This window comes from Aptenodytes patagonicus, chromosome 7, assembly GCF_965638725.1.
Source record: "Aptenodytes patagonicus chromosome 7, bAptPat1.pri.cur, whole genome shotgun sequence".
NCBI classification, from domain to species: domain Eukaryota; kingdom Metazoa; phylum Chordata; class Aves; order Sphenisciformes; family Spheniscidae; genus Aptenodytes; species Aptenodytes patagonicus.
Window position 1 is genome coordinate 47,583,327 of NC_134955.1, and position 70,512 is coordinate 47,653,838.

The window sequence follows — 70,512 nt, forward strand, 5'->3', positions numbered from 1 at the left end:
TCAGCAATTTGGGCAACGTTGAGTTCAACAGAGATGCTGTGTTCAAGTATTTTGTCCTCAGAAATGATCTCATATGAACATCTGCCCACAGAGCATTACAGGAGAAGTGGCATTTCTCTCTGAAATCCTCTGCCAGACTCTGTAAAGGTTATACCCAGTTCTCAGGACACATCAAATCCCATGGCAACCAGACCCAGGATATATTTCGCTCATTCCCCACACTGATGCTGAACAACAGCCCTTTGTTTGGAGTGCTAAATGCAAGCGTTTCAGGATGCCCTTCAGAAGGTTCCCCAACAGCTGACCTGCTACTTTGTATGCATTCGATTTACACAGTGCTTAAGTTACAGAACACTTTTCTCTTATACTAGAGCTTTCAACATGGATTAATATTACAGGGTGGCAAGAAAACAGTGAGCAGTCCTGTCCATGGCAAGACATAGCCTGGCTCTTATGGATGAGGACACAACCATTGTGCTAGGGACACACTGGAGAACAGGCTTCCACATCTCCTGCATTGTGTGGAGAACCTCCCATCACAGCTGCACACTTCACAGTACTACAGGAGAGCTGGAACAGAGGACCAGACCATGAAGCCAGAGCAAAGCACTCAGTCTTTCACTTGTGGTGCATCTCCAGACCTTATATAAAGGTACATTTTGTTTCTTTCTGGGCAGAAGAGCCCTGCCAGGCCCCTCCCATGAGAGAGACACACTACATGCGGCACACCCCAAGATCAGCAATGCGGTTCCCACCTGGGGAAAGTCCATCCTTCACGATCACTTTGTGCCACTTGATAAGTCAAAACAGGAGCAACCCAATTACCTTCTCTGCCACTGCTTTCTACCTGGCAATTTTATCCCAGCTCTTCTGTTCCTCAGAGCTACCTCTACATGAAAACCTGCGCCCGCTTCCAGCGGGGTTTTTACCGCCCAGCAGGGCCACCTCTCCGGACCGCTCCAGCCGCCCGGCCCGCCCACCCGAACGCCCAGCGAAGACCGCAGCCCGGCAGGCACAACCACGCACTAGCAGTCCCGCACCCAGCCGCGGCCGGCCCCTCACGGCGACCGTTAAACGGTCGCTTCGTGGCCCCGCCCCTCGCGGCTCCGCCCCCGCCTCCCCCCAGCGGCTCGCTCCCGCCCTCCCGCCCCGCCCCCCTTATCGCCCGGCCGCAGCCGCCTCCCGGCCTTATCGCCCGCGGGCAGCGGCACCCACACCCGCCATCCCGCCCGCCCCAGCCGCCCGCCAGCGGCAGGCCGGCTCCGGGCGCGGCGGTGGGCGCCCGCCGCAACCCGGGGCCTGCGACACCCCGCGCCGCCGGTCCCGGGGCGGAGCAGAGCGGAGGGGAGCGGCGCCCAGCCCGGCCCAGCCCCGGCCCGGCCCAGCGCGGCGCCGCCCCGCGCGGGGGCTTTGTTACCCCGCATGCAGCATCCGCCGGGGAGGCGGCTGTCCCCGCTCGCCCCCCCGCCCCGCGGAGCGCTCGGGAGGCGGCGCGGCGGGGGCGCCCCGGCGGCAGGCCCGCCCCGCGCGGTGCCCGCCGTCACTGCCGCGGGCGGTTGAGCCGCCGGCGCCTCCCCCGCCGCGGCGGCCTGATGCGGCACCCGGCGCCGCCCCGCCTGGCTTTTTCTCCCCTTTTCCCCGAAAACCCTCCGCCTTGATATCCCCGGGGGCGAGGCGGGGGCGGCGACGCCCCGTGCCCGGTGCGCCGGCCATGCGGGGCGCGGCCCCCGGCGGCCCGGCGGCGGGCGGCGGGCGCTGAGCGCGGGCGGCGGCGATGCCGATGCCGGGGGGCGGAGGGGCCGCGGCCGCCGCCAGGCGCCCCCCGTCCGGCGAGGCGGCGGCGGCGCCGCGGGACGAGGAGCAGCAGGAGGAGGAGGGCGAGGAGGATCTCCGCGACGGCGGCGTCCCCTTCTTCGTCAACCGCGGCGGGCTGCCCGTGGACGAGCCCACCTGGGAGCGGATGTGGCGGCATGTGGGCAGGATCCACCCCGAGGGGGAGCGGGTGGCGCAGAGGATCCGGGGCGCCGCCGACCTGCCCAAGGTGAGACCCCCCCCGGGACTGGCGCGGCGCGGGGTCCCGGCGGGAGCGCCCGGGCCGGGCCGTCCCCTGCGGGGCGCACGAAGGGAAGAGGGGAAACGGTGGCATCCCACTGGGAGGGGTCGCTCGCCTGACCCTCTTGGAGGCCAGGCTCCCCAGCTCGGGAGCGATCCCTCGGGAAAAGGGCCCCCGGGGGTGCTCTTGCAGGAAGCAAAGCCACGCTCTAACTCGGAGTGCGGGAGGGTGTCTGCGGGGCTCTGTCCTGGCGTGCCAGCAGCACCCTCTTCTTCTGAGGCCTTGCTGGAAAATGGACTTCAGATGGCTAATGTGTGAGCCCCCTGGGAGGGAGATGGATTGCCCTAAAGAGGAAGACTGGATGAATGATGAAAAGATGAGGAGAGTTAAATTTAGAAGAGTCTGAATACTTGAGGTGGGAGGGTAAGTGAGACAGGCAGAGGTGAGTCTTTGAACCAGAAGAAATTAGATTTGGGTACAGTCTCCCACACCAAAAGGCATTCTTGCACAGAACGGTGTCTGTCAGAAAAGAGACTCTTGATGCCAAAGAGTTTTAAGAGGAGTTAGCAAATGCTTGCAGAGCTTGTTGCTGGTGTAGGGTCAGATGTTGTGATTTCCAAGCGCGTTCCAGGCCTTGCTGCAGAGAACTCTACGAAAAGAGGAACCGGTGATGCTTTCACTTAACCTTGTGCCCTTGTGCCATACTGAAACTTTTGCATGTGAAGTCTTGTGATTGTTGCTATCTGTGTTGCACCTCGGCTGGAGAAAAATCTCCCCCTTTCATTGGCATCCTGTGAACAAAAGACACTGCAAACATTTGGTGTGTCACTCCATTGGCAGGTTATGAGAGCATTCCCATCACGCTAACAGAGGAAATTCAAATGCAAAAAGATGACGTTTTTTCTGCTCAGGCTTTTTTAGCAAGGACTTACCTCCTTGGGAAGGTAAGTTGAAGTATGCAAGAACATGCTATTATATAGTGCACAGGCAGTCTGTACTGCTTTCCATGAGGAACTCTGGAGAAGTGTGTGATGTAACATCCTTTGTGCGGTGAAGAGTTATAGGCATCTGTGGCAGCAACCAGAACAAATCTTGAATCCTGATTACAGTCCCTATTCTAACTCCACTAGTCTTTTCCTCCCTTTTCAGATTTCCTTCCTCTCCTCTGACTTTGTCCTGAGCCTGGGTGAGGGCTGAAAACATGTTTCAAATCAATCAGAACATACACTACTTCATTTCCTGACCAAAAGGGCTGATTTGGCCAGGAGAGGTGAGGGAAATGGAAGAAATAAGTTCACAAATGAAAGTCCAGTGCATGAGGGGAGGGAAATACAATGTTCAGTCTCTGGGGTTGGTCTTAATGTGAAGTACTTCCACTGTTCTCACTTTATAGTCTTAGTGCCAAAGAGTTACAGTTAGGGGACACAAGTGATATGAGCTCTTGCAATAACAGGTGAAATTGGGCTATCCGGTTTTTTTTGGCGTCTGCTAGCACCCCTGGGAACCAGATCTATAAACTCTATTCAGCGCTCCACAATCTGAGATCCCATTCCCAAGCTCCCCAGGCATACAGCTGAGAGGATGCTGGGATGCAGGAAGCAGCAAGGATGGATGGGCTCTGTTTCCCTAGCTCTTTTTCCTCTCTAGGGATGTGTTTTTATCTTTGAGGGCTGCTTACATCACCACCTGTCTCCGTGACATCAAGTTTCTTTGAATGGCTGATGCAACAGATGAGAATTAGGGCAATGAGTGTACTCTGCAGGGCTAGCTCCTTTGAGAAGCCAGGTACTGTCCATGTGCTGGAGGGTAAATAGGCCTTCTTAGGTGTTGGGAACTGGACTGTGGTTTGCCAACTCTGAAATTTTTGGCCTTGAACAGTAGCCAGTATTGGGTGTTGGGGGAAATAACTCTCAGAAGAGTTGTCCATAAACTAAACAATACCATAAAATTATGACTGCAGGAGGCTGTGATCAGATTTTATAAATATGTTCACAGATCAGCTGCAGGGGCCGTCTTTTACTGGGGTGTGAGAGCTCAGAGATCTCCTCTGGTCTCCATTTCCTTCCAGTAGATTTGAGGTGAGTGGGCATTGAGTGAGCCGTGCCATGGTGGCGGGACATAGCTGATTGGCCATGCATGCTAGGCTTGAGAGTGTCACCCTCCTGTAGGTTGTTTCCTTTCTAGCAACAGGGTGGGGTATTGCTTTGCTTGGAGCTCCTGGGACCATCAAATGGGTGCACACTGGAAATACAAAGTGATGTGTGCTTGCCTCATTAAGAAATGATGGATTTTAAATGAGGTAGTTATGAGGGCAAAAACAGGATGAGTTGCATTTAATGGGTTCATATATAGAGAGAGGGAAGAAATCCAGTTTCTTTAGTCACGCTAATAACTGGGATTGGTATTGCTCCCATGTTGCTTGCAAAAGTAAGATTAGGGAGGTGCTTGGATACATGTAAGCACCATAAAAGAAAGTTGCTAAACTAGGCTGGCCAAAAAAGCACCTGTGATATGGATAAGGGTGAAGCTTTGTCAGTGCCTCGCTCCCATCTGCCTTGTCTCATGTACAGCACGGTCCACTTAGTACATGAAAATCTCTGTTCTCAGGATTCCCTTTCTAAAAGCAGAGTCCCAATCCCATGCATATAGCCAGCCTGCCAGGATACATGAATCCAGGAGTGGGGTGATGCAACCCCTCCACACAAGTGATGAGGGACCAAGGACGTGTTCAGTCAGTCTGCTAAGCCTGGCAGAGGTATGTGCTCTGGGAAACCTGGGCTCTCTTCCTAGCTCACTCTCCAGCTTTCAGAATAACTAAAGGGACAGCAAAATAGATCTGATTTTCTATCTTTTGTGTTACAAGTAAATTCCTCTCTGCTTTCTGGAGGATTGTGAAGACTGCCTAATATTTATAGCCCTTCTGAGATGTGCAGTGGATGATGCTGGGTAAGAACAAAGCGTTAGGGTCTCCCATCCTGTCAGTGTGGGATTAAGGGATGGAGGCCTTATTCCTCTCCTCCTGCTTCTATTGCCCCATTAAAATGCTATAGACCTGATGCAAAAGAAACTGTAGCCCAGTCTGGGCTGCAGGCCCAGATCTGAGAGAGAGAGCACGCTGTACTTTCATCAGTTTAATTACTTGAGGTGCAGGAGGCTCTTCTGCATTAACTAGTCCCCTGCTGAACTGGTTGCCATTACGCTGTCTCAGTGTTGCACAGTCCTTTGAGGAAAAGGGGATCTGGCGGTCGGTACTAGTAAAGGGAGGAGTAACTACCCGGAATCATTAGTCTGTGCTGTCAACATGCACTTAATCTGTCTGCCTCCACTCAAAAAGCATGAAAGTCTCCATGCTGAAGAAATGAAACAAAGTTAAATAGCCTGTACTGGTTGTTACCTCTTTCATTGTTTCTGCCTGGAAATGATTTCCTATGACTCAGTGTGTCAGCTCACAGCATCCAAACTGACTCAGCTCGTGCAGTTCCAGAGATGGCTCCATCCCTGCGCCGCTCTCTGGAGCCTTCCCTGCTCCTGCTGCGGCTGAACAAACCCAGTTTCACATCTGCTCCTGCCGTTCCTGTGCCGTCTCCTGCAAGTGAGCCAGCCGGTGCCTCTTCTTGCTCCAAGCAGGGTAGGGAAATGAGGCACTGGAGATGGCAACTGGCACCTCCAAGAGGTGCTAGGAAAATGGGTACCAGTGGCCAAATGGTGCTACTTGGTTTTCCAAAAAAAAGAAAAGCAAGATCAAAACACGGGAGAGAAAATGGATAGAGACTGAGTTTAGCTCAGTGTTTACTTGCTGATGATGTTTGAAGCTAGACTGAAAAACACTTACAGATTACGGTTTCCGGAGGCAGCGACAGCCCGTCTCTCAAGGTTAAGCAGTCTCTGGTCCCTGTGCTGTGCGGGCACAAGCAGAGTGCGACCATGTGGCAAACCAGGACAGGGAACTGATCTGACTGAAAACTATCCATGCTTGCTGCCTCGGCTTTCAGCTGGTTCAAGTGCCTGACCTGGTTCACCAGTCACTTGTGCCAACCCAGGGCAGAAGAAGGAGGTATGGAAATGAGTGGTCCCAAAAATACACATGGAGGGTGATGAGTGGCTAACCAGCGGCGCTGGGTACAAAACTATGGCCAACAGAGGCAGTTGTGCACAGTGAGGTGGAAGGCCCAAGGGAAGATCTGGTTCTGACTCACTCTTTCGTAGCTGGGGATAGCCCAGCTCTGGGGGAAGTCTGAGGAGGAACTGAAATGCTAAAAACCAAACTGCTATGAAAAGCTGCAGCCTGGTATCAGAGGGGTGTGTGCAAGGCATGAGTTATCCTTCAGAGGGAAGATGCTGGGCTGTTTCTCCAAGCCTATCGGTCACACCAAATTTATGTCTTCTCCATTATATTTGTCCTGTGGACAAGACCCTTCTCTTTCCTTAGTCACATTTTCTCAGCTGCTGACAAGGCTGCAGTTATCCCCTGTGGAGCAAATGGTGAGGAAAATCTGACTGGACCCATAAGGCTGAGGCCTCAGAATGGAACAGCAGTCCGAATGGTGAACTTTCAGAAGTCATTCTCTGACCACACAATTCAAAACAACGAACGGTGTCGGGGTGGTAGTCATGATGCTGTCAAGCCTGTGTCCTAGCCAGTGCCGACTCACCTGAGATGCCAGGAGGCAGTAAGGGACTTCTATACCTTGCTTACAGGACTGTTCCATGCTCCGGTGGCTTTGGGGAAACTCATTCTCCATTTTTGCCTTTCTCTCTCCTTCTCCTGTTTTTGTTTTGTGCCTTCCAGTTTGCATACTGAAATGAGGCCAAGCTCCCTCTGGTGATGGCTTTCTTGTCTCCCATCTTGCCTTGTCAGTTAATTTTATCTAATTCTTCCAATGTAACGTTGCCTAAATGCAGGACCCTTTCAAACAGTTTCTCTTGCAGCTCTGTGGTGGTGCTTCATTCTGACTACAGTTATCGGTGTGGGAACAGAGGAATGTTCCTGGAGTGGTCACTTCGGGCAGCAAAACGGGGCTGGTTTCAGAGGAACACACTCCCTGTAGCTATGTGCCACTGAGTTCATCAAGAAGCCGGAGAGGTTTGGAAGCAGTGATTTATGTTCTGCTCCCCATTTCAGATTCCCATACCAAGTGTGCCTGCGTTCCAGCCGTCCACCCCCATCCCTGAGCGCCTGGAAGCTGTACAGCGCTACATCAGGGAGCTTCAGTATCCTTTACTGTTACCTTAGTCACTGGTGTGATAATCCAGGAAGAGCAAGGGGACTTTCTTTCCCTGTGAAGAGCAGAAAACCTCATTCTGCTGTAGCTGGAGCGGAACTGGAACTTGCTCCCTGAAAACAGGAAGCTGGACTTGGGATGACGATTTGTTTTGCTGCTCTGTTTCGTTTCTTTTCTGCCCAAGTTACCTTCTGATCTTGTTCGCTCCATGTAACAAATGGGCATGTTGTCAAGGGCCTTTCCCCACCACCCACCCATCTAGTTCAGTGGCTTTACAGTGCCATTTCATTAAAAACACGCGTATCTGAAACCCTGACAGCCAGATCTCAGATGGACTACAAAGTGTGTCACCTCACTGTTAAGGCATGGGTGAGCTGTGGTGGTGAGAAAACTGCCTCTCAGGTCATCCTACTCGAACACTCTTCTCTGTCTAAAGTACAGTCAGCCGCCCTGCTTTTGTGCATCTGTGGTATCCTGCCCCTTTATATGCAGAGCTGCCTGTGTGACTGTGTCCTGGGAATGAGATTTCTCCATCCCTGTTGTGCTGGACAGCAGGTATGTGCCATGCAAGCACAGTCTAATATCACTGATGAGATACAGAGCTAGCTCTGGCTTCAGCCCTAAAACAAGACAAGGCGGCAGACCTTTTGGCAACTCTCACCCATCTAAGGTGGTTGTGCTCTGGATTGGGTCCCAGTCAGTCTTAGAATAAGGTACCATGAACGTTTCAACGCTCCGTGTGTTCTGTGCAGACTGAAGCAGGCAGAGTTCTATCAAACTTTGTTCTGCCCTGGTAACTGGAAAGCTGAGCAGAACATGTGCTGTCAGCATGGACCTTTCGGAAGTGGAGTGGAAACCTGTGTGTGGGGAGGAGAAAGAGAAGAATTGTCAAGAAGGAAATACAGTGAAAATAAGGAGGGACTATAAATGGGAGAAAAGCAGGAGAGGGAGGTGGGAACTTTCTTGCGTTGCTGCTATATTTGTGGGATCATGGCTTTGCTCTGAGAATAGCAAGTAACATGAAAGTTCTTCAGACAGGTTTTCTTCAAACTCTACTTTCCAAGTTGCCGAGCCCTTAACTTCTTGCCTCCAGGTACAATCACACTGGGACACAGTTCTTTGAGATTAAGAAGAGCAGACCTCTGACTGGGTAAGTGCTGGCAGCCCCTACAGCATTTAATCCTTGCTTTAAGATGTTGGGGCCTTGCTATACCCACTGCTTTTTCTTCCACCCCACAGCCACAGTCTAGGTGGCACTCAGGGCTTTCAGTACTGCAGCTCCATCCTACTTTAGGTGACTTTATTGTCTGTTGCCTGAGGCACGGCTGAGCAGAGCTGTGTCTGGCCTTTCTCAAGGACAAGAGTAGGTTTTTTTGTCATGAATCAGTAAATCCAGTAAAATAACGTAAATGTATTTCAAAGATGTGCAGATTCTGCCTGCTTCTAATTGGAATATAACTATATGAACTTCTGATGGATTCTGAAATTAGGTCCTGCCCTAAACAAGCTTCGTAAAAGCCAAGTATCTTTACAGGTCTAACTTCGTAGGTCCTGTGAGTGCCTTTGCAGAATCTAGGCTCACTAAGCTTTTGGTGTCTCATACTTTGAAGGAGAAGGGGAATTCTCCTGACTGCAGATTTTCAGAAGAGCTATGCCCTGTAAGTTCCTGGAGATAAGCACCTGATGTTCATTGACTCTCTTGGCCAGCATATTGAGAGTCTCCCAAGACTGGCTTCTTACTATTGGTCTAGTCCATAGACTTATGTGACCCCAAATGTCTTGTGTTGTAATCAGTGCAATGTCTCCTCATAGTATTCGTTGAACGGAGAGTAGGGTTGATGCCAGAGAAGAGGGCTTCACTATCCTTGAACCTTGTGAGGCAAATGTTGCTGGCTCTCGGTCCTTTGAAGCTTCTGCTTGTGGTCACATTGGTGTCCACCCAGAACTCACTGAGCCAAGTGCTGTGGTCTCCCTGAGAACAGCGGTTGGCCTAGTAGGCAGCTTTGGTGTAACTCACTGAAGGGAGTTCCTTGTAAGCAGCGACAGCATATGGTAGAGACCTGGTTTGGATTTAATATCTTCCTAAAGAAGATATTTTCTTCTGTTCCCTGTCCTCAGTGGGCCACCTTCTCTCCTGGAAACCTACCTTGCACATATAGTGCAGAAGGGCTGAACTGGCCGTACTTACATAGCACAAGCCCTCTAACTGTCCTCGTCTTCCCTTTGTCCCACTCTGCAGGCTGATGGACCTGGCCAAAGAAATGACCAAAGAGGCCCTGCCAATAAAATGCCTGGAAGCTGTGATCCTGGGAATGTATCCTTTCCTCTTGGAACTGTGCATGTCTGCCCATCCTTGTGTTTTCTCCTCTGCGTTCTTATGATGCTTTGAGGCTGCTGATAATATTGTCACCAAGCCCCACATCTCTCTGTTTTCCCTCCCCAATTCTCCCAAAAAAACCCCACCAATAAAATCCAAATCCAAGCAACTCTCTGAAATACCAGAACTAGTTCTTCAGAGTTGCTCCTCCTTCCCCAAGAAGGGTGGTGCTGCTCTGGACAACTCTACAAGTGAGTAAAAGATAAAGGAAGGATCTAAGGAACATCTAAAGAGGGGCAAAAATATTAGCTAGAGTTAGGTCAGGAAGTCCTTTGTGGATAACATTGTTCCCTTACTGCAATGCTGCCTGCATGTGTTCTACATTAAAATAAGTTAGGGATCCTCCCCAACTTCTAATTATGGTGTATGTCACTTTACTATTATGTCTAACACTGCCTGCCAGCTTAGGCAATACCTTTATTAATTCTAGACATGTGTCATCTTTAAGTACACATCTTTCCTAGCTATCTTCCAGGCTTAGTCTACGTCACTCGGGCTATAGATTCTTGATGCACATTGGCAAAGCCACCTGGAGGGGCAGAGATGGCAAGTGAATGGTTCAGAAGTGTAGTCTGATGAGTATTTTGTTCTGAAGGTTCCTCGGTTTGTGTGTGAAATATTAGCTAGTAAAACAGATTAAAACAAACTAAGGAATAATGCTACAGCATTACAGTTTGGGAGCTATGGAATACAGTACGCTTGAGGTGTTAGCATTGCAACTTCTGCATCACAAAACTGCCTCAAAATTAACTCCCCTTTGTTAACTGTCTTGTTGAAGAGGCCAAGTCTGGTTTCCCCATGACCCAGATGAAAGTAGGGCAGCTTGCAATGAGCCGGACTCTTGATCTGGAGAACAAATCCTGCTTATGTGATGCCTGAATCAGTGGTGTGTCTGCTGAGGAGGCTGGGAGGGTTTGGAGCAGGAAGGAAGTATCTTGTCAAGAAAATGGTATCACTGGTTGTTTTCTGAATAATGGCTGCTGTCAGTTACCTCACCAACAACATGACCACGCTGGACCGTTTCCCCATCAGCTTCAAAACCCACTTCTCAGGGAACTACTTCCGACACATTGTGCTGGGGGTGAACTTTGGAGGCCGCTATGGGGCACTGGGCATCAGCCGACGCGAGGAGCTCATGTACAAAGCACCCGTCTTCCGCACACTGAGCGAACTCATCTTTGACTTCGAGGAGGCATATCGCCGCTGCTGGCACACTCTCAAAAAGGTGAAGCTGGGCCACTGTGTGTCCCATGACCCACACAGCGTGGAGCAGATTGAGTGGAAGCATTCCATCCTGGATCTAGACAAGCTAACCCGGGAAGACTTCCGCAAAGAGCTTGAGAGACATGCCCGTGATATGAGGCTGAAGGTAAGCAGCAAGGATGGAGTAGTTCACTGCTGCATCTGCTGTCTTGCCTGGCTGATGGTGTGCTGGGGGAATGAAGTGGCAGGAGGCTCTCCTAGATGGTGGTGGAGTAGAGGGTGAATTGGAGGCTGGGGGCTCTTTTCCTTTGTATACAGGCTGATCCCCTAACGGATGCTCGTGCAGTACTGCAGTTGCAATTAGCTTGGACTACATACAGTCCTTGGTGCCATAGCTGTCACTGTAGCTTGCTTTTTCTGGCTTTTGCATTTTTTATGCACTTGCCTTGCCTTTTTGTCTTTTATTCCCATATAATTAATCGTTGTTAGGCTTTGTGTTTGCTGGTTACTACTTGTATTGGTTTTCTGCTCATGTTGCTCTTACTTTAATTTTTCTGGCAGATTGGCAAAGGAACTGGGCCACCATCTCCCACCAAGGACAGAAAGAAAGATGTCTCCTCCCCACAAAGAGGTCAGGCCAGCCCCCATCGGCGCAACAGCCGCGGGGACCGACGGTGAGTGGGGCTACTGGGCAGGAGACCTATCTAGAGCATCTCTGTTTTACTCACAGCCTCCACCTTGCTGTCTGGTTTTGGATCCTTCTGATGTCTTACTGGGGTTCTTTATAACAGGGGATGCTTCTCTGACCTGCAGTAGCATTCTTCCCTAGTCTGTGCTTTTGTGAGTTTATCATTGCTTGGGGAGTGGGGGTACAGCTGGGTTTTTTTTTGTTTTGGCAGGGAGGAGGAAGGCAGCTCAAATAGACAGTGATCTTGGTAGCTGATATTTAACTTTACGCAGGGGTCTGAGCTCTGGTGTCTCACAGACCTGTGCCCCAAAGAGATTCCAAAAATTACACTGTTGTCAGTGAGATTGTTTTCCTAAAACTGATCTGGGGTACCAGAGTGGACTTCCTACTCTTCCTAACCTGCATTCTCTTCTGTGGAGATAGTTGGGAGAGTTCACTGGACATTGCAAAATAATCCTGCCCTCAATAGTGTAGGATAAGTCTGAAGCTTTCCTGTACCTGTTCCTGTGCTGCCATCTCAATGTGCAGCACTTCCTGACTGAAAAAACAGTTTCTGAATAGTTCTTACCCTCTTGCTTACAGGCCATCTGGTGAGAAGAAGCCTGCTGATTCCAAAGCCATGCCAGACCTCAATGGGTACCAGATCCGGGTGTGAAGAGAGCTGTGCCTTGTGTGCCTGGCTCCACAGACTTCTTGCCTGGCCACAGTTGGGACCTGGATCCACCTGCAGTGATTCTGACAAAGGGGACAGGGGAGTGGGAGCGGAACAAAGTGCTGATCTTCCCAGGTACTTCCTAGTGGGCCAGTCCCAGAGCTGGATCCCATGGGTCCCAGAGGATTCACCTGCCTGTTTCTGGGAGAGGTGTCCATCTTAATTCACTGAAACAAGTATTTTTAAAAAAAAAATAAAAAAGATCTGTACATTGGTGGGAGTTTGCTGCAGGAAGAATATGAAGTGAGTGGGGTCAGCAGACTTGCTGTCAATTTTTTTGTGTTGACAGCAAGTAGATGAAGCATCTTGTCTACAGTACTTCTTCCCTGTCTGCACAGAAGTCTTCAACCCATGCCAGGCCTGCAGGGCCGAGGGAGAAGTGATGCTGGAATAGGATGGCCCCCACATCTTCTGCAAAAACTCCTGGTTTTGTCATTATGAACACTTTGTTTAGCGTTGTTCTTGTGAGAGACAGGGCTGAATTTGCTCAGCCTGATTTATTGATCATACAAGGGCCTCTCATCCGGAGAAACCACATCTTGTGTGTTTAGTCCTGCCTATTTCAAAGCATTTCATTGTCTCTGAGGGGGGTAGACAGTGGGATGATGATGATCTTTACCCACTGCAATGCTGGTGAGCTGTTGCTGTCTTTTTGTGCTTGAGTGGGTCAGGATATGCCTATGCCATTGCCATATGAAAACGGGCACAGAGACCTCAATCGTCCCCGCAGCGGAGGCAGGGGCAGGCAGGGGCTGGTGCGAAGCCTGAACTTTGAGTCATCTCTTCATCAGCCTTCTCTCTATTAACTTCTAGTGACTGCTACTGTGAAAGCTTGTGGAAGGCACTTCAGTCACTGAGGTACGAGTTTTAAGAGTAAATAGTTAAAGAAGGATTTAATGATGTGAACAGGTTTTACAAGCATTTTTCCTTTCCACAAGGGTCTTGCTCCTTCCTCACTGTAGTGTTAGTGCTAGAGTTATAGACACCTGTTGGTGGGAAGCCCTGCTCAAGGAGATTGCAGCTGCTTTCCTGACAGCTCAGCCTGGAGCCTCCTGAAAGTAGTTCCCCACCCCAGTCCCAGAGCTGTACTTGTGTTCTGGCTCTCTGGATAGCTGCAGTATTTAACAGCACCACTTACGCTAGCCTTCCTCAAAGGGCTGGGCTGGGCCTTTCTGCCCACTTACAGCCTTGACTCTTCCTACACTTTTCAGGGGAGTGTTGTACTACCGATTAAGCAGTGTAATGCTTGTCAGAAATCTGGAGAGTTGTCAGACCTCTCTTTGAGGCCTAAGGCCTAGAAACAGTGGTGTTGCCAGAAGTCAGAACAGCATGGCCTTGAAGTGATCTGGACGCATGGATCTAGGAGATGCAAAAACTGAGCTTGGGAGTGGGAGTATCCTTGAGAGAAACTGAGTCTTGTTTTATCACAGCACTGACAAGGACCTACACATTCTGAAATACTAGATATTTAATTTTGTTAGAACTGGGCTTATTCTTTCCTGTGAATGTGTTAGAAACATGATGGAGCTTAGCTCTACCAGGTTTTTTGCTGCAGTATTGCTGTGCCACACCCTCATAAGCAGTGCTATTTTGGTGGCAGAGAATGGGTTCTTATCCCCAAACAAATCAGCTCTTCTGTTGAGTTAAAGCAGTGTTAATCCTTGAAGCACCACCCACAAGCGATTTAACTCAGGCCTTACAGGTTCCTAATTGTACATCCCTAACTGTGATGTAACTTGCAAGGCACTATATCCATACCACTGCAGCCTGTCCTTCCAAGCTGTTTTTGTAGTCTGTACTCTTCCGCTATGCTGTATGACCAGGAGGACAATCCATAGGGAGGTGGCAGAACTTGCTGCTGATCCAAGATAAGGTTAATCCAGAAAAGGATGCCAGTTTCCACAGTGCAGTACAACACCTGTCCCCTCCCCTGCACTCCAGCTACATGCAACAATTTGAAATTAGACCGCAGTAGCAAGCCAAGCACCCATTTGAATGTGTCCTCTGGTCAATTTTGTGTGGCTGTAAATTAACATATTTAGTGTCTGGATGCTAACGATGATGTTAGCTGTAAAGGTACCACAGTTAACTGTAAATAATATGGGTCACTTGGAAGCCACAAACTGCCTTTGCATAATGTTTGCTATGCAGCGGACTGAAAGTTCAGGTGCCACTGTGAATCATACAATAAATACAAGCAGCAGTCAGCAAGGGAGACTGAATGTCAGGTTTTAGTAAAGTGGATGAAATCCAGAAGAAAAATTATAAAAGCCACTTAGATAAAACTAGGATGCATCCTCACCATGACGGTTGGTTGGTTGGTTAGTTAATTCAGAGTAACTGGAAAGCTCTTGAGAATAATTAGTAGCTTCATACAGAGCACATTCAATAGCTGGAGACTTGAGCCTTTTTAGATGGAAAGGAGGGGAAGTGTGTTGGGGGGAGGAAGACTTCAAAACAGATGGGGCAAGTGAGGAGTCAGCTGCAAGCTAATGATGCTTTCTTGAGAGCAGGGCAAAAGGGATGCTCAGCAGTGTTAGATCACCAGGGCAGAATGGCTTAAAAAAAAATGCTTTGTTTGACCTGGTAACTAAGTGCTTTCCTGCAGCATGTAACCGAGGCCAATAGCTTAGAGAACCCAAAGGAAGTGGATGTTTAAGGAATGAATAACAGGTAGAGTTCAAGGTCTCTTAATCCTCAGCTGTAGCCAGACAAGAATATCCTCTTTCAAGGTTTAGTTGCACAATTATGTACGTTAGGAGGCATTTAATTCTTCTTATGTATCTAATGTTGATGACTTCTCAAGATGGACACAGGAGCACACATGAGCTCTCTACTAGGGTTACTATTTCAAGCCTTCTGCTATGTTTCTCTGTGTGGTAGAATTCCTGCCCCTTACTGTTTCTGCATTTCCAGTTTAGCAGATGGTGCAAGAAACTGGAAAATGACCAAACAATTCTCCCTTTCTTGCTCTTGCTCCCATCTTTGTAACAAGATGAATCACTTCAATACAAAGCTTAGCTTCCTTGCTAACAAACAAGTCAGCATCCCCCTGTGACAGAGAGGATTAGTGCAATCCAATTTTATGCCGTAAGAAACCTGAGGGTACAATGAAAGACGAACTTTTGCACTTCCACTTCTTTCCTCCCTCATCCACCTGCTCTGGCTTCTGGTCTGCCTTTAACCATAAGGAAAAAAAGGCTGGAGATAAGTTTTTTCACTTCTGCAGTCTTTACAGCTACAGAGAAGGAATAAAAATAAGGAACTAGACTGTAACTCATACTCCTTAGTGCCTGCAGAACAAAAAAGATGGATCTTGAGGAGCCCTATTAATTATTTAATGTTAACTATTAATATGATCGCTCATGTAGCTCTGGGGTGTAAATTTCACTGTTCAGTAGGTCTCATCTGATGTCTGTTCTGCAGTACAAGTCCTTCTGAACTCTGTGGAAGGGAACTGCGTCTATACACTAGGAGTGGATAGACACTGCCTATGTTGTATGTGAAGTCTAGGTGAGCTTTGAAAGACTTGAACAAACGATGACCTACTACTAGCAAAACTATTTTAAATGTAATGCAAACCTTGAAATAAGAGTTCCTCTTAATACTTTTATGTAGACAAGTCCCTTGATACCTGGCCAACTGCAATTTTTTTAATGGATGAATGGATTAGTGAGCAAAACTTTCAGCTACAGTGTCACTCTGATATACAAACTTCATATACTAAAGAGCGGGGTTGGGTGTCCATCAGTCTGACACACTAGCCTTTTTTTTAACTCTGATATGATAAGCTAAATGAGTCTTTAGGAACTTAAGGTACGTTAGCAAATGTTTTAGCTGGGAGTGGAGTGCTTTTTTTCAGTTGACTATTTTACCTGTGTGCCACTGTTTGGGTCAGTACATAGTATGCGTCGATCTACCAGAATGACTCCAGAACTGTGACTGAAACATAGTTTCTGTTCATGCAGTAGCTGTATTGCTGTTACCAGATCTGCTTAACATGAAGAATTTTTTTTTTTTTTCTTAAGTATTTCGGGTGAAAGCCTTAACCAGGTGCCTGCCCTGTAAGGTAGGCTCACATGTGGTGACTGTATAGACTGAAACATGACTGTCCTTAAAATTGTGGAGTTTAAGAAACCATAATGAACAGAAGAATGCTCCTGTTGCCAAAGGGCAAGAGTCTGGATTAGATGGGCTTGACCTTGCTCCAGTGGCTCTGGCTAATCACTTCAGGGTGATTGCTTTAGCCACTTGCTCCTTCTAAGTGAAGTATTTCAAGTGGTCCTGATGATCAGGCACTAGATATAAGCAGGAGGTGCCCTGTGTCCCATGCATACAGTGTGTGCAAGTCTGGCTGAAATAACACCGCATATTCCAGTGGTCTTGCACTGTTGTCCTGTCAACATTAAGACCTGCATTATGGATTTATAACTTAACCTAAGAAAGCAAGTGCTATTCTGGCTTGGTGTTTGCTCTGCCAGAGCAAGGTGGAGATGGTCCCTCTACAGCCAAGCTGAACTCCTTAGGGAATTTAATATGTCTGTTTTCTGAGCAGGTGTTTACTTGTATCACAACCACTCTCCTTCAGTGGTGCCCTGGCCCTGTCTGCTCAAGAGCAACTCAACTTAGGCCCAGAAGGCTACTGAATCCCCCGTAATCTCTGCAGAGCAGAGCTTCCCTCCAGGTTAGGGTTGAGATGGTGCTAGTGGGACCAGAATGGTCCTCTTCCATGCAAATCAGTATTCTACTCTAGCACTGATAGGGTGCTCCAAAACCATTTACATCTTTATCACTGGTACAGCTCAGAACTAAGAAATGGAAGGTTTCTTTCTTTAAGAACAATATCATGTATGTCTTTTTGTAATTAATCAGTGTGATTCTGTGTTCTTATGTAGCCAACACAGAACTTGTATTTAGATTTAGTTCTTACTGCACTTCCCATAGCCCTCATGTTGATACTTCTTCCTGCTTCCTTTGACACTTAGACAATAAAATTCCCTCTGTACTGCTCTCGGCTTGTGCGGAGAAAACAAGATGTCTGTACTGTCTTTCTTTCCTATTTAAACTTTCCCATTATCAGTCAGCTGAGAAGTCAAAGGCACAGCCTTGAGTGATGGTATCAGACAGATTGCGTATAGCTGCCCAGTACTTGCAACACTATGGACATGGAAGAACCCTCATTCTCCTTCAATCACCTGAACAGGTGAGTATGTCTGTACACACAGAGGCAGCTGCCAGAGAGTAAGAAGTACGTATGTGGCTGTGTAGCAAAGGCTAAAACTCACCTTTTCCTCTTGAACTCCCATCAGTCAGGCTAGATGGAAAAAAAAAGTCAGTGGATGCAGCAACAGAAACTTCAGTCTTGAAACAGTACTGTAAGGGTTAACACAAGCCTCTGCTTGCACCGCTCTACTCTTCACCATATGATCCAGTCTCCCTCCCTGGCCTGAAAAGCAATTCTGCTTAAGGTCTGTAGTTTAGTGGCCTTCCAGACTAATGACCTCACCAGGACTTCTCAAGACAAATGCCGGGTTAATAAAGGACAGTCAGCTGCAAGATTCAGTGCATTTCCCCAGCAAGGGGGATCCAACTTTATTGAGGCTATCATCTTTCAGGCATAACATACCCCTTCTCTCTAGGGAAATGAGTAGCTGGGACCAGGGCCAGGATGTAGGCAAGACTACAGCGCATAGAGGAAAGGAATAAACATCCCCTAACCTGTTACTCCAAAGGGAATGACACATGCAATAGTCGCTCTTAGCTAAGTTAATTATATGAACAACTTCTGCCCTGAGGGGAAGTAATTGCACAGCACCTAGTAGATGGTATGAAGACACAAAATAAGAAAGCCACTTCATAAGCCTGCATGGCCTATGCTCAAGCCCAGGAGTTGACAACAGACTTCAGCAGCAGTTGAAGGCTTCTTGCTCCCCTATTAAATACTTAAAGATTAATAATATTAACAAAAAAAGACTAAAATGCTGTGACTTCTATAAACCTCTACCTCAGATGCTTGCTTGAAAATACCCTCTGCCCCACGTCTTTCTTACAGATTTTGCTAAAAATCAGGTAACTCCTAAACGCCCTATAGATGTACAGGTCAGGATGATTGCTAGACAATGGAGTGAGAACAGCAGAACAGTGACTTGGCTACAGCTGAGATTAAATGAAGACTTTCTGCTCCCTCTTAGATTAGGCTTTCCCCCCGCTACTGATAGTTCCTGCAGTTCTAGGTTTTTAAGTCAGTTAGAGATTACACTACTTGGACCTTAGTGAAAAACCTTTATTGGGGAAAGGATATACAACTCAGCAAAGCAGTAATTTAAAAAAATATTAAGAAAAAGAAACCCAGTCAGCTACTACGCTGAGAAGCCCAAGACTGCAAAACTTAAGGCTCTCACATGCCTAAAAGCATACAGAAATCCATTCATGAGAGGGTGAGACTTAAAAGCACCATTCATGCAGAGACTGCAGGATTATGGAAGGCAGAAGCGTATGACATGCTGTGGATAGCAGACCATTACAGACTTAAGTTACTCAGCTGAGCTGGCTTTCCTGGATTTTATTTTTATTTTGGCAAAGAGTGACTGCCATCCTATTTCCAACCTTACTCTGGGGGAGGAAGGGAGGAGAGGAATTAGCTTTACAATAACTACTGCATTCATCTACCCCCAGTTCAGGAGCAGCTCCTGAAAGTGGCCAATAACTGAATAAACTTAAGACTGATGTAGAAGGCTTTCCATCCAGAAAGACTAAAAACCTAAGTAACATTGCTAAGGCTTGAAGTCAAGTCTTTTTTGTGTATAAAAGGAAAGATTGGATGGAACAAATGCATCTTTTGTTGTAGTACATGCCAGCGTCTAGTCTAGTCCTTCTCCCATTTGCCACCTCAGCACCTTGAAAGCTGCTGTGTCTGTCTAACCAAAGTTAGGAAAAAATTTTCAGCTCTACTATACAGCATTCCTATTCCCTTAGAGCACAAGAATGTGCAGTCTAGATCTCAAATAAAATAAATAAATTTTAAAATAAAAGGGAAAAGAGCTTCAAGACTAGAATGACATTTTCAGTGGAAGCTGGAGGATAACTTGCCTTGACAAGAGAAGCCAAACTTGTACAGCTGACAAAAGGAAGGAGCTTGAGGCATACCAGCTGTTAAATCAGTCACCTTGGTTATCATTATAGCAGGTGAGTTCTCTACAGAAACTCAGTATCATACTTTGAAACACGATGCAGTACATTCAATGGCAGCAATCATGCAGCTTGTGCTTCTCAGCGTGACGGGGCTATGGAAAGCACTACAGGCCAGGCAGCTACAGTCTGGTAAGGAGCAGGTCATAGCCAGCAATTCAATTAACTTGCACAACAGGAAGCCTACTGAAAGGAGATGGTATCCCACTAAGGCTTATATGCAGCTCCTTTAGATGAGGATGAACCATGCATGAGATGTATTTGGATGAACCATGGATATGTCTGCAAATTCCTAACAGTACATCCAATAAACCTTCATCAGTGAGGTGGTGGCAATGGGAGGAGAAATTGCACTGTAGCAACACCCTGCTTTGCAGACTGGCAACACCACTCTCAAATATCATTAGGAGCAGGACACATACCTTGATCCGCTCTTAAAAAGAGATTCTGAGGTGCTGAACTGTTCTTAGAGCCTCTAAGAGACTCCTCAGAGAAGAGGAACTAAAGTCAAGTATATTTCAGAGTTCTGTGCTTCACAAAGCAGGTGGCATACAGGGCACTAATGATAAATCTTAAACTTTTTTTTTGTTTTATATAACAAGAGTTATTCCCATCTAAGTGTTGGTTTCAGAGCTTCCACCCCTCCCACTTAACTCTTCAGAGGTGAGGGAACCCACTATCTTATGGCTTGACACTATTTATATGTTGAGTTTATAATAAGACTTAGCCCTAAAGAATTCCACCCGTAGCTTTTAACTGAAGAAATACAGCTGCAGAAAAAAAATAAACATCAGTAACTCAGAAAGATAACTGGATATGGCAGTCATGGGAAAACAGCTGCTGGAGAGACACCTCATAAGGAAGAGGCATGGAGAAAGACGACCTCAAGCAGCAGCCAAGTTTCATTTATTAAGAAAAGGAAAGAAACTAGAGTAGTTATATTGTTTAGCACTCCTCCCATCCCATGTAATTGGGAAAACTGATTATAAAGGGCATCCTCCTGAAGTGATGAACTTAAAACTCTGAGAAAGTGAAGGAAGTCCAACTTCTATCTAAATAGCATAACTAAATACAGCCTAGCAGCTGTTGTCTAGCAAAGATACTTTGTCAAATCTGTGTTTGCCTCTACAGCTGCATGCTCCTGCAGCTTAGGAGACTGATAACAGGGTATGTATACACACTGCCAGTGGTCTCTGGCATCCTTCCCCTAAGTATCAGTCTCCCCGAGCTCTACATCACTACTAAGATGATGTAGATGATCCTACCTCTATGATACCTTCCCTTTCTGCGTATAGCAGATATTCCTGCTGTTCCACTTTCATAACCATTTACAGACCCCTCTGTAATTCATCAGAAAGCTGTGCTAATGACAACTAGTCATGCCTTTAGGTCAGGAAACAGTGTTAAGAGCTACATCCAGAACCTTAGTTCTGCATCCCACCATGAGTTGCTCATTACCACAGCCTCTTATTATATCACTGTGTGCTATTCTTAAAGCAGCACAGAACACATTATTTTCTCCCTATAAGTATATACTAGTTGCTATTTTAGAGGTAGGGACTCTTTCCATCCACCCCACCTCCAAACTTCTCCTATAGTCTCCCACAGCTGGAAGCATCCACAGGTCTCCAGATCCGTTTGATGTTAACTTCAAATTGCTCTGGAACAGTTTTTTTCTTTCCTGAAACAGACCAACTCTGTAGGGGTCTATACCAGAGCTTCAGGGACAGTGGCCAAAACAACCACAGCGATCAACTCTTCAACTCTGCCTTTGTTTGTCTGTATGCAGTCATTAGCAATGGTCCTGCATTTCTGCAATAGTTTCACCTATGAATGCCCAAGGAAGCACGTGTAAGCCAGGGCTTTGGGAGCTGCAGGTCCCTCTGGGAGCTTTCTAACCTTCAGAATCAGAGGACTTGCAGGCATTGTTCTGGGGTTTCTCAGCATGTGACTCCATATCCAGTGTTCAACAACTTAACCATTCCAAGTTCACACCATACTATTTCATGTATCAAAAGAGAAAGCATTAGCTTGACCTGTGGAACATTAGGTTTTCCAACAAAATACAGCTGGAACCTTAAAACCTCCCTGAGAGATGCCTTCATGCAAGTTACCCAAAAGAACAGCAGTGTCTTTGGTTTAAGTAAAATGGAAGAAGCACTTGTGATTTTGAAGCACAGCTCCTATGCCTCAGTTACATCACAGGATTGGCAGGGTGCTTCAGCCAGCGCAGGGGCAATCAGTTCATCTGATGGCATACTGTGCCCACCTTCTGGGTCTCAATAGGTGGGGCAGGAGGGCTGGTTTCACACAAACACACCCCCCCTCATCAATTGACCACCAGACCTAGGCAGCAATTATAACTGAAGCAGACAGCCAAAGTTGTAAGTGCCAACACTATGTGTCACAATGTTTTTTGTTTTGCTTTTGGTTGGTTGTTTTTAAACCTTTAGTGTCTTCCAAGTTTCCTATTACAATGTTACCAGCTGGTGGGAGTTATCTGCAACAAGGCTGCTTTCTGGCAACCTCTTCTCAAGCCTGGCAGAAAATAAAGCTCTCAGTTCACCGATTTTCCTTTCCTCCCCTCCCTTTACACATACAATCAATTACAAAATCAGAATAAGAGTACTTACAGAAATTAGTGCAACTGTCAGATAAACAGAGCCATAGAAATACACAGCTCTGCATCCCTCCCCACGTACAAACACCAGTGCCACACCAGAACCATTACCTGTGAAACTAAGGGCAAACAAAGCTGCAAACTTATTCACCCCCAGATTGCCATTCACTTATACAGACTCCTACGTGTTATCCCAACTGGGGTAGCAAAAGCCATCCACACATCACCAGGCAAATACCACACCATCTGGCAGGGGCAAGAAGGGAATATGCAGTCCTTACACAATCATATGGGCACAGAACACAATCCCCACACACACCCCTTGTTTCTGTACAGTTTACAGAAGTGAGCTGTAGAAGATCAGCAGTACTTGCTTTCTTTGGGAGGAAGGGAAGGGTTCCTGAATGCAAACCATTTTGCAAGACAAGCCCGATGCCAAATAAACCACCTCTGGGATTTGAGGATGTGCTGGGAGACAACAGCAAGGCCTACTTCTGTCTCTTCAACCCTCCTTACTACTATGTTGTGTAGCTAATTTGTCCTCTCCTCTTTCACATCCCAGCCAGCAAAGCCTTGTTGAGCAAGTCCTCAGAGAGTTCAGCTGCCAGGAGCACAAGGTGCTGCAGTTACTTTGTGGTTTTTTTCTTAGATTAGAAAAAATTTATTTTTCAATAAAGAAAGTAACATTTAAAATATGAAAATCCCCCAATATAACCCAGGAAGAGAGAACAGTATTTCAAGTCTCCTCGTACCTTCCCACAAAAACCTGAGGTGGGACCAGATTTCCCTGCCTCATTTGTGAACAGAAGATTGATAATGTTTCTGCCAATATTGCTCTCATCTCTCACAGAAAAACTGAGCACCAAATGTCAGGCTGAACTGGGGAATCTGCCCTAGGAACAAGTACAGTTCTATTGTTTTTGTACTGGCCAAGCCACTGCTGACAGAAGTACACTGATAGGACACCAAAGCTACACTGGGATCCAACCGATTGACAATCTGGCTCCAAGTTACACAGCCTTCCCCTCCCTCCCAACGCCTGTCAAGAGACAGGAGTCAGTCCTACAGGTTCTACCTACCTAAACACGGCTGGCTCCAGAAGAAGGCAGTAGCATGAACTTCAGTCTGGCGCAGGAGGATGCTACAGGTTGGCTATCTGACCCCTGGCAGGCTGAATGGAATAGGGAGGGCACAGAGAAAGAGTAGGGCAAGTGACAAATACCAGCTCTTCCACCTGATAGCCTCTCACATGCCTTCCATTTTCATCTCTCTTTTGGGACCTCCCAGAGCTATAGACTCCTGGGGTTATCATGCCTTACAGGATGATTTTTTCCACCTGATATTCACTGGGACAATCATAAATATTTTTCCTACAAGTGCCACACTAGGTACCATTCTGAGACTGCTAGAAAGGAAGGGACCCTTCCCCAAGGCCTCTAGGCTTTTGCTGCAGTTCTAGAGCTCCTGTGGGTAGCTCTGTAGAACCCCTGGCTGCATTCCTGGCAATCCCATTCCCTGGTCTGTTAGTCACAGCAGGCAGCTTCGTGTAGAAACTGTTCAACTACACAAACCCTTCTGCCAGCAAGGCAGCCCTTACACATTATTAAGTAAAAGCCATTTCCAAGCAGTTAGCAGAGCCAACTCTCTCAAAGCCAATACGACAACTAGTCCTGGAAGGACCATACTTCATAAACTATCACTGAGAAATTAAAAGAACCATTGCTTTGGTGTGAAAGAATATTGGTGTATACATCCCCTGCTCCTTGGTAGCAATTAACCAACCAGAAGTAGGCAGCGTTGCCCCTCTCTTTCTCAGCTCCTTGAAGATCTCACACAGGGACAAATGAACATGGGAGTTATGTTGGTTCCCACAGCACTAAAACATCTGCTAAACAAAGCAGTGGAACAAGGATCCCTTTAAGAGATGGTAATGCCTGAATACAACTGGAAGCCCACTGGGAACACAGCTCAGCTTTGCAGAGGTCCACAAAATACCAATGCAAAAAGTGCTCCAACTCTCCCATCCCTGCTTTTTGTGAGGGGAGAAAGGGATTTTTAGGGCATGACAAGGAAAAGAGTCTTCTTGCAAGCAGGTTGTGCAATTCAGAGCCTCAACTGCTGTATTCAGAACAGCTTTTCTTTAGGAAAAGGGAACCAACACTAACGCTCTCTGAGGCTGGAGATCTCCAAGCCAAAGCTAGCCAGCAGGCAGAGATGATCAGATGAACAAAAAGGATTTGGTAAGCCATTTGCCAGCAACAGGACATCTTCAGAAAGAAGGGAAAGGCGGCCAAGCAGCTTCAGGGCTCCATCCTGGTACAGCCTGCGACCTGACAAAGAAAATGTAAAGAAACATCAGCCAGAGACTGATGCTGTAGATTAACTCTAACACTCAGAAGGATGCTTTCCTATTCTTTCCCTGATGAACGAAGACAGCCTGCACAAACACTGCATGCACCTTTGAGCCTAGATGTGAAAGCAGTGAGCAGCCTATAATACTGCTGTTCAATGGCTTCATATACTTGCAGGCACAGGAATCAAGTATATACTAAATTCACCAGGCAGCTGCTTACATGGGAAGTTCCTTTCATGGTACTAAGTCCTAGCAATAGCTTCAGATTCTCCCCTCAGGAGGAATTCATCTCTTCATTCCTAACCTCCTCCCCAAAGTTGATTCTGACATGATCCAAACCAGCTGAGAGACAGTTCCTGGATGCATTTACATGCAGTCTTTCATCAGCATAACTCCTGTTTCAGGTAGCAGAGAGGTGGTGCCGTTGTAAGGTATCCAGTCACCACTTTCTAAGGCCAGTGTGTGGTCTCAGGAAGACCAGAAGTCCAAGCTTTGAACTTAGGACCCAGCACTGCCTGTTATCAGGAGCACAAGTAAGATACTTATACAAAAGAACAGAATCCATTCTGTTCTAGCTTCCTCAAAAGTCTACATGAACCTAAGCTAAGCAGCTTCAGTTTTTCCACAGCAAAGATAAACAGTGTCTTCTCATGATACCTGAGCAAATGTTGCTTCCACTTTGTGCACCATTTCAGTCAAAGTCACACACTGTAGATCCACCCCAGCCTAATGAAATGCACTGCCCAATGCCGAGCTGCATTCTGGCATGCCTCGCAGCCCTCTCCCAAGGTCACAGGGATAAGCCCCGCACTGCCACACTCACCCCCCCTGTTCCTATTCTCCACAGGCTCTGCCGAGTAGAAGATATAATCAACGGTGGCTCCAAGCCCCAAGGGCATCGTTGTGACCTCCGGGCGTCCCCTCTGTGGCAGGAAGTGGCTGTAGACAGAGGTCAAGTTGAGGCCGTGCTGGATAACGCCTGAAGACCTGCACATGAACAGCCACAGTTTACCAAGGAAGGAAAGAGAATGATGCAGTGTTCAGTACTGCAGTCACAGCTGAAGTTGGATGTTACCTTGCTGATGCAACCATCCAAACTATTTCTACTTTGTGAACGCATAAAAGACAGTCTTTCAGAATTATTCACTCCACTTACACCAAAGACAAAGCAAACTATGAACTGCCTTTGTCTCCAATACCCAGTCCTGTCTATGCCCTTCATTCTTGACCTCACCAACACAATGCTGACAGAACAGTGCCCAGCTGCTGGGACAACCCTGGGTGGATCTGGCTCTTCCAGATAGCCCTCCTTACTCTCTTTCACCTTCACATTTATTTCAGTCTTTACTTCAGCCAGATTTTCAGTGCTCAGGAAAACGAGACTGGGCTTGAAGAGCAGGGCCATTGAAGGTGCACTAAATTACCTTGGGATGAATGGCTGGGGATCAGGGTGTTTCACCATGGCAGCAGGCTTGGGCCAGTGTGCAGGGCGGTCTGCAAAGGAGCAAAGAGATTCCAGCCAGACCTACATAGATCCTGGAAGAGGCTGCTCATCCCAAATCTCAGAAGCTTCTCCTGAGACCAAACAAATCTTTTGCCCAAGAAGAGCAGATAGCTTCCAGTCACAGGCACCTTAAAGAAAAATATTCAAAGGAAACCCCAGCTCTAAGACTAGCAGGAACATCCTGAGAGCAGATCAGTGCAAACAACTGAGAAGTCATATTCTGTCCTGCTAAGGACATGTCCTTAAAGCATTTAATATTATCAAAGCTCAGGGTACTTCAACCTTTGCTCTCAAAAGAAAGTTCATTTGCCTTAGCCTACAGCTTACTCAAAGGGTGTCGAGAAAGGCAGAACAGAAAAGGCGAGAGCAGAACCAGCCATGCCACAAGGCCCAGAGGTGAGGCACTGTCTACTGGGTACCAGCATCCAGAGACATCTATGTTGTGGCCATTGTGACATTACAGTCTTCAGGTTTGTTCTTCCCCAAGAAAAATCTTGAAGCAGAAAAAAAGAAAAAAAAAATTTTCACTTTATAAGAAACAGCCTCCAAAAGAGGCTGAATCTCAGTGCATCTCAAGGAACACAGACAGCGTGTATGAGGGTGGTAAGACTGTACTCCTCTGACCCTCTCATGGAATCCATTAGTAATCACACAGCCACAGAAGGCACCCTTCTGCCTTTCCCTTTTCTCACCAGGCATTACCTCCACCTCATTTTTCATCAAAATCGAGCTAGGAGAGTCACAAGCTGAAAAAGCTCCTATTAATACCTGGTTTAGCATCTGTCACACCTTCCAAGAAGACCAGCTGTGGTGGTCGTTCACAGGCAACATCACAAAAATGAAACTGGAGCAGGAAGTCCCGGCTGTACTTACGTCTGCCTGCAGAGAAAAATACTAGTTAAAAGAAGAAAATAACTGCAGCAAAGTCACATCTACACGGAACATCTGCATACTCTTTAGACCTTTAGACCTCTTAGACCTCTTTAGTTTGAGAGAGTTTTTTGTGCCCAAGTGCTCTGATACCATGAGAATGGGAATTACTTAATAATCTAAATGTAGAACAGAACAGATGTGTAAATGTAGAAGAACAGAGCACAGTTATTGCTATCCTTTTATCTAACGCAACAGTCATCATCAGCACCTTGATGAAACAAATTAAGAACGTCCCCTCTGAGACACCACAAGTTCAAGGGACTTTTAAGCAGATCAGTTAGTGTGCAACTCAAGGAAATGTCTGCCGAAAAAGAAAAAAATACTCTGGAGATCAGGTTGAATACAAGTTCTACATTCAAGATTCCAACAAAAGCTATTTAGTGTGGGCTCCTTTTTTTTTATCCTCTCTGAGGACAGTAGAGAAGAGTCATGATTGTAACTGGGCTCTTAGGAATGATTTCCTAATAGTGGTGTGCAAATACTGCTGAAAACCACTCCCACAAACACCTGCAGCTGAAAGCTGTGGCTGCTGAACATTGTTTACAACTGCACAAAAGCATAAGTCTGGGAATATGAAAGAGATATGTAGAGCAATGGTTACTGGTAGGGGAACATTCAGCTCCTGACTAGAGAAAGAAAATGGCAGAAATTGGGCTACAGCAATAGACTCCAGAAAAATTAAATTTAATTCATATACCAAGGAAATGGATAGAAGAAGAGAATCTTTGCCGAGTGCCTCATGCAACACATGCCCAAGCTACTCAGAGAGACAGCAAGGCCCACAAACTGTCCATCCTCAGCAAACTCATGTTCTCAGCGCACACTGGAGCTCACCTAGTTTCTTTGGCTGGCACAGGGTAACATATTGGCAGTTGTCCGTTATACCCAGTGAGCTCGGCCACAGTGGGGCCAGCAGTTTCCGTGAATACAACTGTTGGGAAAAGTCTTCCTGACCAGACACCTGCAAGGAGGCCAGAAGCAGGACAGGAAACATCAGCAACACAGAGCAGAACTTTTGCAAGCTATAGACAACGTACATATATACACTTGCCAAGAGCAAGACAGGAGAATGCCCTCATAGAAAGGCATGAACTAAGCTATTCAGAATATGGTGCAGCTATAACAAACCTTCAGCTGTGGGGGACGGATACAATTAGCTAAAAGTCACCTGACAAGATACTTTGCAGGCATCTATTATTGAACTGATGATTTAGCTTGAAAGCCAATGATGTATTTCACAGAATCATAGAATCATTTAAGTTGGAATAGACCTTCAAGATCATTGAGTCCAACCGTTAACCTAGCACTGCCAAGACCACCACTAAACCATGTCCCGAAGCACCACATCTACACGTCTTTTAAATACCTCCAGGGATGGGGACTCAACCACTTCCCTGGGCAGCCTGTTCCAATGCTTGACAACCCTTTCGGTGAAGAAATTTTTCCTAATATCCAATCTAAACCTCCCCTGGCACAACTTGAGGCCGTTTCCTCTTGTCCTATTGCTTGTTACTGGGGAGAAGAGACCGACACCCACCTCGCTACAACCTCCTTTCAGGTAGTTGTAGAGAGCGATGAGGTCTCCCCTCAGCCTCCTTTTCTCCAGGCTAAACAACCCCAGTTCCCTCAGCCGCTCCTCAGAAGACTTGCTCTCCAGACCCCTCACCAGCCTTGTTGCCCTTCTCTGGACACGCTCCAGCACCTCAATGTCCTTCTTGTAGTGAGGGGCCCAAAACTGAACACAGTATTCAAGGTGCGGCCTCACCAGTGCCGAGTACAGGGGGACAATCACCTCCCTACTCCTGCTGGCCACACTGTTTCTGATACAGGCCAGGATGCTATTGGCCTTCTTGGCCGCCTGGGCACACTGCCAGCTCATGTTCAGCCGGCTGTCAACCAGCACCCCCAGGTCCTTTTCCACCGGGCAGCTTTCCAGCCACTCTTCCCCAAGCCTGTAGCGCTGCATGGGGTTGTTGTGGCCGAAGTGCAGGACCCGGCACTTGGCCTTGTTGAACCTCATACAATTGGCCTGGGCCCATCGATCCAGCCTGTCCAGATCCCTCTGTAAAGCCTTCCTACCCTCAAGCAGATCAACACTCCCGCCCAACCTGGTGTCATCTGCAAACTTACTGAGGGAGCACTCGATCCCCTCATCCAGATCATCGATAAAGATATTGAACAAGACCGGCCCCAAAACTGAGCCCTGGGGAACACCGCTTGTGACCGGCTGCCAACTGGATGTAACTCCATTCACCACAACTCTTTGGCCCAGCCATCCAGCCAGTTTTTTACCCAGCAAAGAGTACGCCCATCCAGGCCATGAGCAGGCAGTTTCTCCAGGAGAACGCTGTGGGAAACGGTGTCAAAGGCTTTACTAAAGTCTAGGTAGACAACATCCACCGCTTTTCCCTCATCCACTAAGCGGGTCACCTTGTCATAGGAGATCAGGTTAGTCAAGCAGGACCTGCCTTTTGTAAACCCATGCTGACTGGGCCTGATCACCTGGTTGTCCTGTATGTGCTGTGTGATGGCACTCAAGATGATCTGCTCCATAACCTTCCCCCCAGACTGACAGGCCTGTAGGCCTGATCATGGATACACAGTAAGAGGTAACCACAAGAGACTCCAGCATAGGTGTCCATTTCAAACTGTTTTCACATCAAACATACACATAAAATTTCAGTAAGTCTTGGTGGAGTTGTACTCCCCTACACTTCCAGTCACCCAAGCACAAAAATCCCATAGCAAGGGAGAACCAGGACCTGAAATTAAGTGGTCTATTATCACTGGTCTGCCTCAAGAGAAACCAAAAGAGCAGTGGTGGAAACAACACGCACACATTTGTCCGCTTCTTTCCCCAGCAGTGCTGGAGGCATTAGGAAAGATTGCTGAATAACTGAACTCAATATTCGGACTATTTTCTCATGAGAGAAAGAATGCAGCCATGCATTTCTCCAGCAGCATGCAATAAAGAGCTACCCAATCCCAGTTCTGGCTGGCACCTACCTTCCAGGCTGGCATCCCATGGTAGGAAAGTTCACCATTCCGGATGAATTTGTAGAGTGGAGAATCAGGTACAGAGTTCAGGTCTCCACACAAGATGACAGGATAGTAGCTGCCTTCAGCAGTTTTTGCAATCTTGTCGATCTCTGCTAGGAGCAAGGCCATCTGGGCCAGTTTGATATCTCCCCGCCGGGGATTGAACAACACATGAGTGTTGGCCACACACAAAGGACTGACTGCCTTCAGATCTAGGCCCTCCGGGAGCAGAGGCTGTAGCAGCAGCACCAAGCCCACGTTATCCCGATTGAGAACGTCCAGGCCAGGCCGGAAGTATTCTATGGGGCTGAGACTGATCAGCTGGAACCTGCTGTGCTTATAGCACACTGCACAGCCATCTGTCTTCGTCCCAGTTCTCCGTTTATAGAAGCATGCAAAGCCTGAAAATAAACCATCACCTATTAAAAGGTTTATCCAGTCACTACCTCAGTCTACGCCCATCAGCTGGGGAGTTCAGCAAGTCTGTGTAGCAGAAGGGGTTCCTACTACATTTGGGTACGGCATTATACCCAATTTTGTTCCAATAATCACAGTTTATCATTTATCATTGAGGGTATTTTCTCTCTCCTTGTCCTTCTAGGACCCTCTCAGTTTTGTTACTCTGATATGTCAACTCTGAGAAAGATCAGTTACAAAAGAAAGGGTAAAGGTCTAGACAGACAGTTCAGAAGTAGGGCCAGCAGCCACCCGACAAACAGGAAGAGCTCTCTCAAGACCGAGTGCTTTGAAGAAGTTAAGCAGGAAGCACTGCTTGGCCAGTCCCATGAGCTGGAGGTACAGACACATAAAAGCAGGACATACCCATCTCCTTGAATGTTGGTTCCAGCTGCTCCCAGTAATGGTTCTCTTGCACCTCCTGGAGACACAGAACCTGGAAGGAAAGCAGAGACCTTGCTCACTCCACCAGTATTTGCTAGTTACCTTGTTTGGGGGAAGGGAGAAAGTGGAAAAGTGCACTCACTACTAACCCTGCAACCAGAAGGGTCATCACTGCAACTCTGGCCTGTACTTTCTAGATAGAGAATAATTTTCTAGGTCACATTAGCTTATCATTCAGTTTTCCAGTGATGAGGCAGAAGATCCTTCATCACACAAAGAGGACTCAAGGAATAGAGAAAGTCATGAAGTCCTCTCCTATGCAGGCTTCCCCTCCTGTGCTGCCTTATAAACCTGGTCCTTTCCTCCCCAAACACACATTATCTCTTCTTCCTCTACTTCTGCTCTTTAAAGAAGTTAAGCCGCCCTGCTATCAAAGTATGACTAGTTTCTACAGTAACACAATCAAAGCAAGATAGACACAAAAAACCCCATATGCACAAGGCCTCAAACACTCTCAGAGGAATCAGTGTTCAGTTACCAAGCAGGTAGTATCTTCTTAGGACTTCCCCCCATCTTTTTTTTTTTTTTTTTAAATGCTGTTAGATCAAACAGGAATTCAAATTCCAGTGACGCTGATGAGGGAAGGCCTCAGTCATACTCACATCAGGATCCCAGTGCTGGATCTCCTGCAAAAGGTTTGGAAGGCGGTAGTTCCAGTTCAGGATGTCTGGATGACAGTGTAGATAGAGATCAAGGCCCTGCTCCACCAGGTCCTGGGCAAGGATGTTGTAAGACATGACTCGAAATTCAAAGAGAGGAGTGTTTTTTGAGACCTGCTCTAGCACACAGGGCTGGACAGAAAGATCCTCCCAGTCTCTCCATAAAATCTCTATATGCAAGAGAAAAAAAGCCAAGTTACAGCCATGCTGGGTACCCTGCTGATACTTTTGTTCCCCTGGGACCCAGAAAATAGCCACTCTCATTCTCTACGCTAGGGTGTTCTAGCCTCTGAGCAAACCCTCACCCACTCTGGTTTTCAGGTGCTCTTTTTGGATGCCTTTGGATAGTTGTCAATGGGGATGGCATAACAGAAGACCAGAGTCAAGCACAGTGAAACACTCGACCAGCTTTTGGGTGCTTTTTATATTATAAAGCCAGCACTTGGGAACAGTTCCTGGGAAATGAACATATATTGATGTTCAGACCACACGGTCTAATAGCACAGAGACTACTAGCTGTGACCAGCCCTCCCTCAGCAAAAACTCACTTTATAGTTTACACTAGCAGATCCTGTCAATTCTGCATGGACAAATACAATCAATGTCTTAGTGACAGCAAGCCCAGACACAATAACCTGACCACATTCACTACAAATGTAAATCTCAAACCGAACATTAGATTCAGAGCTGTTACTACTGACCATGGTAGGGTACCTCTGCCGGGAAAGGACAAAATTGTACTGTATCCTGAATGGGCCAGGCTGGGGGCTCTGTTGGCACTGTCTCTGCATCACGAGCTAAACTCCAGGCCAGCACAGCTGGGTCTTCATTCTGCACTTCTACATCAATAGTGGCACAGCCAGCTGTCTGGTGATCCGTCTGTGGCACCACAGCTGCCCAGAGGGCACTGCCTGCTGCAGCCACTGTCTCCTCTGCTGGTAATTTTGCCTGTTCAGTCACTGCATGATCTTGCAGTTCTGAAGAAGCCAAGGCATGTAGCTCTGTGAGCTGCTGACCAGCACACCGGGTGACTCCTGGAGCCGAATTCAGGTCACTGAGGCTAGTCATCAATAGCTCTGAACCTTCTAACCAGTCGCTAGTGAGCGTAACTGATACTTTCCCCACTGCTGGGACACTCTCACTGGCTGGCAAATTCCCTGCTCCGTCCTCCAGCCACTGCTGGAGAAGGGCTTCTTGCTCTTCTGGGGCCGACCTTCCTCTGGTCGCAGCAAAGACGCCTTCTATCTGGGTGGACGTGCTCTTCGCCAGAAGCACATTCTTTCGACAGGTAAAGAAAGCATCTGCCATTTAAAAACAAACAAAACCCACATAAGACAGATGGAAATCCTTTCTCACTCACTCTTTTCTTTTTCCTATGCATTTGCTGTAACTCTGTGCAACACAACCATTCAGTATAGCAACCCAAACAAATTACTTGTCTGAAGAAGAACAGTTACAGTCTGAATAACTTACCCTGCCTCTTCCTGAACGCTAGGCCGTAGTCCAATTTTAGTTATGTTAGTCAAAGTCACTGAAACTGTACAGGATGGCAATGGCTTTATCAACTCTAGGGAATGCAGTTCTAACTTATGCAGCACCACAGCCAGTCAGCCAAGCTAAAAGGCCTTGTGGAAACTATCAGCTCTCAGCAACACATGTAAAGGCACAGTCTGTAGAAGTTAGCTGATGGGGTGCATGGGCTAAGAAGCCAAGCTCTTGTAGATGACCACTTGGAGCAAGTTTCTTTCCAGTGATTGAGTAAGAAAGTAGTGCTCAGCTAAGAGGATCAAACATATCACAAGAATGTGTTGCAGAAGAAAAACTGTTCTGTTATTAAGAGCTGAAAAATAAAGACACAGAGGGACCAACATGTGCAGTTAAAAGCCTTATTAGAGAGAATACATGCACTGAATTAGCCCTGGAAAGAATTACAGATCACCTGATGACTGACATCTGTGGTAAAAAATTTAAAAAACCCTGCTGTTAATGTAACACTTGAATATACTAATATTGGTGGGGTAAAGTAGAAAAAGACAAGGACTCTTTTCACTTGTATCTATATAAGATGACAGCATTTACGTTTTGCTATGAATTCTGCACAGACCCTAGTCCCTACTGTTGACTAGCAATTTCTGTTGTCTATAAATCACTTTTTCTCTACTGTATCCCTGTGACAGTCAGTCAGCCAGAGCAGTAACATACAGGAGTCAGCAACATCCATGTATGCTTTTACTGTATCTTTCATGTCCAAGCTGTCTGTATGTGTCAGAAATGGAGCTTTAAGAACCACACTCCTCTCTGTAGTTTTGTAATTAAGTTCATGATCGTCAGAAACACCAATGCCCCAAGGTAATATTTTCACACATCACTAGCCAGGCACAGCTGTTACAAGAGCCTGTTACTACAGGATAGGAGCTGAATTTGAGAGGAGTCAGCTAGCTGCTCACTATGACCACAGCGTGCCAGCTACAGGCCTGGGGACAGGTTCAGGCAGCAGGGTGGCTTTACATGAGCGCAGTCACCAGGGACTGTGAAGTAGCAGCAGGATCTAGGAAACACTAGTGAAATATTGATGCACACAAAGCAAGAGTCCATCTATGAGTCACCTGCAGGTCCTTGGGGAGTCACAGACCTCAGAGCAGCCCATCTCCAAAGATCTTCCCAAACCTGCAGCGCAGGTCCGGGGCAGGAGGCTCGGGCCTCCACACAGATTGTAATCTGCCACTACAGCACAACAGTCGGCAACTGTTTCCTCCAAAAACCCAGCGCCCCGCGCTGCCCCGGGGGTGAGCCGCCCCGGCCCGGCACAAGTGCCCACGCCACCTCGGGCAGCAGCCCCCAGGCCCCCACCTGGGGGGGGCACCTCCCGCCGCCTCTCCTGCTGCTCAGGGCGAGGGACGCGGGGAGCTACCGGGCAGCCGGGACGACCCTGGCTCCCAGCCGCCGAGGCCCCTCCGGCCGCACCCCCCCTCAGGCCGGGGCGGGGGGAGGCTAGGGGCAGCCGCACCCTGCCCCTCCGGGCCCCCGCCGCCGGCTCTCCCGGCCCCCGCCGCCGCCGCCCGCCCGGGGCCGGGTTACCTCGGAGGGCCCGGAGGAGCCGCGCCGCTGGCAGCAGCACGTAGCAGAGCACGGTGCCGATCATATCGCCCGGCGCGGCCCGGCCTCTACCGCCCCCAGCCCGGCCCCAGCGAAGCGACGCGACGCGCCGGCCCCGCCTCAGCAACGCCCTTACGGCGCGGCCTCGGCCTGAGTCCCAGCGCCGCGCAGGCACTCACCGCGCCGAGCCGGCACCGCGCTGGGCCGCCGCGCCGCAGGGGCTGGAGGCCGGCTCGGGCCCGGCCCTCCTGCACTGCTCCGGAGCCGCCCGCCCCCGGGAGGCCGCGGCCGGCGGGTGGGACGGCCCCAGCGGGGCGGCCCCGGCCGGGGTGGGGCCGTGCCCGCCCCGCTGTGGGGCAGGAGCGCAGCCGAGGCCCAGGCCCGGCCCCACCGGGGCCAGTCACTGCGGCGGGGGCCGGCAGCACTGCTGTGCCTGGGGGATCAGGAGTTGTGACCCTAAGCAGGGTGACGGCAGCTTTCTGGCCCCGCCACCCTGAAATTTGTGTTTTCAAATGAAGTTTTCATCCCCGTTCTCCAGAAATCCAAACAGAAAGGAAGATTTCCAGGAACTTTTTTCCCCTGGAAAGCCACCGAGCAAATAAAGTCCCATTTGCTCCAGATGAGTTAATAATTACGCAGGCTTTGCAAACACGATGATAGTCAAGGTTTTGCAGAGCGCAACCTCTATGTGGACAAATGCCATTGGGGGTGGGTGAAATACCAGTGCAGGAGCATGCCCTCCCTGGGTGTGCTGCTCACAGGTCACTACAGCTCTGCAAAATCACTCCCTTTTGCCTGGCTGCGAGCACACTGTGGCCTTTGCAAGTTGAGACCCGTCACATGTTGAAACCAGACAGTTTCATATGAAAAGAGAGGACCTGGTTTTTAATGTTTTGCTTCGTTCCACATTCAAATGTGTACAACATCTAAAGGCAAACAGATCAAACTGAGCACCGCTATGGGTTTTTACACCAAATACACACTTCTAATGTGTGATGTCAGCAGCCTTCTTCCAAACTCTGTCTAAGATGGGCACTTGCAATGAAGTCAGGACCCATGTCATCCCTGCCTTTTGCGCTGACGAGTGCTGCCAAACTGCTCCCTTGATGGTGACCAGCTGCTGCCTCATGGGTTATACTTGGACGAAACACTTTTTGAGGGACAACCTGCCTCTTACCCTATTTGTATATGGTGATTAGCACAATGGGTGTCCACAGCTAGGATCCGAGCTGATGTTGTAATGTATATAAATAATAATCCCACCAGCCTCTTTTTCAAATCTCCAGTTATAAAACACCATGGAGCACAGATGCAGTCACTTATCTCAAATCCCACAGATGTCTCTGGCAAAGCACAGAACTGGACTGCGGTCTCCCATCTCCTGCTGCAGTAAGCAAACCTCTGGAACCAGCATTGGTTTCTAGTCAGAAAATGGAGGGTGTTCTCCAGAGGAAGGACCTGCAACATTAAGGGCTGATGACTGGGGCATTTAAAACAAGGCTGTTCTTTGAAAGGAAAGATCTAAGAAAGTATCTTCAGACCCAACCCACATCAGGATAATCAGACTGAAATCGGAGAAGAATGTTAGCCGGTGCCACAAACAAGCATGTATCCAGACAGCCACAGTTGTTTTGCCTACACTAGAAAAAATATTTACAAACTTCGGCAATAAAATCAAAGCTGACAATGGTCATCTGCTTCAGAGTCAAACCTTCCACTGGCTTTTGCGGCATTTTGTTCTATATCCAAATATAACCCTACCATGGCCTCTAATGACTGGACTACTTGAGAGGTTTATGTAGAACCTACCCTATCTTTGGGGAAATGGACTTTTTCTTCCTCTCTGTATAGCCCATATTACACTGTGTAGACTACATAAACTTCGAAATCTGTACGAGAGATTATGTTCACTGAGCATCGCCCATAATGGAAAGATTTCTAAGTGTATGTATTAGTCCTGCTCAACCTTTATCAGAAAGCCTCTTCTGTTACAGTTTTGGTTTTAGCCCCTTAGGAAAGGTTACGGAGTCCTCTGTATAAATGATGTAAAATAATAAGTACTGAACCAATTTTGGCACCAACAGTAGTTGGTGGGTTGAATGAGTACTTGATTCGAGGCCCCATTAAGTGCTGACATGTTTACAAGCCACACTTTATTACCGAATGGATGGGGAATTTGGCAGTAGAGAAGTCTGAATCTGTTCAGGACCAGTAAGGCGAATACACTCCTTTAATCCTCATCTCCTTTAACACTATACCTGCTGCAGTCTGGCTTTCTCATTAAATTGTACAAACTGGAATACGAACTAAAGGAGAGAACTCTTACCAGCAGCCTGGCACGACGCTCTGATATGCCTATGGGGGTCTCACAGCCAAAACCTCATCTGTTCTCTGGGAGTCAATGGGATCCCAGAGCAACAGGGTTTCCAACACTGAATGTCACCCCTCGGAGTCGGAAGGCGCAGGCGAGGTCATAGAAGGGTGGTGGTGGCAGGATGGGGGGACGGGGCGGCCACAGGCTCCACAGGGCTTTCTCGTGACACCCAGCCAGCTCCTACAGCGGGATTCTCCTGTTCACAAGCAGTATAAATTAAGAGCACAGATCTTACAAGTGGCACCATTCCTCTTGGAGATTTTTCAATTGTAGCCGAGTGGCTGCACTTTTTGTCTATAGGTGTGAGGAACTTACAGGGTCTAGGAGGTGGCTGTGAACTCTTCATTTACAGAAGAGAAAAAGCAAATGAACCCACTGCTCACTGGTGGTGACACGGAGAACGAGTCTGAGAAGGATGCAGGTGCGGTGTTTAGTTACTAGCAAACTCACTTCAGAAATAGTCAGAAATGGCCAAAGGAAAATCTCCAGCACTCAAGAGGGACTGAGGTTGCTGCAGACTGATCACCAGGTGGGAAGGCTTCCTTTCCCCAGGCCAGGCAGCAATGAGGAGAAACGGGGTGCCAGTGCCCTGAGACGGGAGCTGCCATCCAGCAGCAGCTCGAAAAAAGTAAAATGCATCAGAAGAGGGCTTGCCAGTACCAGCTTCCAGGCAACTCTACCCTGCTGCCCCTAATTCCCACAGGAGATGTTGGAGCTCAGCACCTTGTGAGCCCAGACCCTGTTTGAGCCCTCCATCGCCCAGAAGAACAGGCAGGGCGTGAGGGGCAGAGGAGTTTTCGGAACCTGCTGCTGTCGGGCTGTGCTTGTACACAACCGAGTCAGGCTCCAGCTCTGCTTGCAGCATTTTGGCCTGACTTCCTCCCAAAGTTCAAAGCCCCCCTTGGCGTGTCACATAGTCTTTACAAATCAATTTCTTATTTTCCTTCATAATGCAATTACTGTAAGGTAGTCAGATATGTGGGACAACTTCTCTCTTTGGTTCTTGTTTTTCTGTATTTAAATAGAGTATAATGCAATTTATGAAGTGTTACATAATAATTTTCCCTAATGGATATTCTAATAGATTAGATCCTTTATCAGAATATTTTCCATTGTTTCAAAATGACACTTGTCTAAATATCCTTTCTTGTTTTTCTGTAAAGGTAGCTCTGGGGTTTTTTTTGATCCAGCAGTAATAATTTATTGCCTATTTGGGATTAGTCCCTTTTGGGATTAGTCCCTTTTAGATAGCTTTTCTGCAAACAAAGTTCTGTTCTTGGCTATGAACTCTTGAAACTTTCACTCCTTAAGTGGGATCTGATATAATTAATTACCTGCTATCAAGCCCAAAAGATTATATTAAAATTAGTATTTCTCATGGGTTTTTGACAGTATTAACTTGAAAAATATTATCACTAGGAAATACCTGGTCAGTTAATAGTTGGTTGCCACTTTCCCTTACATATTGGATTAAATAATTGTGGGTAAAACGCTGGTTGAATTTGACTGACAGTAGCAGCGAGCAGAATAGTATAATTGTTAATCCTACCCTATTCCAGAGGCAAAATGTTGTCAAAATGTCTGGTTGTTTTGCTTTTTTCTTGGTCTAAATAATTTATATTAGGTGAGAGAAAAAAAATCTATATTTTTTTTCTTTTTTTCCACAAATATCCAACACATTTGTTTATAATTTCTCTAGAAGTCTTTTGATATCCACAGTGGCATGACTTAAAATAGGAGATAAAGAGTTGATACCCTTGACCAAGCTAAAGCACACACAGTTTTTTCACAACCACAATAAACCTCATTTCTCAATTTTTCAATAAATGACAACATTTAGGATATTAATTCCTAAATACTTTGCTTAGACTTTGCTTAGATACAAAATCACGTCTCGTAGCTGTTTCCTCATAGATTCCTTCAACATTTAATACTCCCAAGTTAGTATAATCATATAGTTTGACACATCACTGAAAGAACTGATTCCTTACAGACTGTAAAAAAAGGCTTATATTTGAGCGTTTGCATTAGTATCATTTTGTCTGCATACTGCAAAATGTTATGTTCCATTTTATGAGTTGCCCCAGTTGAGCTATTATTCTGATGTATTTCTCAGGCCAGACGTTGAGAATGAAAGAAGTGAGGACAACCTTGGTAGCTTGCTTTCACAGCTGAAATTCCTTAGTATATATCCGTTAGATTTTATCCTGGCAGAGAAGGAGAACAATTTATGAAAATCTTCATCTGCCCTTTACGTCCATCACTATTAGTAGTGATTCTAAGAAAGAACACTTCATTAGTTTAGCAGCACGAACTAGGACCTTGTTGCAATGCGAGGCAAAAGATCATAAACATTTTCGCTACTCCACAGAGCTACTGAAGTATAAATTGATAGTGTGATTTATCAAATATTTGTACAATACAAATGAGGGGACAGCATAAAGCAACATACCCAGAGAACAGGCATTGTTCACCTAGCAGAGAGAAGGGATTTGCAGCTATCTGGATGCATCCCTCAGAAGTCGCACATCAAACCATGGAGTGAACTCCCCTCCTAGCTCCTGGTTTGTGACTGGTACAAGCCGTGCATGAGACAGGCTGACCAAAAAGCTGTGTCTGCAGCCCCAACACCTGAGGAAAGGAGAAGGGTGATAAAGGAGTCTCCAGACCCATCACTTTCCACTGCATTGGTTTTAACACCAATAATCATGATTCAGTGCTTTTCAAATTTCTGCTTGAATAACAGTGTTATTTTCTGTATCAGTGCCAACTTCTACAGCTCCACAGGGGTGCAGGCACCACTTCTGGATCTATCTCAGAAGGCTCAGTCCACACACTGCAGGATGGCTGATGTACTGGGCACATGACAGCCACGTTATCAGAAGATAGACCCCAGTCTGGATGGGTTTTGTATAGCATAGACAGTCTGTTCCCCAGAGTGGGAAGTTTATTTTTCTCAGGATGTCCAGCGTTGTAGGGCCATTAAGCAAAGACAGTCAGTGGGTAGTATCATAATGTCCCAAATCTTTGGTTCTACTTGTCTCGTGAGCTCTTTACATGGGATTTAGACCTATTTTTACCCTTTCTTTTGTCTTTCTCGCGCTAAAGTAATGCAAGCAAACCCATAATTTGAACAAATAAAGTCTGGCAGAAGGAAATGGTCTTAATGAAGGAGCTGCAGCTGCAGAGCTGGTTGAAATGTGGTGATGTGGCTGCCAGCTGGCCAGTCTTTCCCTCACATAAGTCTGCATGAACAGCCAAACTGCAAGCTCCATGTCACACATCGATGCTAAGTGACATTGAAGAAGGGTATAAAATTACAGGTCAATAGCCTGGAGCTCTAAAGGGAAATAAGGAGTAAGAGAAGAAGGTAGTAAAAGCAGTGACAGGGAATGAAAAGAAAGATTAAGAGTTGGAAAAAAGTATGTATTTTGTTATTAGCTAGAAATTATTTTGGCAAAATTACTCTTCATTATTTTGTACGCAATTATTCCTCTTAAAAAGGAATTTTCCAAATTCTCCTTCTCTCTAACTATAAAATAAATTCTGAATTGTAAGCAAGAGAAGCTGTAGCACCTCCAGTGGGTCTGGTTACACTCAGTCCCAATGTACAATAGCATCCAAATGCTTTCTCTTTTGCCTAGCTTGAAGAGTACTACAAAGCATTTCCAGGCTCATAGCAGAGTCAGCCAACTGTGTCCTGCCCGTGCCTGGGGAAGTGTGAGTCAGTTCAGGACAGCTAGGAGGAACTGGCATGGGTTTGGCTTGTAGGTTTGTGGGAAACTGGGATGGAGAGAGGAAATTTGCTGTTGCCTGGTGGGCTCAGAAATTGAGGAAGGGGAGAGAGGCAGCTCATGAGGAATGAAGACCTAATGCAGGAGAACTCTGAGTCCCCTGCACATGGGATGCATGCTGAATTTGGGGAGGGCTCTTTCCAAAAGCTGCCAAGCCATGGCCAGTCTGCAGATCTGTGTCCCCAGAGTGAGCCCATCCCCACACCAGGGCCAGCACCACATGTGTACAATGCACAGGGAGCGGTGGGTACGAAGTGGGGCTGGGGAAGGAGTGCATCCACAGCATGTTGAAGAGGGGCGCAGGCTTCAGTGAGAGTGATGGGAGGTCTGTCACATCCAGGGAGTCACATCTGTGCTGGGCTTGCATTGACAAAATGAATCTGTTTGGTTTCATGGCAGGCCAGGACGAAGAGACGTCCAATACCAGTGAGTCTCCGGAGTCTGTGTCGCTGGCTGATGCCTCAGCAGAGAAGGCCACACAAGGCTCTGACACTGACCTAGAGGTTGAAGGTGAATGTTTTCTGACCATCTGCCCTCACTAGCCTTCCCCCTTACAGAGCTGTACCTACCAACTTGTATGTATCCGAAATGGAGACCAAGGACACAATCCTGCCAGGGTCCTGACAACCACACCTAATCTGGCAGTCGATAAAGGCAGGGGGATGAATTTCCCTCTAAGAGCTCTCACTTTGACGCCAAGCATCTTCCTTCAGCTGCTTTCTATACACCATGACTATTCCTTTGTTCCTTCTTCTCTCCCCTAGTCCTTAATAACCAACATTACCAGACCAGCCTGCTGCCTGGGCACCAGGAGCAGCTAGCTGAAGCCAAGGATGGAACACTCTGTGTGCTCCTGACGAAACACTGCAGAGCAATTGTGGTCTGCGTGCCACAACTGTCCAGACTTTTCTGGTGGCTCTCCTCTTATCTCCTGCCTAGTGAAGTCAGTCCTCTAGCTAAACAAGTCTTGCACTCACTTTTGTAATGGTGCGATTTGTCCATAATTTAGGATGAGAGCTTTTTAACTTGTTATAAATGAAAGGAAAATAAAAAACCATAAGAATGCAAGAAAAAAGGACTTTTTTGTTAGAGGCCTCAGATTGAACTGGAAAATGGCTTTGATGAGAGGGGAATTTGTCTTGAGGTCAGACGGTTGAATGCATATAACAACATGGAGAAATACGAGTTCTAAGTATGGGTTTTGATGAAGGAATTCCAAATGACAGGTTTTTGTGGAAATACAGCCGCCAGCTGCACTGATATGTCTCACTGCAGCTGTGTCAACAACACCCAATGGCCAAGATGAGAATGCTGGGATTCTTTCTGCTGGTTGTAAGCCAAAATGTTCTGAGCTGCCCTAGCTCTGCTGGCAATATCAGCTGCGTGCTTCAATTAAGATTTTAAAGAAAAAAAAAGATGAAAATGTTTTTGCCTGATGTCAAGAATTCTCAGTTACACCAAGAAAGGTTTAGTCACATTGCAGACTGGTGAGAAGCTACAGCAAGTCACTGGATGCCAAATGGAGAAGCAAGGAGGATACATTAACTCTTGAAGGTCTGGGATAAAGGGATGAGGAGAACCAGGGAACGATAACCCTTTAAGAGTAAAATCCTACTGTTGTGGCATAGCGTTACTTAATTTTATTAAGTTACTTAATTTATTTAAAAGAGGAGGAAGGACACTGAATGCAGCACTCATCAACATACTTTTTCTCTGTAGATCCTGAGAAGGCCTTTGTGGGCATTATGGGCACAGAGCTGTACTTGGAAGCATGCAGGCTGATGGAGGTGGTACCTGTCTCACACTTTATTCAGAACTTGGCCAAGCCTTATATAAACCTGAACCACCATGGTCTAGGACCCAAAGGTGTCAAAGCCATTGCTATTGCTCTGGTGGTGAGTAGCCAGTAAGAGTGGGGCCACTGTTCTGAAGAACAATAGGCATTTTAGGCCTCTCTCAGGCCTGAAAGCCATCACTGAGTACACAGTGTGGGAGATAAAGACAGGTATCTTTCCCATAGGAGCTCTGAGCATCCCCAATGTTTCTAATCCCCTGCACAGGGAAGTCTTGTGTGGCAACTGCTGGCCTTTGCTAGAGTTACCCCCAAGAGCAAACTGATACTCTTCCATGGGACACAAGTCCCCAATGCTCCTAACCCCTACAGGGCCAGAGGTAGGGCTGGAGGGATTGGTATCCCCCACTCTGGGTCCTGCATAGGGATATGCTACACTCACCAATGGACAGGCCCAGGATGTCTGAATTGGAGCTTGGATCTGAACCTGGGTCTCCAGGCTGGCAGAAAGCAATGGAAAGTCCTACCCACTCAAAACCTCTCCAAAAAAGCATCTCTTTTGTATGCCAACTCCCACTGCCATGGCTCTGCCACATCTCCTGATCACTGTCCTGCAATGCTTTCTGAGGTTTGGAGGAAACGTCTGGTGTCTGTTGAACTGAGGAAACTCTCCCCTTCATTAACTTTTCAGCAGTTTTTTGTGTGTCTTTGTTTACCTTTGTGTCTTCCCAGTCCAACGCAACCGTCACCCATCTAGAGTTGGAAGACAACTGCATTCTGGCAGAAGGAGCCATATGCATAGCAGAGATGCTACGAGAGAATTCCTCCCTTCAAGAACTGGTACCCCATCTGACATAGTTTGTAGCCAAAATTATAGCTCACCAAGTTCAATCATCTGAAAGAAAACCCATCCATTCCATTACAACTTTAACCAAATAACTGTTGTTCCCATGCAAAAATATTCACATTCTGAAAGTCATGATATTTTATGCTGCTCTACTTTTAAAAAGTACTGAAAAAAGTACTGAAAAGCAGAAGTGTGCATGTGATGGCAGTTTGGTGAGTCTGGAACTGTTCTCTTCATTAGCAGATGTGATAATAATTACCATAACTAAGTCTTTCTAGTTCATGCTTTGCCAACAGAAAAAATGTTTTGGTCAGGAACTTTCATTCTCCAGTATGACATGGGGAACCTTTTCTAAGTAGACTAAGGGAATAATGCAAAACTTTCAGATATGAACTGGTAGGAGTGTTCCTTCAATCTGAAACTGAGGTATACAAAATGCATTTTGATAGGCTATGGGATCTGTGTTACACTGGAAGAAAAGATTCTTGGCCAAATGCCTCTTGGTTCACTGAAGATGAAGACCCGTGTGAAACCGATGGCTGCAGGGCTTTATTCCTGTTAGGAAGGATATAGGGTTAAACACACCTATAACTCACATGTTAATTACTGTCTGGCTGACATTTCTCATATTGCTCGTCTTGCATTATTCCCTTGATATCTTGGGCATTAAGAAGACAATAAAGCTAATTCATTCTTTGGACTCATCCTTCTTATCCTTGCTTCTTTCCTTCCAGAACATCTCCAATAACCACCTAGACACAGCAGGAGCTGAAGCCATTGCCAGTTTGCTTTTGGATAACATGTCCTGCCTCCATACTCTTCAGCTCTCAGGTGGGCTGTATGCACCCAAACAGAGATGGCAGTAGAAGTGAAATAACATATGTGTCATTCCAGTCTCTCATCTTGAGAATATTAGTCAGACTATGGGCAAAATCAATCTCTCAGCTATGTGTCTGACGGGAAAGCAGAGTAACAGTGGAAATCTAGATTTATAGTGATGTGATTAAATATTTGGCCTGCTCAAGCTCCAGCACCTCTGAAAACCAGTCCCTTACGAGAAACTTAGATAATTGCTGGAGTGTCTCCCACATCTTGGGGTAATTCTGCTCTATGGAGCAAAGTGGAATAGTGACTAACTTCTACAGCCTGATATGGGCTGTGATTAACTGGAGGTTCCACCTAAAAGTACAGCTTCCTGCAAACCCCAGCACAGCACCAAGGGAGAGATCAGCGCACTGTTAACATACTTTTCCTACCCAGGAAACAACTTTGGAGAGCAGACTGCACCATACTTTGCTGAGGCATTAATGGTGAGTTACCTGAAATCCAAGGTCGTTTGCAGCCCTGGCTGTGTAACAGACTCTCCTCATCTTGAAGCTGCTACTCACTTGGCATGATTTCACTTGGCAGTGCCCATATGATTTCCTGGCATAATTCCTCTAAGTGCCTCTTGCTTACTTCAGAAATGAGAGAGGCTGGGAGGACATAGAGCAGGATGGACTGTGTTAACATTTTCTCAGGACAGCTGTGTGAGTCTGGCTGAGAAACAAACCTTCAGGACTGTGTAACAGAACAACAGAACGACATCTGGGTGACAAAAAATTTTCAAGAAGTGTAAGTAACCCAACTTCATATCATTTTGCAATTCTCCAGTAAAAAGAAGACGCTTGACTTCTCTGGTTAGTTCCTGTCTCAAAGCCTCTGCATCATTTGGCACCACCAGAAGCTGCCCTGAAGCAAGACCTTGACCCGATATGAGAAAGTGCTCTTGGTCAGGGTGCAATGGTGGGACTGAAGCAGGGGCAGGAACAGAATTGGAGGATGTGTTGCAGGCCAGACATGAGCTGTGTGAGGGAAGTTTGCACAAAACAAAGTCCCATTACTTTTGCTGTTTTGGGAAGATAATCACCATGATGTTATATGCCTGACAAAGCTTTGTTTTGGGACACACAGTGCCACAATCTCCATGCTGATGATCTCCCATGCACTGAAGATTTCAGTGTGTCTGATATTCCTCTGTTTCATCCTCATGTGGGGGCTTTGGCATAGCAGCTGGTTGCAGCTGGCTGGAAGATCTCATTGTCTCTGCACATTTGTCTCTCTGCAGGGCAATTACCAAGTGAAGGAGCTGGATCTCAGCCACAATGAGTTCTATGAGAAGGGAGGACAGCTCCTGGGACAGATGCTCGGTAACTTAATTTATTACTCCCGCAAAGCCAGGAGTACAGGCACTGGGGGACTTGATGGCGTCAGCACAGTGAATATGCATTTCCTTCTCCAGCAAAAATGCCCCATGACCTAGTGGGTGGTACAAAAGACAGGGTGCCCAGATTTAGAGTTTCCTGCCTGGTCCACAGGCTCACCCTCATCACCACAAGTGACTCTAGCAACTATGACTAATGTATCAGAACACAAATGCAGGATGAGAAACCACAGTAAGAGAGTGGTCTGTGTCAGAGAGAAGAGAGCTGAAAGAGAAGTCCGTCAGGGAGTATAAAGCAGAAAATTGCATTTTACTAAAATCTAATAGGATCAGAACTGTTGTTTGTTTTAAGCTTTTGATTACAAAGTTCAGGAGCGATTTCATTTTTTCTTAAGTAGCCCAAACCCTAATGGTTTGAGCCATTGCACGGCAAGCAGCAAGGGAAACAGTTTAGGAAGAAATAAAATCAAGCTGCCTAATTTATCTTTTTAGACAAAGTGAGATCCAGAGTGTGCTAGTAGCCCTGGAGAGGGAAAGCAAACAAAACAGTTACAGTCCTTCAGTAATCTCAGGTGCTATTAGTGCACTGGGAAAGACTTGCATGAATATCTGATGGCTCTTCTTCCCTCAGTATGTCCAACACGCCTGCTACCATAACGGCCACAAGCCTGTGCTGTGAGCATCCAGTGTTCCTCGAGATTTCAGTAACACAATGCCTTCAATTTAATTAACACTTTCCTTCTCCCGGTTCAGTATTTCCACTGATATGAACCTCTTTCTAATTACAGTCCATGTCTTTAAAAGATGGATCAATTAAAACTGCAGTGAGGAACAAGGCACTGTGCCCCTGCCTTGGACAAGCCTGCAGGCAATGCAGAGATCAGTACTAAAACTTGTGACCTTCCTAGCCCAGAAAAATGCCTCTCCAAACTTAAAGGTCTTAAGAGCTCTTCTCTCCTTCCAGCTCACTTGAGGCAGGAGCAGCAGAGATTACTGCAGAATCTGTTACTTTTCTCTTTTGTTTCTTAAAGGAATATTTTTAAGTCAGCTAAACTCACCATCTGCCTCCATCCAACCTCCCATCCATGGAAAATCTGGATAAGAAATTCTCTCTGAGAATGAGAAGCAAGTGTTGGCAGCAAGTCCTACCCCTCCCAGTGTCACAGTAGACACAAATGAATTCACACATACCCTGCTTTAAGTAGAACTTACACCGTGAGGTGTGCTATGCATGTGAGTTGGCACTGGTACATATACAGCTGGGCACAGCTACCATATGAAGCTGAATTCCTCTCTTCTGCTAATCAAACGTACGCAGAGCGAGTCTTGATATTTTAGATGTGGCAAGGAGAATCCAGCCATTTTTCACAGTGAGAAACACAGACAGTGTCTATTAATATAAGAAATCCTCCCTCTCTACCCTCCTCCTTCACAATTTATTCTTTGATTGAGCCAGAAAAAAAACTGTGTTCCCTTTCTGCTTGTGATCAACAGCCCATTCTCTGTTCTCTGGGTGCTGTGGACAGCAAAGACTCTGTAGGTGCAGGTTCCTCCTACTGCAATCGATGAAGGCTGTTGCTGAACGCCCAGCAAACTTTCTCTTAGTCCTTAAGTGTGGGTCAGCAGCTGTGTCCAGACCACTCTTCATGAGCTAACATCTCAGTTTCTCTCTCCTAGCCAGCAACTCAACACTGGAGATTCTGGACCTGAGCTGGAACCACCTGAGGAGGCAGGGGACAGTAGCACTGGGCACAGGTCTCAGGGTAGGAATGCCCCTATTTTGTGATGCCCTTCACAGTGATTATTACCAGGAGCTGGTTGAAACACTGATTGGGAACTCAAATCCCTGAGGTCTGAGCAGGATTCAGTAGCTTTAGCAAGGCTCATCCTACTGACAGTGGCAGTCAGCGCCAGGAGAAAGACTAAAGCAGTGAGTAGGTCTGGTGACTTATGTGGATGGAGAGACCCTGGTGACATTGCAGAGATGTTGGATTCATTGGGGCTGTCTGGGTGTCACTTGAGGGATGCTCCTGTCTCAGCCAGGCAAAAAAGGGTAGAGTGGTACAGAAGATGGGCATGCAGTAGCTAAGATCCCTCTTCTCTCCCTGGAGAGCAATAGTGCACTGAAAATACTCAACCTTTCTTGGAATGGCGTTGGCAACGAGGGAGCGCTGGCCCTAGGAGAAGCTCTCAAAGTCAATAACGTGCTGGTTCACCTGGACATCAGCAACAACCAGATCAACAACAAGGGAGCCAAGAAGCTCTGCAGGGGCCTTGAAGTCAATGGAAAACTCAAAATCTTGAAGGTAAAATAAAGCCCAGGCATGGCTGGAGGAATAAACAGAGGGAATAGAAAGATCTGAGTCAGGTGGGACAGAAGACAGAGGTGAACTGTCTGAGCTAGAACTGGAGGAAATGAATATTGCTCTGGGTTGAAGGTGGGCAAAGTGGAAGGAAATTCTATCCCGTGAATTTCTTCCAGGGCAACTAAATTGCACTGTTCCCTCAGAAAATCCCCCAGGGACCGGCTTGACATAACCCCACATCCCTTATCACCCCAAAGTGGTTGATTCCTGTCATGTCTAGTCTCAGTCAAGTGAGAACCTAGGCATTCAACAGGCCTGCATATATACATAAAATGTAGTTGTGAAGGTACATATGTACACGTAATACGCATTTCAACCTAAGGCAAAGGTTCACACTGAAGTTTCCAGGTGGGCAAGAGTGTGCCTTTCTCAGTGTGTTAATGATTTGCTAAAAATTTATTCAAACACAGGATAAACTGTCATTGCTATGTCAGGGTAATGCCACTAAAGGAGAGGAGTATTATCAAGTCCTGGAAAAAGAAAGCCAAAACTGCCTTTTAGTAAGCTGGGGATCAATAATCCTGGAAAGGGCAAAACTGAATGACCAGCCAAGCTGGCTTCAGAGGTTAGGGTTGAGAGCTGACATGTCTTCTCAATCCAAGATCATTCTCTAGGAATTCAATTCAGAAAAGACAGCTTGCTTACGAGCTGCATTCTCAGCTAAATCTAATGTAACCGTCCTGAGAGCCTGCAAATGGCAGTATGGTGGTTGAGGGGTGTCTTTAAATCTGTTCATGTAGGCCTGTCTTTGGACACACCTATCCTTGTAAATCACTACAAACACACCACTCTTTGGGACTGCTGTTTTAGATTATATAAATAAATGTGTCTGTTTGCCTTGCTTTTAGCCTGGCTTGAGGTAAGGTCACTAACTGACACCAAAGCATTCCTCTCTCTATGTAGCTGCACAGATTGTCTTAGGAGCTGATAACACAAAGGACTTAAAGGAGGACATGTCTTCTGCTGGCCAATGCTAACCAAGAAAGTTTTCTTTCAACTAGCAGGAGTGGGGACTGCACATGAAATCCAAGGTGGGGGAGAGGTGATGTTCACACACTAAGAGATGCACATGGCAATGCCAACCCCATAAAGCCAGATAGCTAGACCTTGTGGGACAGAGGCAGCTGATCAGCCTGAGCTCTGATCTGCTGTGCTGCCAAGAGGAGCCAAGGATATGGGAAATGTCCCGAGGGACGTATTCCCATCCAGAGGGACCCTACTAGCAAGCACACATTCAAATGCAGCCCATTGCCTCTGCCTCTCCCCATCACATGACTGAACATGATCCACATCACCTACTCCTGCGTGACAGATGTAAGGGACCTGATATGTGGAATTTCACACAAGGAGACAGAGAGAAGCTGAGAAGGGAACTCCACTGGGAAGTTGTGTTGTGGAGCTTTGTGGGACAGAGACAAGAGATGGTGAGATAACAGACAAAACCATCAAAGGGGACCACAGTTATTCTACAGACCTGCTGAAGAATGGGAAAGGGTCATCCCTGAGGTTACAGCATGCCTTCTGCCAGGCATTAAATCCTCATTTTCACCATGTCTATTTCACCATTTCATCTATGTCTCTTCTCCCACAGATGGCCAATAATCCCCTTACCACAGAAGGTGCCACTGCGCTAGTCACATCTGTCAGAAAGAACCCCAAATCCGTGATGGAGGAGATCAACATCTCGGTAAGAGCTTATGTGCTGGAAAGCCTCCAGGACTATACACGATACATTTTTAGGAACTGGGTGGATCACAGAGCTGCTCCCTTCCAAAACTGTTTTGAGACTTGCTGTTTGTTTCATTTATGCACAGCCATTAATAAAAAGAGGCTACTACTTGACAGCCCTTCTAGGAGCCATGTGGAAATTATATGTGGTTTTGGTCTAGCTGTGGAGATAGGTGCCTGTAGTATCACCACATTTCACTCCCTTCCATTTTGCAATAGCAGAACAAGGATAACGAGTCAATTCCCACTGGAGGATGAATTCTCTTCATTCCCTGAGCTGTCTCCCTCCAAGGCAGCCTAAGATGCTAGATACTGTGAAGTTTGATTCCTTATCAGTATGTACGAGGAATAGAAGATGGATGCTTCAAGGCATTGAAAGCAAAGCAATTTTATTTAAAAAAAAACCAAAACAAACCCCAACATTAAAAGGCTGGTGTGGAAGGAAAAAAAAATCACAGAGGCTAAATCTTAGTATGCTACTCCGTAGCAAGTCGGGACACATATTGTTGTAACCTCATGTGCTGCTTCTAAAATGGGAGATCCAGAAATGCTTCTGAGCTCCTGAGTGGGGGCAGGGGTTGCATTGCAGACCAACGCTGGGGAGAGACCTGGGCACGCATCAGTCCACTCCTGGCCCTCCCATCCATGCATTGGTGCTTCATGGGAGCAGTTACAGAAGGTGTCAGGGGCCTCAGGGGCCTCCATCCACCTTTGGGAGCACCGTGATTAAAGGAAAGAGCATTTTCACAAAGGTTTGGGACTTGGAATAAATAATATGTTCACACTTGAAACAAGCTATAAAAAAGTTCATGGGCATTTTTGGAGCCTCACGTAATGGGTTGTATTTAAGTTACATCTGCATGTGTTTCTTTGTCCTGTGGTTACTGTATTAAAGAAAGAAACTAAAACAAAGCAGAATAAATAATATTCATCTATGGTCTTTCCTGAGAGTATCAAGGGCTTTCAACAGAGATCATCTGAAGAACAGGCCTTCCTCTAGGGCAGACAATTTTTCCTGCATAAATTAAGATCAAAGAGAATTATTTGCCAAGTCTGCAAGGAGGCAGGCCTCATTCTGCAAAGGAAAACTGAAATGGGCTGTGTGGGGGTAAAGGACTTCATTACAGTATACGTGGTTCTGCTAGTTTTGTTACTAATAACCTAAACAATTAATACATTTGGAAAGAGTAATGTAATTTAGCTAAATTCTGAGAAATTAAAGAAATTACTGAAATGCATTTATTTAAAAGGAGGCACTCGAGAAATTTTGAGCCAAGGAGTTAATTAACATTAAGAATCTTCAATCCAACCTAAATCTCACTATGCATTTCTGCTTTTTAGGGTTAACGTGCTCTCTTCACCTCACCCTTCAAAAAGTCTAAATTACCTGGCATTTCACAAGATAAATAATCAATGGCATAAATTTACAATATTTCAGTATCCCTATCAAATGCTTGTGGGCAAACATCTCATCTGCCTGACAGACTTCATTCCACCTGTGATGTAGGGAGTCTTGCATTTCAATTCAGAGTATTTGCAAATATACAGCTCCAAAGATCTTATGCTGTCTTAAACCTTTAAGAAATTAGTAAAGGTTTTAATCTTTTATAGGAAATGTAAGGGAAGACATAAACAAAAGCCTCTTCTGCCCCTTTTCCCAGTGATAAATGTTTATCTTGACTTTTAAAGAATGAATAATTGGTGTGTCAGTAAGAGGAATTTTGAATAAGGACCATATCTAGAAACCTTTGCACAGGTTTGACAGCACTAGCAAAGGTGAAGCAAAGGAAAGGCACATTTTTAACAACAATTTGTTGCTTCTGACAACATTTCTAAGCATGACTGTTCCCCACATTCTTTTCATGATCTACTCTTTATAAGGTTTCAACTTGCAGATACCGACTATCAAACACTTAATAGAAGTCATGAATCAAAACAGCCAGCACATGCCCATCTTCACCATCACAGTACAAAAGAAAATACCATCGCTTTTCAGCTGTCCATGTGTTGTTTTTCTGGACTATGAACTGACTGTGTCAAAGATAAAGAAAAGCACAAGCTGGCTCCCTTCAGGCGCTGCCCGACCCCAGCACAGTTTGTTAGGCCAGGCGCGGTGCTTTGTCTATGCTGCTTCTGAGGCTGCACTGGCGGTCCGCTGGCTTTCTATGGGGTCAAGCCCAGGCTGACAAGCCTTGGAGAGAGCTGGCAGCCAGCAGAGCCAGCTCGGGCTCTCCTGTGCTGTGTTCCTAGGACTAGGACACTCTGCTAGTGTGCATAGCGCAGGGATGTTTGAATGGCTTCTTCAGGGAGTCACTCTGCGTCCATAAAGCCATTGGTGCTGAATGAAAGCTAGTAAACCCAGCCAGACCCAGACTCGTTGAAGACTGTCTTCAAGTAGTAACAGTCAAGAGCTCACTGCACGGTAGATCATAAGCTTCTAGATGGATCTTAAGAACGGTAAATCTTAAGCTTCTAAAAAAGAAGCTATAAGAATGCATTGGGAGACTTTGTAAATACACTTTGGGAAAAAATACCGTGCTTGATGCCTTGGAAACCTCCCGCAATGACAGAAAACAGAAGCTTTCAAGAATTTCCTGAACTGCCTTGAAATTTCCAACAATTAAATATATAGCTAACGTAATACATGAACAATTCCTCTGCCATCATGGATATGAACAAAATCATAACCATGGTTACAAAAGATCAGTCAAGGCAAAGGCAAATTTGTCATAACTTAAATTTAGAAGAATAAATTACAATGACGTCAATATCTGCATTGCTAGTTTACTTTCTAGTATCGCAAAACCCTAAATCAGGAAACTGTGCTGCTGTCCATTCTATAAGTACTAAACCAGAAAACTCACAGTGTGAGCTCTGATACACTGAGCTGTCACTACCCTGTTTGAAATCCTTAGGAAAAAACAAACGTCAGGTCTTGTACTGCTGACTGGAGCTTCCTATTAGGGTTACACAATGAAATAGAGCTTTACCAAAAGTTCTTTTCATTTGGAGACACCTGGGCCCTTGCCAGATAGAACTTTCTTGTCTGAGTTTTAAAGCTACATTGCTGGAGATACTAATCCTTTTAGGCCTTGGATGATTTTTTTTTTAATTTTTGCAGAACTCTGTGGCACATTTTGACCATTAACTGTTCAATGTGCAGTCTGCATCTTAACCGAATGGAGAGGAGACCCATGTAGAACTATCTCAGGGATGAACGTGAATCACTTGAATAACCTAACATAAGAGGTCTTCAGTGTAGACATTTACCTGGTGAACATCTAGCTTGCATTAAGTTAATTTCTACATAAATTAGTAGATCCTTTTCTGTCTCAGGCATAGGAAAAGAGAAAGAAGAAGAACACTTGTTTAGGGTCTGGCCTCCATGGGATTCCTGAAAATGAAGAGTAGAGATGGGAGAAGGCACCACCCTTAGGAGAGAATGGTTAATGTTGACTTTAGACGGATTTGTTAATACGAACAAGTCTTTGTTGTTCTTTGGGTGTCCAGGCTGACTGCACTCTCCTTCCTCCTATGTACCAGAATGTGTTGGTGAACGAAACTTTCATCAAGTTGCTGGATTTGGTGTGTCAAACGCATCCTGAACTAGATGTCATCTATGGTGAGGTCGAAGGCTGTATTGCCAAGATCCCCAAGCAGCATCCAAATCCCATGAAAGTGATTCAGGTGAACTACTGAATTTGGGTCCATAGCTCCCCTGTACACAGTGCACATGCTCCAAGCACTTGGAGGGATGGAGGTTGGAAGGGGTAAGCTTTCTTCCAAGTGGGAAATTCAGCCAAGTTCCTTCAGAAAAGTATATTCACAAAGACTGTCACAATGTTCACATATCTCAGTCCACGCAGACTGACTAAGCAAATCCTTTGATCTTCAGGAGAAGCTAATGCCTTGGGATCTGAGAGCACTAGGGAAAAAAAGAATCTGAATAGAAGTTTGCTCGCTGTGTAAAACAAACTGATTTCAGGTCTGATCCAAATGAGTGTCCATCCTCATCACAAGCCCACCGCAATAGCTGACGTTCATAGAACCCTTCACTGACAGTTGTGCTTTAGCATCAAAATTAACGTGCTTCATAAAAATAGGATATCGTATTACAAGCAAATACTGTCCTAAATAGAAAATACGTAGCTTTTCAAGGTCTGTAATTTCTATGGATAGCAGCAGATGGTGCTGTCCTCCTTGCTGGAAGGCAATGCAAGCACTTGAGCATTGCTGAGTTAAATAACACTTTTGCACTACCAACTTCACTGTGTTTCTTAGCTGCTGTGCAGATTTTTATAGCTAACTGGGTGAGACTTTGCTATAGATGCGGATTCAGATGAACTTAAGCAAAAGCTTGGGCTGTTAGCTCCAATCAAACAGTGCTGCTGTGCTTCACAGATAGTGACGCTCACACTAGCATGCTTTGCAGTTTTTAACAGCAGCTATGGTACTCAGATGTGTCCTCATTTAAACAGAAGGGAATTCAGAGAAGAGTAACTAAAGTGATAGATATGTGGGGGAGAGGACTGTCTCTGGATTAGGCAGCCTAGCCAAGCAGTGGCTGCTGGGATGAGGACCAAATAACCATATGCAATTATCAGAAGAAACAGATTTACTACTGAGTCTCATTTCAAGGTAAGGGGAGAAGGAGGTATAACTGAGAAGAATGGAATTAGCCTGAACAAAAGGATTTTGTTCTGACAGTAGGGTGGCTGCACAAGGAGTTATGGATTCATCACAATGGAGTTATGATATCACTACTCAGTGATAGGCTGAGTAAAGGCAGGGTGACAGATGGAAGAATAAGGGGAGAGCTGGAGGCAGGTATCAGTGACTGTTTTATCATTATGCCCATGTTTTATCTTTGCTTCTCTTAGAACTACTTGAAAGAGCACAACCTACAACTCTGGGACTTTTTTAGGAATATTGACAAGGATGGAAACATGAAGATCCCTGTGGCAGCCTTCCAGAGAGCCATGATGCAGGTGTGCCTCTGAAAGCATGACCAGGATGCTCTTCTGGCAGGGTACTGCTCTGGGAAAACCCCTCTGCTGCAGCACAGCCACCAGCCAGCCTTGCTGGTGACATTGTTCAGACTAAAAGGCTAAACTGACCCATTGCAAAAGTTGAGCCCCGAACAAAAGTTGAGGTCCAACAGAAATGCTATGACATCCGGTAAATACTGCAGATGGCATCCATGATAATGAATCAACTTTAGAGTACCACAGGAGCTTTGTAAAATCACAGAGGTCAGCTGTTTGTATAGGATATACAGGATCTTGATAGATAATTATGTCTTACTGCTATGGGAAAGTGAAAAAGAGGCATTTAAACCCTTGCCTCTACACACTGAGTAGACAGTTCTCTTCCTGCCAAAACCACCATGGTGCTTGGGATCAGTAGCAATGGTCAGCCAGCCATGATGCTATTTTGCAAAAAAATGCAAAAAAATGTTATTTTAATCCTAAAAGAATGAAGCTGCCTCCCCAGCACCACTCTGTGGATTTTTTCCATCCCTTCTTCCATGCACCAGGCCATCTGCTCATCTATTAAAAGATGACAGGTCCCAGTATGATATGGAGGATTTTTCTGCTTGAAAATATCCAGGTTTGCTAACATTTATCTTATCCTCTTAGCAATCAAGCATCCCACTGGATCGAGTCCAAATTGGGGAACTAGTGCGCAAGTTAGACCGGAATCGGACAGGGGTCGTGGACTATAGGTGAGTGAGTGACTCCACTTACTGTCCTGGCCTGTCTTTCTTTTTTTAATTTGGCTCAACACCAAGTAAACATATCCTTATTCACTTTAGAAGGTGAAGGGACATATGTTTTTGGCCAGTCCATTACTTACCTAAGTAAAAGGTAGATGAAAAAACACCTTGCATGCTTAGAAGCCCTGTTGAGTCAAACTAGAAGTCAGTCTTATTTTTCTGTTTGATAAACTTGCTGTGAGAGTGCAAGGATCCCAGAGCTGAATGGCATTTTCATTCATGCTTGTAAGCCTGTGTGAGAAGCATCAGCTCAACACTGTCCTCCCCCTGAAGCCAGGGTAAGATTTGCAAAGACAGCGTATCTGTGCCTTCAGACCTTTTCCTCCATCCTCAGGGACTCTTGTTTTTTTCCTTGTCTCTGATCCTTCTTCTTAGGAGACCTAGTTTTCCCTGGAAACCTACCTTCAAACTACAGAACTTTTCATTCTCTTGAAAGTGCCTCTTCCTTAGTGCCTGTAGCAATCATGTCCAAGTTCTGAGAGCCTGAGCAGTCAGCAGCAAACTCCTTGGAGGTTGTCAGTCGCTGCAGGCTAAACCGTTTGTCATTGGACCCAAAATTCCCCCTAGATTTCCCATCAGTACTGACATGCGACTCATCAGCTGAAAGCCCTATTAATCATGCCCAAATATTCCCATCCCTCAGCACATATTAATGAGTTTAAATTTATGCTGTAGTCTAGTTTTAAGGCTAGAAGCAATGGGTCAATTTTGCAAATCTCTTCACCTCTTAGCTTCCTAATGTTTTCAAAGAGAAGCAAATTACTTTGTTAAGTCTGGTCTTTACTCCTTTGCATACATCAGTGCCATATTAGAAGCATCTATGCTCAGACGCTAGACAGGCCTTAGCCTGGTTAATCTTGAATCAGAGGTTACATGGGGTTACCAAGTACTTTAGGCACAAATTACAGAACTGTGGTTAAGTAGCAAGCAAATTAGGAACCGTTAAAACCCAATGGTCAGCAAAGACTTCATTTGGTGCCATTAATGCTGCTGAGCTGATATGCGGGGAAAAATAAATACTAATATCTACTCCTTATCTAGCTGTTTAATGCATTTTAGCACTGTAGCATGTTGGTAGTGGTAATATTCACCTTGTAGACAACAGTCAGAAGAGTTGTGACCTTTGCTGTCCTTACTGTTCCCACTTCAGGCTGTTTCCTCAGGGTCCTCTCAGCAGCTTTAAGATACCTGACAGCGAAGGTTCATTTTACTAAATTAATACTGGTTCACCTCTTTCTTTTCAATCAGTCACTTAGAGGAGCAGAAGCTGGCACAGAAGCCTGCGGAAGGGGAAATCGAGGAAGAAAAGAAAGAAGAGCCATCAAAATGAAGCAAGGAGGCAGGTCAGACAGTGAAAGATTGTAGAAGAAATACTGGAAGAAAGCTCAGAGTGGCCCTGGGCTTAGGGAGGCCCAACACTGGGGAGCTCTAATAGTCTAAGTTATTGAATGTAGAAATAAAGTTGATGTTCCACTACACAGCAGGTCCCTACACAGCCTGGTCCTTTTGGTTAGGGGCAGAAGAGATTGGTCCTTTGGAGCTGGTTACCAAATCTGTCTCACTCTGCATGCTGATGATGCTGAACTTATTTGCAGAGATGGAGACAAAAAGCGAGAATGGGGAAACCAAGAGAACTCATTACTTTTATTATCCCCTTTTGGGGGAGAGCAGATGGACAAAGAAAGACTGAAGGAAGTGCCCTGCAGACATCCCCTACCAGACTTAGTGGTTCTGACACAGGGACCTTTGCAAGAGGAGAAAAATTAAATTCATAAGAAATTACAGCTCGTGTTGCTCAAAAAGTTATGGGTAATAACAATTGTATTAAATATCTCCATGGGAAAAAATATGCTAGATGGTGGAAACCATAACAGATTTTAAATGGCTCAGATACTGAACTGCTTTTTTTGAACCAACATTTTAAAAAAAGAAAAATATTTCAACAGCTCTTAAGAAGGAATACTTTGTATACTCCTTGTATATATTAATATATACATACATATATATTAATATTTATGCATAAATAGAATGTATAAAATGTAAAAATATACAGATGTGCAGAGCCACAGGAAGTATATTTTGCCATGTGCAACTGCCAATATAGACTACACCACTGAGAAACTTGGAGAACTAGGAAATGTTGGCCCCCCCGGGAAGGCCAGCCTTCAGTGGAAAGGAAAAGAAGCAGCTGGTTACCATCTGGTAAGTCTCTTGTGTGTTTCCCAGCAGAATAACCGCCTGGAAAAAAAATCTTTGAATTAGAGTTCAGGTGGCTCCAGTGCCTCATCAGAGGTCAACATGACTGTTGACATGATGGCGTTAGTATGACTGTTCAGTAGTCGTCCTCAATACGTGACCGACTGCTAGGCTTTAACTCATTACCCCAGCAGGTCTGTGCCTTCTGATGTCTGCGACTCTTCTAGAATTAATTCGTGATTGCAGTTGGTGTCTCCTTCACGTACAGAATATGTGGGGTTTTGAGATGAAGAATCAGAGCAGCAGAGAGCATTTGAGATGTTGGGTGGTTTGCACATGCAGGGGCATGACACTGTGGGGTTTTCTGTTCGTTTCCTAATCATTCCTAAAATGTAATTAGCTTTTCTTGACTGTTCCTAAGCACTGAGGTATGTTTTCATAGAAACATACACCAAACCTGCAAGATCTTACTCCTGAACACTAAGGCTCGAGGAGCGGGGGAGCGGTCCATGCCCATCATTTTACAATTCGAGCTCACTTACTCCTAAGAAAGCCCTACTAACACACTACTCCCGTGAGAGGAAAGGACGCTCCTGCTGCACAGGGCTCGGCTAATGCCCGAGGTGGCTCCTGCGGCAGCCGCTGAGCGGCAGTGCCCGTGCCGGCCCCTAGATGTCAGGCCAGCCCCAGCGGTCCGAGGGGAGAGGGCTGCGCCGCCGGCTGCCGGCGAGGGATGAGCTGCCACCCGCCCCCTCCCCTCCCTGCGCGGACTGACCCCCTGGGACCCATCGGCTGTGCCCGGAGCCTGCTTTCAGCTCCTCTTCTGAAAACTACTTCGTTGCTTTTTTCCTGAAAAGTACTACCAGCAGGAGCATCATTTTAACTATCGTAAGACTTTCCTCCTCCATCCTGCTCCAGAGGCTGGTGGGTTGGTGGGCTGTGCATGTGTTACGTTTTGTGCTGGACTCACCGCACCCGTGGCGGAGGACCTGGAGATACCTGACAATTGGTCCCGACCCATGTGGCAACTCTGATGTCTCTTGTTGGCCCACGTTTGCGATGTGTATGGAGCGGTGTCACTGCTGCAGGACAGTTTTAGTACCTCTTGGATCCACTGAAGGTACTGCACATGATCCACGGACCTGAGTGTGGTTACTCATCATTTCTGGAGGGGGCTGATGTTTAAAACAGGTCATCTTCTAGGATGTTCTTCAGTGGCTCCAACTGTGTTGACCAAGTGTTCATCATCCAGTGACCATGCCGGTGTAAAGTATCTATGCCTCTCTCTCCCCCTCAGCCCCAAGAAATTATTTTTTGAGTCTTTTTTTTCAGCTTAAGAGGCATACAATGTAAATAGCAACATGTGCAGGCTGAGAATTAAGGCCAGGGAGTTAGAAACACCTAATGATTTTGTATTTGCACAAAAAAAGAGTGGAGTTTTTTGGCATGACCAGCAACTATTGTTACCTGACAGAGAACAAGATTTACAGCATCCCAGATTTTCCTCAAAAACGAGCCTCTTGGCTTATGAGCAGGCAGATGCTCTATGAGTCAGTTAAGCTGGATCAGGGGTGAGAAGTTTCTCGCTTGTTTCCAGACTGGAAAACGTTTAAGAGAGAACAATGGGATCTCGGGGTACCTGCTGGCAGAGAGCGAAGGTCGTGCTTCACTATCTCTACAGCACTGTGTTCTGCAGAAAAGGGTGCACGTTGGAGTGGAGGAATAGCACGTATATACTGTTAAATATCTTTGTCTTTTCTTCCCACAGTGTCTTGGGTTTGTGTTACATAGGTTACACAGGCATCTTTATCTCATGCAGAGTGCTGTTGTGTATTAGTCACACATTACTACTCTGCTTAGGTTTGCAAAGAATCGGCTACCCAACGAAAATGATTTGTTCAATTATCGCCCTTAAAATTCTAGATTAGCTACAGCCATCAAAAATCTTCTGTAAGAAAACAACATAATCAAATAGAGATGGGTACTGGCCTGCGGCAGGTGTGGCTTTTATTTATTTGAGTGTCCACTTAAACTTCAGACTCAACAATGATGTGGCAGCTAGATTGTACCTTTACACCAGGAAAAATGTACAGGGAGATTAGATGGTTTCTTTCAGCTGAAGAGTTTGAGCCGAAATTTCCATTCCAGAAGGGCTTGATAAATAAAAATTATCTACTTTGCTAAACACAAAATCAAAAGAGATTGGATCTCTTGGAAGGAACTAGATGCAACCTTCCATCCAACTATGTGGCCTGATGCAATTAAAATACTAGCAAAAAAATGGGAGTGCTAGTGAAAATTTTAGTTCTCCAAATTCACATGTAAGCAATGTGGTGGAGGGATGTTGTTGCAGTTTGTATTGTTGCCGAGCCTCTCTGAGCACTCTCAGATCAATAAAGCTTTTTTAAGCTTGGTGGCAGCATTTGTCCCCTTGCTGGGAATTCAGGGATAAACTGTGGTAGATACTGAGCAGGGGTGGTCAGGGAGTGGAACATGAATTGCTCTGCTGATCCCACACCTGTGAAATGCTGCAGAAGGAAATGGTTTGGCCAGCATAAATTAAGGCAGCTCTGAGACTCATCTAACATACCTCAGGAATTCAGCCTGCCAGCACAAAATTAGACAGTGCAGAAAGCTGGCTAAACATAATCTCTGCATCTTCAATGGCTTGTGAGAGTGACACAGCCCAGTGACATTGTCAGATCTCTTTAATATTAGAAACATTAGAAATATTAGAAACAAAAAAACACTGTTTAAGTAACATGTTTTGAAAACACAGCACGCACACCAGAGTATTTAATGTGTTAGCTAGTTTAGATGAACCTTTGGATCTCTTGCAGGGGAAATCATCTTTTTGTTGTGGATCTCATCCAGCAGCATGAGACCCAATTCAGATTGATTTCCTAGGTGCCACCACAACACTTACAACAACATATCATTTCATTAAAAAAGAGATTGCTAGTCAGAATCTCTGGAAATCTCAGAGTAAGTACAAAGACTAACGTTATATGCCAGACTAGCTCAGCTTGTTCATGTTGAAGATCTTTGATCTGTCTAGCTGAACTGGCCTAAAGGTTTTTGGCTTTACTTTCAAAGGAGAAATCTCACGGGCTGCCGAAGTGGGTACACTGATACTAGTCTTCATCTTTTAAACTTTCATCAATAGTTCTTTGTTCCAGTGGCCTCCCATCCATATAATGAGTATATCAAAAGGTCTTCAGTGTATATCAGTGGACATACACCTTATGCAAAAAGGCATCCTGCAGCCATGCATGAAATCAAGCATCATGGGACTGCATGCCATGCACAATGTGCCAGTCAGTGCAACTGAGATGCTTAAGTCCCCCGTCCATTCATCCACTGAGTAAAACCTCACCTGGATCTGTCACAGTAACATTATAGAATCTGAAGAGATGATGGAGTGAAAGTTTGCAAGGACAAAATTTAATTTTTTCAGCATGAAGCAGTGGATTCGGGTCAATTGACTGATGCTTATGGTTTTTTCAAGACACTGGAAAATGTCAAGATCATAATGGACATCTCAGTTCTTGAAAATGTATGTTATAGTTGTTCTTTTCTTCTTATGGGGGTGACTCCTTATTTATCAACAATACTGAAGCTACTGCATAGTTTCTTAATCCAGAGAGCCCAGCCAAAGGATTACATTCTGAATTTGGCCCACCAGAAGAATGCAATCAACCCGTAGTTCATTCCTTGTCACCCTTTTTCTTGCAGGCTGCTGAGATGCAGCCGCACACACGCCGCAGGCTGGACAGATTGCTCTGGTAGCCTTCTCTGGTCCAGACACTTCATGAGGACCTTAGTTCCTCCACTGACATGCTATTAGCTGTGCATCTCTCAAGGGACAAATATGTTACCTTTCACAGCCTCACAAGAAGGGGGGTATCTGATCATGTCACAGCAGGACAAGGAAATAATGTCCTGCCATATAACCTTAGTCACAGGCTCCTCCTTCCAGGAAATTGAGTATGTGCATTCCTCGATGGTCTATGTTTGCATTTGGGGTCATAGGATAAAGTGTTCGTATGATGGAGAAGGTCTCCAGAATATGGTCCTCCATAAGGGACTGAGACCAGATCCAGTCATGATCTTCCCCAGTAAGGGAAGATCAAGCCATTTCAACAGTCCTCTTTGCCAATGGTTTCTCCCTACCTCATCTTTGTGGAGCTGGTATGAGAGCCAGTTACACTGGGTATGTGTGCTGAGAAGTCCAAGCAGGGCACTTAGGATCAGAGGCTTACCGCTGTTGTACAACTTTCAGCATAGCTACCAGCCCTCCCTTTGAGTCACCGTGAGGGCACTGATGTGTCAATGCACCGGCTTCTCTCAGTGTGCAAGTGCCTAAGGAGGACCTACGCCTTAGCAGCAGCAGCAAAAAACCTTGCTTCTCCACCGTAGAGCTGCACCTTTGCCTGCTTTTCCTCCCTTTCTACCTAGCAGAGGGCGCTCCGCTCTCATAAGTGGGCCCTCAGCACACTCCCGGGATGGAGCTTAACCACTGGAAGGAAAAAGTCCTGCACACGCACACACACAGACACACCTACACACCCTAGGAGACAAAAAACCCCAAGCTCAAACCAAACTGCGCGCTGAGAAAAGGTTTGTTGAAACCCTTGAAAATCCAGCCAGGCAACAGGCTTGTGAGCCAGCGAGTGTGCGGGAGGCCCCAGGCCGGCCAGCAAGGCACAGCAGCGCAAGCTGGCAGGCAGCGCTTGAACTCTGCAAGGCCGTTCCCTTGCAAAGGGCACCCTCTCCCTCCCCGGCCTCCCCGGGATCGCTGGGCGGTCTGGTCCCGCTGCCACATTATTGTGCAGCGCAGTGGAAAAGCCACAATGCGAGCTGCTCTCTGGGGGGGTGGAGACAGACACAGGCGGAGTCAGGGCTCAAATTCTTGAACCTTTCACATCCTTTCTGTAATTTGAAACATACTTGTTCCCATTCCAGAACCTTTTTTTTTTAAATTCCTTCCTTGAGGCTGTGGAAATACGTTCAGGGGGGAAAAAAAAGGAGAGAGAGAAAGAAAAGAAAGGAAGGAAAAAAGCAAGCCCACTACTTATCAGAGGCTCCAAAACAAAACAGAGAAACGTGAGAGCATAGCCCTCCCCAGCACAACTGCTTGCGGGCTCAGATTTCGCTTCAGAGGGGTCATAGCTGCTGCAGTCACGGGTTTGGAACGCAGCTGGTCCTGCCTGCAACAAGGCGAAAAAATCCCGTCTCTTCTGCAAATGGTATTTTACCTCCGTTCGCTTCACACGCTCTTGGTGTTCTGATCAGAGGAAGCCATTTGCAAAAGGCTTGGGGCACTGGTTTGTGCCCTTACAGTTCCCGGTCATCTTCAGTGGGTAATTCCCCCTCCCCGCTCCCAGCCCCTTCCACCCCCCCCTCCCAGTTGGCCTGGGAGGGAAGGGACGTCAGTATGTCCCTCTCCTGTTCACTTCAAGTCACACACCTATAAGCACTCCCATTTACCTCCTTCCACAAGACCAGCAGGGAGACAGTTCCCATGTTTAGGGTGGAGTGTACACATATGGGAGAGGAAAACTGGCTAATGTGCACTCTGAAAGATTTTGAATGTCCCTAATCTCCCCAAAAGGTACAGAGCAGCACGGAGCAGCACAGAGTGCTCTCTTGCATCAGCCAGGCCATCACTGTCCACTCCTTTCCCCCTGGGTAAACCACAGCAGGTGACTGTGCTGGTGCAGCAGGACTTTTTGTTTGCTTTGTGTAAGGAAGTAACAATTACCAGCGACACTAAATGCCACCTCAGGTCAGAAGTGACCTGAAGCTCTTGAGTTGCATACAAACAGTTGCAGTGCAGCTGCCTTGCCAGTGCTGGGCCAGGCGGTGCTGGAGCAGGGCTGCTAAGTTGTCAGAAGGAGCACCTATCCCTCTCCCATCCACTCAGGGACTCACACACTGCTCTTTCAAACCAGAAAAACAAGGATGAGGGGAGAAGCTTTCATGTTTTGTTGCCATTACCATAGGTCTCAACTGTGTTAATGTGGTAGCATGCTGTTTACGTGTGTATGTATATGGATGGGTGTGGGCAACCCTTAAGAAAGACATGAGGTTTTCCAGGAGAGTCAGGTGGCCATGTGTGCATCACCTGAAGCAGCTGGATGACTGCCTCACCAGGAGTCACCTCTGCACATGGGGGAGAAGTCATCCAGAGGGAAGGGCAGTCCATGGGCATAGGACATAGCCCTTGCATGCTGTACTCCTCCGCTGTCACAGCCACTGCTCTGCACAGCTGGGGCAAATTGGGGAACTTGGAGAGTATTTCTGTTTCCTCAGGCATAAAGCTAGAGAAAGAGGAGGAGCAGGACTCTCTGGAAGACAGAGATGGGGTAGATACTTTTCTTTTTTTTTTTTTTTGAAGGGACAGTGTGACATTTCAGGGTTTCCCCATAGCCAAGTCATGCCTTTCAGCCACGTGCCCCGTGCGGGACAGCAGCTAGGTTATGCCCACCGGGGAACTCCTCTCCTTAACCCAGCTCCTGGCAGCACAAGTCACCACACTGATACTTTGCAGATTGGCAGGAAACGCCACAAAGCCCATGTGTGCTTAAATATTTCACGTCACACAGCACATGTTATTCTGGCTGCCTGCAACACTGCAGCATTTGGGCTCCCTCCCTCTGAGGAGATAAAGCAGCCTAATAGCTTAGCTGTGTTTATCCAGACACCCTCAAGACAGTCTTTGTCTCTGAAGCTGGACATTTGGAGCTCACAGCATCTTCTGAATGTTGCCCTCAGATGGGAGCCATCCTGCTCAGGGCATCCCCACCATCTCTCTGTGTCCATCCTTTGCCCTCAGCCTGGATTCCTGCTTTTTAGTCAATACAACTGTACCATGGTGTCTTGTTTATCACATTTCTATCACTTTTTGCAAATAAGCCTTGGCTACAAATACAAATGCTCTGCTGACTTTTTTCTTAGGCATCTTGGATACTAAAGGGTTATTAGTGCTTTATTCAGGCCCATGTTGGCAATCCCCACCCTTCTCTAGATTGTCATGCAAGCCCAGCTGGAGTTGCTATTAAATATGAGACAAGACCTCAGTTAAACATGTATTAAGTTAGTGACTTCTGGGGTGTTACCAACTTTCTAGAGATACCACATGTGACTCACTGAACTAGATGACAGACTGAGTAATAAGTGATTTCACCTGGTCATATTTATCAGAGCAGGTTTGTCCTGCCTTTTTTTACAGGGATCCCTGTCTCACAGGTAGCAAGCAGGCCAAATGAACTCTACTCTCACAGGCATTGCTCTGTGCAGTTCATTTTTACTCCATTCCAGTCCCACATACTTAATTCATGCCCTGGTTAGCTGAAATTAAACAGTTCAGTCCCCTCTGATTCAAAGATTTTTGGAGGAAGACACCTAGATTTCTTAGGGTCATTGTTTAATGGACAAACTCTGTAGATGGGACTCCCATCCTAATCCAAATGGTGTGTTAAGAAGTGATGGAGAAAAATCAGCACTTGTCAGTTTTCCAGAAAAGAAAATGCCCCAGGCCATGCTCTTCCCCCCTGGCTGCTTCCCTGCACCCATCACAACTCCTGGGCACCATCTGTGGACCTCTACAGAGCTCATGATCTAAAGCAAGCAGCATGCCAAAGGTAAGTGGGCCAGAGCCTTAGTCTGCAGCTTGTCACCATTGTAATGTTGGGCACCTCTAAAAGGATACTAAGTCCTTCAAAAAGGTAGCTGAAAATTCTCCTTACATTGGGAAATGTCTGTGAGATGCTAGCAAAGAGAGCCATCCTACCCATCTGGCCATACTGCAGAGACAGGTGGCATTTGGGCAACAATCCAAGAGCTCCTTAGCCATTCAAAATGGGGACCTTCCTATCTTCAAGACTGAAGGAAAGTAAGAGAAGCTCTTACCTGTCTTTGCCACTGTATCAGATCCTAGTCTTAGGGGATGTGGCCGGGACAGACATGCCAATAGCTGCAGGCAGATAGAAACCTTCTGTTTTATAAATACCAGCTTGCACCTAACCACCCTTTACATACGAGGCTGGTTATTCATTACTGAAGTGAGTTTGAGGAAGGGACTAGGACAGCAAGAGAAAACAGCCCATGGAGAGAGGCAGCGAAGAAGAAAGGACTAACATGACCTGGAAGAAGAGAGCTGAGGCTCTCTGCTGACAGAACTTTGCAGGGGCTGAGAGGAGACACGTTTTAACAGGCCGGCTGGAGTCACAGCGGTGCTGGGAGATGGAGGGGTGCAAACATGCTCTCCAATGACTTCACTCTCTGTGCAAAGGAGTATGTGCTGCTTCATGAGGGGTGAGTGCGGGGGACTGCTTTACTAGCCTCATCTTCTCTGCTAACTTCTAGAAATTGGTTACTTTTGAAGAGATAAGAGCATGTAGGCAGACTTGAAATGAGGACAAGAATCCTGAACTCAGCATGACTTCCAACTGCTTGTCCCAGACACAGGCCAGGACTCCATTCCAGGCTCTGGGAAGCCCAAAGGAAGATTTAGGTATACAGGAGGGATCCTCCCACACCCCTGCACAAAACAGAAGCAAGGTGGTCTCTGGGTGACAGCAGGGTGCAAGGGAGGCAGGGATTCCTGAACATCAGTCTCCCTTTTGACACTGACTTGCAATGAAACATTTTGCCCCCTGTTTCTCCCTCTGATTTTATCTTCCCTTTTAGAAAATGATGCAAATAAAGCTGAGCTGCCTCATAGCTTGTGGATGTCTGTACTATACTGAACAGCCCTCCAAGGAGAGGAGTAAAAAAGGGTAAAGGACTAATATGAGTCTTTGCAAGGATCTGTGTCCGTGCCAGAAAAGGGTGTGATCCACAGTCCTGCTCCAGTTCCATTCCCCAGCCTGTTCCAGTCGGCTGTGACTTTTGTTAATCCCTGTCCTGGGGCTAGAAGAAAGCAAGACCAACAGTTCAGTTTGCTCTGACAGGACTGAGCCCTGCTTGAAAATACTAGGAAACCTCCTGAGTCAGCAGCTCACTTGCTCCTACTCTTGGAATAGCTGAGATTCCCGGACACAGTAACTTGACGCTACTCCTGGCTCAGGGCAGCCACTAGCTGAAAGGCAAAATAAAATCCCCTCCTGGCCCATTAACGAGGCCTATTCTGGGTTCAGGAGAAACCAGTCTGACTGATGAACTCCCCTGGCTCAGGGGCTCTGGCTGGGGCTGGGAGAGTTATTCTTTCCTTATTCAGCAGACAGGAGGATGTTAATGGAGAGCATATGGGAGGGGAGGGAGTACTGTGGATATTGCTGGAGGACAGCCAGACTGAATCAAAGCCCCAAGAAGCCTATTCTCCACCCGGGCAACACTAAAGCAGGCCGTGGAGAGATGAGAAGTCCAGCTGTGATATGGGGGAGTTGGGAAAAAAGCCCTCTGCCTTCCCCAGCTTTTTTACTCCCACTCCAAAGGGGACAATGGGGCCGTATTGTCACATAGTCCTGTAGGCATGATATTCACAGTGGAAGCCTTTCTGGGGAAGAGCGTGCCTCAGCCAAGCACCCCGTCCTGAGAGTCCTGCTATAGACTTCAGGGAAGCAAGAACTGCCTCTGTGCTTGCGAAGTGCCGTCTAATTTATGGTGCTATAGAAATGATGAATTACAACAGTCCTACAGGCTAGAGATGGAAAAGCCCTGTTAACTCCTCCAGCCCATCTCCCAGAGCTGATGCAGGACTGTTGCCTCTCACACATTTCCTCAGTTTCTGTCTGGACATGTTTTGAACAAGCAAGCAACCGAGGTTCCTGTATTTTTCACTTCTTAATTCTATTTTAAAAATCAACCCCGATGTGATTAATGTAGTATGGATTACCCAGCTGCTTGGATATGTCAAGCAGGATGGAACAGGGTGAATCAAAAGCAGCCCACATCTGCCTTAGCTTAAAGATAAAATGGAGGACTGGCTAGTGAAGACTTGATCGCAGCTTGAACTAAGAAGCTTCCCATTAAGTAGAAAGGCAGTTAGAATCAGCTCCGTAAAAATTAGGTGTGTCCTTTTTGGCTCCTGATGATCTGTTAATGTAGCCCTGACTGAGGCAGATTTTGGGTATCCAAGATGCTTGGCCTTGCATCATTCACCAGAGCTTAATTAACTAAGGAGCCTGGCTTGTTTAGCCTAGCAAAGGGGGATATAATTGCAATCTATAAATAAATACTTCGGGGGTGAACACATGGGGAGGAGGAAAGAGCTATTTAAAGATAAAGGACAATGCTGGCACAAGAACAAATGGGTATAAACTAGCCATGCATACATTTAGGCTAGGGATTGTCAGGTTTCTAATGCTGAGAGCATTGACGCTCTGTGAAGGCCTCCCAATGGGTTTAGTAAGGCCAAAAACCAAGCTGGTTTTAAGAGGCAGTTAGACACATTTACTCAACTGATTGTATGAAATGGCTGGCTGTGCAAGCAAGGAACTGGACTTGAGAAGCCCAGAAGGAATGTCCTGAGGTTCTCTGGGCTGCAGTGAGTACAGGATGAGTTTTGGCTAACCTGCTGCAGGGCCCAGTAGGAGCAAGATGGAAAAGAACTGGAAGACTAATAAAACCTGAGAAATTAAACTGCACCTTCATTGCATATCAGGCAGATTATCAATCCAGGTAAAACTGGAACCTGAAACTAACCCCTCTCCAATGACTAGGCTGGCTGTCTTGCTTTAGAGAGGTTTGTGAGGGCAGGAGGAGATTATCAGCAGCAGTCAGTAAAAAGAGTCTGTGATTAGTCTGTGTGAAAACATAGGCAAGAGAAAAGAAGAAAAGAAATAATGATTGGTTTTCCTGTGAGCAGGTTGAGGTTGGGAAGCCCATAGTTCTGTTTTGCCATCCTCAGAGGCAAAAAGATCTCATGCGCCAGAAAACCTTCAGCTATGAGAACATCTTGTCATGTTCACCAGTGGAGTAACAGCTCAGCCTGACCTGAGGCTGAGACCAATACATGGTGCCCCTGCACACAGTAATCCTTCTCTATGAAGTCATTTACCAAACAGACAGTGGGTGTCTTTCCCTGTGGCTATCCTGCAAAACAGTTAGAATAAGAGAGACCTTGACCCTTGACTAAGGCATGCTGGAGAAGCAGATGTCCAAATCTTGGCCACCTTATCCAACTGGAAGCTATAACAATAAATCACATACTCGACTTTACACCACCAGCGCAAACAAGATAATGGACCTTATACCAGAGAAAGATCTGTTGTAATACAGCATTTTGTTTCATCCTGTTCCTGCTGAGAGTAGAGGGATGAGGGACAGCCAGCAGAGAAGAGACAGCTATACAACTGGCACAGACCTCCCTTGTATTGAGGGAATTTTCCTGTGGGAATCTCCTGCCTGTTTGAGTTCTCTCTATGCTCCATAACCAGTGCAAAGCAAATTTAGCAGAGACCAGAGAATCCATCTTCAAATGCCTTAGGGGGGACAGAGAATATGGTATAAATGGAACTGCAGCGATGTCTCTTCTAATTCTTGTAATCTGTCACCTAGCTGCGGCAGTGATAGGTGCTTTAGAAATCCACAGTCAGTCTAAGTATGATTTGATCACATTAGTGGTGGCCAATGCATCAAGAGATGCAGAGGTTTTATTCAGAAAGGCATTAAAATAAAGTGGTTGTGCTTCCAAATCTCTTTTGTCTGGGAAGAGGATATCTCCTAAGGCTGGCTTTACTCCTGACATTTCTCATTCTTTGCTTTTCCTTACAGATCAGAAATGTAACACGAAATGCCTTGTCTTGCTATTTTCATCATTCTGCAGTCAGTCTCAGCGGGAATCTGAAGCAATGAGGGTGGGAGGTGATGAGCTGAGTCAAGTCTGAAATACGGTTGCTTGCACTAGAAGAATGTAGATGTGGCTTCTGTTTAAGTCACCAGTTCAGGTCTTCTTGATGCTGAAAGGTGACGGCTGTTATACGCTCTCTTGAAATGAGGTACAGGGTTTCCATCCAATTACTACCTAACTTTATGCAGTAGTCTAGGAAGCTGAGAACTGCATGAATGAAAGCACCAACACATTGGCTGGGGAACAGCACATAGGGGAAGCTTGTCCTGTCGCTACTTGTATTTTCCTGGCTGTGTGAAGCTTAGACATTTTTCATCCTCCAGGTCTAAAGTTCTTGGCCTGGTAACCTTCATCAAGTTGAATCAACTTTAAAAAATAGGAAAGAAGATGAAGGAAAAAATTGATTTTCCTTTGAGGAGGGCTTTTATTTGAGATGCAAACCAACAGATTTTTTTCCTTCGACCTCCCAAAACCGAAGAGAATTTATTGGTCATTTTCACATTTTTAACTGACATTCTAATTTTCTTCACAAAAACACTTCAAACATAGAGAACCTCAATAAATCTCTAAAGCACACAGTTGAAAGTGTTCACACAGGCCGTAAAATTGTAACTCTGGATTTGTACAATTCATGCTTATGGTCAGTCATGTCAAGCTTTAAAGAATCTACCACTTCAGCCATCTCAAAAAGGCAGTAAATCTAGATTATGCATTGAAAGTGCTTAGGGAGTCTGGGTATTTATACCAATGAAATGCCAAAATATTTTACTGACACGCTCCATTTTTTACATTCTTTTACTAGCAGTTAATTTTTTTATGTGTGTATATATATATTAATGCTGACAGTTATATTTTAGCTATTCTTAGTTTGCAACTGGCTAGGCCTCCTCTAGTCAAAACAGGAGTCGGAACAATTTCACACACATGGCACTCTGGGCAGAAGGCAGTGGAAACCTCACAGATACGTGCACGGTCTGGGCTGAATATAGTTAGAGTTACATCTTTGGAAGTTCTGCAAATGTCACACGCAGAATTTCTGGCTGTTTCCATAGGGGTGATTCATTGGGGTACTGCTGCTAAAGAGTCTGTGTC

At 46.2% G+C, this 70,512-nt stretch overlaps 3 protein-coding genes across 4 annotated transcripts; 2 read left to right on the top strand and 1 right to left on the bottom strand.

Moving 5' to 3' along the window:
• The first annotated feature begins 1,774 nt into the window (after positions 1 to 1,774).
• VASH1 (vasohibin 1) lies at positions 1,775 to 17,288 on the top strand. The gene is made up of 7 exons (XM_076345165.1): positions 1,775 to 2,041; positions 7,176 to 7,264; positions 8,369 to 8,425; positions 9,515 to 9,589; positions 10,640 to 11,021; positions 11,417 to 11,529; positions 12,126 to 17,288. Exons 1-7 carry the CDS (start codon positions 1,775 to 1,777, stop codon positions 12,196 to 12,198), a joined length of 1,056 nt encoding a protein of 351 aa, XP_076201280.1. The 3' UTR covers positions 12,199 to 17,288.
• A 525-nt stretch (positions 17,289 to 17,813) lies between these two features.
• ANGEL1 (angel homolog 1) lies at positions 17,814 to 34,787 on the bottom strand. 2 transcript variants are annotated; one of them, XM_076345164.1, is made up of 10 exons: positions 34,727 to 34,787; positions 32,153 to 32,752; positions 31,395 to 31,621; positions 30,715 to 30,784; positions 29,860 to 30,293; positions 27,688 to 27,814; positions 26,689 to 26,799; positions 25,841 to 25,910; positions 25,240 to 25,403; positions 17,814 to 24,393 (listed from the first exon to the last, which is right to left on the bottom strand). In XM_076345164.1, exons 2-10 carry the CDS (start codon positions 32,517 to 32,519, stop codon positions 24,224 to 24,226), a joined length of 1,740 nt encoding a protein of 579 aa, XP_076201279.1. In that variant the 5' UTR covers positions 32,520 to 32,752; positions 34,727 to 34,787; the 3' UTR covers positions 17,814 to 24,223. The 2 variants fall into 2 exon arrangements, with proteins under 2 accessions (XP_076201279.1, XP_076201278.1); XM_076345163.1 differs by lacking the exon at positions 34,727 to 34,787 and adding an exon at positions 34,530 to 34,593.
• A 1,686-nt stretch (positions 34,788 to 36,473) lies between these two features.
• Positions 36,474 to 56,757, top strand: LRRC74A (leucine rich repeat containing 74A). Its single transcript, XM_076343523.1, has 15 exons — positions 36,474 to 36,491; positions 37,246 to 37,338; positions 41,120 to 41,225; positions 42,435 to 42,610; positions 43,240 to 43,347; positions 44,089 to 44,185; positions 44,615 to 44,664; positions 45,462 to 45,543; positions 47,235 to 47,320; positions 47,669 to 47,863; positions 49,515 to 49,610; positions 53,195 to 53,338; positions 54,532 to 54,639; positions 55,291 to 55,376; positions 56,676 to 56,757. Exons 1-15 carry the CDS (start codon positions 36,474 to 36,476, stop codon positions 56,755 to 56,757), a joined length of 1,527 nt encoding a protein of 508 aa, XP_076199638.1.
• The last annotated feature ends 13,755 nt before the right edge of the window (positions 56,758 to 70,512 follow it).

Coding starts and splice junctions, on each gene's coding strand:
- VASH1 (XM_076345165.1), top strand. CDS start 1,775: ATGCCGATGCCGGGGGGCGGAGGGGCCGCGGCCGCCGCCAGGCGCCCC. Junction 7,265..8,368: donor CGCTACATCAGGGAGCTTCA/GTATCCTTTACT, acceptor TCTTGCCTCCAG/GTACAATCACACTGGGACAC. Junction 8,426..9,514: donor AAGAGCAGACCTCTGACTGG/GTAAGTGCTGGC, acceptor CCCACTCTGCAG/GCTGATGGACCTGGCCAAAG.
- ANGEL1 (XM_076345163.1), bottom strand. CDS start 34,593: ATGATCGGCACCGTGCTCTGCTACGTGCTGCTGCCAGCGGCGCGGCTC. Junction 31,622..32,152: donor GGCAGAGGTACCCTACCATG/GTCAGTAGTAAC, acceptor TCTTGCATATAG/AGATTTTATGGAGAGACTGG. Junction 27,815..29,859: donor ATGGGATGCCAGCCTGGAAG/GTAGGTGCCAGC, acceptor GCCTCCTTGCAG/GTGTCTGGTCAGGAAGACTT.
- LRRC74A (XM_076343523.1), top strand. Junction 44,665..45,461: donor ACTTTGCTGAGGCATTAATG/GTGAGTTACCTG, acceptor GTCTCTCTGCAG/GGCAATTACCAAGTGAAGGA. Junction 45,544..47,234: donor GCTCCTGGGACAGATGCTCG/GTAACTTAATTT, acceptor TCTCTCTCCTAG/CCAGCAACTCAACACTGGAG.